Raw genomic sequence first — 72,089 nt, 5'->3', positions numbered from 1 at the left:
AAAAAAAAAACGGAGTCACTTTGCTGTATAGTTGAAGCAAACACAATATTGTACATCAACCATACCTCAAAAAAAAAAAAAAAGAGGGGAGTCTCTACCTCCGCGTATTTCCCACATCCCTCTGGCTCTCCCGAAAGAAAGCCCTGCTGCCTTTCAAAGCTAAATGTTCTGGGGCTTATCTTCCCGGTATGCCAGCCCAATGTAGGGCTCAGAATGCTCACCCCTTGGGAAGAATCTTTGTAATTGTATTATTCTCCTGTTTCTGGGTCACGCACCCAGGGATATGGTTCTTGACTCTACCGAGACTCCAACCCTCCTACCTGTCTCACTGGGGATCCTTCTGCATTCCTTTAGTTGTAGAAGATCTTTTCTGGTAGCTTCTGGTCTTCCTCATCAATACTTGCTCTGTATACAGTTGTAATATTGGTGTGTCCAGGAGGAGAGGAGAGCTCAGGGTTTTCCTACTCCATCACCTTGGAGCATTCCCCTGTGGTATTCTTGGTTACAGCAGCCCTAGCTGACTGGAACAGATTTTCCTCGTTAATGAAGGTGGGTGGAGTATAATCACCTGAGCTTTAAAGAACAGATGCCAAATAGCTACAACGGAAAGAAGTAAGAGATTGAAAACAGAAGAGGGATTCAACTTGCTAATGCTGCCTTTCTAGATGGAGATATTCAGAAGTGAGTCATTAAAGGAAACGTATTCTGCCAACAACATGAATCAGCCCGAAAGCAGTTCTTCCACAGGTTCCAGTTCAAAACTCTCCTTTGGACACTGAGGGTGAAGGAAGGAAGGAATTGGCAACTGTGCACTGTGGAAATACACACAATTTACATATTTCCCCTAACAGTGGGGGATTTCGTATTCCTGAACCAGGCAAAGTAGAGGCTGTGTACACTGGGGTCACGGCTCACGAGCAGGAAGGGGCTGACAGTGGGGAAGCACGCAGCAGTGATTACAGTGATGTCCACAGGGAACAGCTAGGATGATCAGAAAGAGACAAAAGAAGTTGAAAGATGGAGGAAAGGGTATAAAAGCAGACGACAGTGCTCACCAGGAGAAGAATGGTTTGGGCAGCTCTGGACTCAAGATGGCGGGGGGGGGACCTGGGGGAGGCGTTGGTACAAATGTGTTGGACCTGCTGCTCATGCCTGTACAGGATGAAAACCATGGAGCCACTGGCCCAGAGCGTGAGCCCCAAACAGAAAACATCAGGGAATAATAGCAATGCTCCATACAATGTCTGTCTGGTTTCGTCACGATGAACAGCAGAACAGTATCAAAAATCCTTCCCGTTTGTGAGGTCTTTGTTGCTCCATTTGCCAGTTACATCGATAGGAAAAACAACATTTCCCAGCATTTGGAGCATCCAACACAGGAAAATAGAGGCAACAATGTACTTGGGAGATTTTACTTTAAGCTCTGCCCGCCTGGAGTTCCTGGGACTGATCGTGGTGGCCTGAAAGACACTCCAGAGGCAGATGCTACCAGTGGACACTCCCTCCCCACTCTGTGAAGAAAGAAAAGAAGTCTGCATCCAAAATCACTGGGTATATGTTTCCACCCAAAGGGGGAATAACTGTCTGGGGGACCCCTTTAGAGATGAGGACCAAGAAGTTGGCTACAATCAGGTGCTTAAGGATGAAATCTGTGGACCTTAACCTGTAGCCAGTGAAGGGAAGGATGATATAACGGCAAAGAAGCGAGAAATTCTCCAGGATTCCAACCGCAGTCTGTGTTAAGAAGATCACATCCACTGTCAAATCGCTGCTAGCCATCCTCTCAGTTCACAGTCGCTGATACTTGTCTTGCGAGTTTAAATGTCCTGCATGGGAATATGAGGCTTGGGCTACATGAATCATGTCAGCTGAAATCCAATATTCTGCACTTGCCGTGAGTTCCCGGTTAGAAAAATGTACTTCATGTTTTTCTGTTACTAGCAGCCTTAAAAGGGTTGAATGTATACATTATAAAGAGCACTTATATGTAAAATGACTCGTTGAAGGCACGCCACATGATCACTTCATGCTTCACGAATCCACGAGCCCGGGATTTCTGTGACTTCAGTTTTACAGGGAAGGGTAACACAGAGAGGTTACATGCTTCTTGAAATCTGCTGCGTAGGGCAGAGTGAAGACTTGAGACCCATTAGGCTGGTAAAGATAGTGCATTGAACCACCATTCTCTGCCAAAAAGCCAGTTGGTTCTATTCAAATAATAATCCAGGTCCATATTTAGTTTTAATTTCACAACTTATTTTAGACTGGTGGTATTTTATATTTTCATTATAACGAGATTCCATTCTTGTAAAGTTTTATTTTATAGGGCACTATGTATTGTGAATGAAGCTTTAGGTATCTTTTTTTTTTTTTTTTTTTGGTGGTACGTGGGCCTCTCACTGCTGTGGCCTCTCCCGTTGCGGAGCACAGGCTCCGGACGCGCAGGCCCAGCGGCCATGGCCCACGGGCCCAGCCGCTCCGCGGCATGTGGGATCCTCCCGGACCGGGGCACGAACCCGTGTCCCCTGCATCGGCAGGCGGACTCTCAACCACTGCGCCAGCAGGGAAGCCCTTTAGGTATCTTAATACATGTCAATGCCCTGCGAGCACCAGAATACTGCAGGAACCTGCTCCAGGACAAGGTAATGTCATGAAGATGAGAATGGCTCGGTATTAGGACAGCAACAGGAAAAGTCCTTTATTTAATAATTTATTTATTTTAAAGTTGGTGGAGTCTTTTATTTATTTATTTATTTATCTTTGGTTGCATTGGGTCTTCGTTGCTGTGCGCAGGCTCTCTCTAGTTGTGTCGAGTGGGGCTACTCTTAATTGCGGTGCGCGGGCTTCTCATTGTGGTGGCTTCACTTGTTGCGGAGCACAGGCTCTAGGCGCGTGGGCTTCAGTAGTTGTGGCTCGAGGGCTCCAGAGTGCAGGCTCAGTAGTTGTGGCGCACGGGCTTAGTTGCTCCACGGCATGTGGGATCTTCCCAGACCAGGGAATCGAACCCATGTTCCCTGCAGATTCTTTTTTTTTTTTTTTTTTTGCGGTACGGGGGCCTCTCACTGTTGTGGCCTCTCCCCTTGCGGAGCACAGGCTCCGGACGCGCAGGCTCAGCGGCCATGGCTCACGGGCCCAGCCGCTCCGCGGCATGTGGGATCTTCCCAGACCAGGGCACGAACCGGTGTTCCCTGCATCGGCAGGCGGACTCTCAACCACTGCGCCACCAGGGAAGCCCGGCAGGCAGATTGTTAACCACTGTGCCACCAGGGAAGTCCCAGACTCCTTTATTTTTATGTCAGAAAAGCAGGTATAATGGCACCTATCACAGGAATTATTGAATAAGCACATGTAATGCCGTAAACTTTGGGACATCAAACACTAATACATGATAAAAGAGCATAAGCCAAAACTACATTATTATTATTTTCAGTTCATATACTTATCTATTTGTTAACTTCAGAGTTAAGTGAAAAGACTAGCAAAGTAATAAGATTTGTGAATGATACTGACATAAAAGACATATATGCAAAACAGCACCTGCAAGGCATGTATTCTTGTGCATTTTATAAATTCAAAGACTGGATTTTTAGATTGATAGTAACAGCATATTTTTTAAACGGAAACAACACGATATGAGACTGCCAGCTGCGGCCTTTAACTCCTAATTATCATGTCAACTGTTCTGTAAATGTAAGAGTGATAACCTTGCCATAACCAACACACTACAGAGGTTTTCAGTTGAGACAGAGTTACTGTCTCCATTAATTGCATCAGACATCCAGAGTTAGAAAAAAACCTTTCTATTCAAGCCATTTCCATTTGCATACACTTTCTGCACAGAACTGGATGAGTATTGCAGATTCATCATACTCTTTATTGCAAACCTGGAGGGATTATTGGTGCACCTCTAAGTCATCCTGATTCCTATAAGGTAGACTCAACAGTAGATTGATTTTACAACTTAAAATACAAATATTTTTAAGCACCTTAGAAAGCAGGTTTTGTTATATCTTGGAATGAGTCACAACAATCCCTGTCAGAGGTTTACATTAAATTGCATGAGGAGTCTTTAGAGATTGGTGTAGATTCTAGGACCCCATCCCTCTTTACTAGCTCATGCCTCAGACTTATTCCACCTTTCTGCACGGTGTTGGCACCGAATCAGGTTACTACACAGAAGACTGCCTTTTTCTGATATGATCTCTTACCCAGACTCTTTTTTTTTGCGGTACGCGGGCCTCTCACTGTTGTGGCCTCTCCCATTGCGGAGCACAGGCTCCAGACGGGCAGGCTCAGCGGCCATGGCTCACGGGCCTAGCCGCTCCGCGGCATGTGGGATCTTCCTAGACCGGGGCACGAACCCGTGTCCCCTGCATCGGCAGGCGGACTCCCAACCACTGCGCCACCAGGGAAGCCCTTACCCAGACTCTTGATCTGCCTTTCTCTTACAGACTCTGCTGCTCAGAATGAAATAGAACATCCTTAACTGACTCCTTCCTGATGCCAGGACAATGGGCTCAGAGTGATGGTTTTTATAGCCAGTACCTGTGTGGAAGGGAGCTAGCCGGAGCCTGATATATGGGTTTGAGATTCTGTGTCCTCCCCACCCCTCCCAACAGAACTGCAAAATCATTTCACCTGAAGCAGCAATGGGAGTGTAGGCTTGGGATCTGGGAACATTTCTGAAAACTTTTCTCTCAGTTGTTAATTACTAAAAACAATTACAAGTTTCTAGTTAGCCCCCTTAGGAAACAACTGGAGTGTTTTCAAGAGGCATTTTCTTTTCCATGATCCCTGAAGGTGGACAGGGTCTCACATGGAGGAGAGTTGGAAATTCTTAAGTCACTCAAATAAAGACAGGCATAAAAGATGTGTGTTCCTCTAGATTCTTCACTTTCCTGAGACGTTCCTCTCCCTGAAACTAGTACTTTCCTAATCTTCAGACCACTGAACTGAACCACCAGTTAAAGTATTGGTAGAGAAATGGAATGAGACAAAATACCTGAGAAGTATATTCAAAGAGACACAAGTAAAAGGAAGAATATGACCGCCTGGAGGGGTGGGATAGGGAGGGTGGGAGGGAGGGAGACGCAAGCGGGAAGAGATATGGGAATATATGTATATATATAACTGATTCATTTTGTTGTGAAGCTGAAACTAACATACCATTGTAAAGCAATTATACTCCAATAAAGATGTTAAAAAATAAAAAAATAAAAAAAAAGAATATGATAAATCACTCATTATAGAAAATGTCTGCACAAATCAAAGCCAATTAATTGGACTCATTTGCATAAATCAATGCCAATTAATATGGAGATGTTGTAGGAAAATATACTTTACAATTACTGACCTCCATTAGTGATTAGACTTAGACACAGAACAGTATGCATAGAAAAAACGAGAAGGTTCAAAGAGTGTCTCACAAATTAGCATCTAGTTCTGATGGCTCAACAGAGAGATTTTACTATTCTTGTAAATATCAGGTGAACCAATGCTCAATTACTTAATTCAAGGGGATCAAATTGTTACCAGAGTGCTCTGCATTAATTAATTAATTAATTGTGCTATTTTCCAGTAATGAGCACTCGATGCTTTGATAACTAAGAAATATAAATTAGGAGTTGAAAGTAATCTTTCAGTTTTCCCTACAAATAAATCCACATTTGATGCACAGTCATGATGCGATCATTGTCAATTTTCAAGTCAGGAGTTGGAGCCATAGTGGTGGTCAACCATGTCTGCACACAAACACGAACTCACTGAAACACTTACAGGCAGAAGCAAACACACATGTGCATTCACACTCGCGTACTCATATATACTCACATACATATACATAAGTCACATACACAACTACAGGTGTAAACTCACAAACATACATGCTCAGCACATATAAACTCGCATCATATTCATAAACACACATGACGCATTCATATGAAAGCATTCACTTTCATAAAATTAACTTACACAGTCCCTGTGTATCTGTGGACGACACGTTCACATACGGAAGAATAGTTGTTGTATCTCCAGACTTCTGGACGCAGGAAAAAGGGGTCCTTTCCATTGTTTGTAATCCTTTCAACGCTGCAACAACCAACAGACAATATTTGCTATAGGCAGCCTTAAAATTGCTATGCGTATTACCTCCTTGGGTGGGTCAGAGGGTAAGAAAGGTCGAGTGCTCAGAGGCATGGCAGTGAATGGGTATGTGATAGATCAGTATGAGAGAGAGGGCATAGAAAAACGGGTATGCAGATAAGACCACAGTGAAGGAAGCCTGGAGTGTGGGAGAGAGTGTAGGGAAAGAGAAAAGGCAGAAGGAGAAAGAAAAAGAAATACGAAAAATCCCAAGGTGGTTAAAGGGCATTGCCGGTTTTGAGGGTACAATGAGTTAAAGTGTGCGGCAAAGTGAAGAGTATGAGGTATACCGGGTTCTAGGGAAATAGGTGCGGGATTCCATGGGCATGAAGGAAATAAGGGTATGAGGAGTTTGGGGGCAAAAATGGTAAAGGTCAGTGGTTGATAAAACTCCCAAGAGACTTATTGTCTTTGAGGGATTAAAACGATAGTGAGGGCTTCCCTGATGGCGCAGTGGTTGAGAGTCCATCTGCCGATGCAGGAACGCGGGCTTGATCCCTGGTCCAGGATCCCACGTGCCGCAGAGCAGCTGGGCCCGCATGCCACAGCTGCTGGGCCTGTGCTCTGGAGACCGCGAGCCACAGCTACTGAGCCCGCATGCCACAACTACTGAAACCCACATGCCTAGAGCCCATGCTCCGCAACAAGAGAAGCCACCGCAGTGAGAAGACCGCTCACCACAAGGAAGAGCAGCCCCTGCTTGCTGCAATTAGAGAAAGCCCGAGCGCAGCAACAAAGACCCAACGCAGCCAAAAAAAAAAAAAAAAAAAACAACAACAAGACAGTGAGAGGAGGAAGGGGAATACGTGTGGGGTAGGCAGATGCTGGAAATATAGTGTGGCCCAAGGCAGAAATAGAGAATTGAAAGAGGACATGAAGCCTGGTGAAGATAATGACCAAGAGAAGAGAAAAAAAAAATGGGCACATGACAATGAGGAAGCTGGGAGAACGTTGGGCATGAGGAGCCAAGGAGCCCAGGAGAAAGGGTCAGGGATAAGAGGGCTGTGGGTTGTGGATTTGGTTTATGAATTAGTTGAGGATGCCTGAGAGTTGGGGCTGGGGTCCTTGATGGTGTGGTTGTAGAGTACACGGGGAATGGGCTGAGATATCTGGCTTGGAAGTAGATGCAGGGTAAGAAAATAAAGGCTCAAATGATGTGGTTTGCAGGGGGGATGGAAGGTGAGGAGGGCCAGGCTAGAACCACATAGGAATGGATGTCCAAAAAGTGACAGGAGGGAGGTCAAGGATGCAATATAGGAGTCTGAAAAAGTTGAGTGAAGTTGAGGAGTGAATGGAGTTTGGTGCATGGCTACAGCTCACAGGGGTGGAGGCACAGAAGATGTATCTGAGGGAGGGGAAATACACAAACGAAGAGGGGAGGAATGGAACTGGGAAAGACGGAAGTGGCAATGGGCAGATTGGAGGCCACTATTTGATTTCCCATACATCAATTCTCCAATTTATGGTCAAATCACAACAGTCATGGATAGTTTCTAATTTCAGCTCAGGGGAGCAAAAATCTTGCTTATATAAAATGCCCCCAAAACCACTTAAATAGAACATACAATGTAGGATGGAAGCTAAATTTTGGGGTAAATAACACAATAGCATTTCACTCTTCATTTGGGAAACCACGTAAAGGATGTGACTTCCATAGGTCATGCGAAAGAGGCTGTTTATTAGCCTCATGTAAATCAATGAAGTTGGAAAACTCCCTCACACCATATACAAAAATAAACTCAAAATGGCTTAAAGACTTAAATATAAGATAGGATACCATAAAACTCCTAGACGAGAACATAGGCAAAACATTCTCTGATGTAAATTGTAGCAATGTTTTCTTAGATCAGTCTCCCAAGGCAAAAGAAATAGAAGCAAAAATAAACAAATGGAACCTAATCAAACTTATAAGCTTTTGCACAGCAAAGGAAGCCATAAGAAATTGAAAAGACAATCTACGGACTGGGTGAAAATATTTGCAAATGATGCGACTGACAAGGGCTTAATTTCCAAAAGGTATAAACATCTCAATATTAAAAAAAACCAATCAGAAAATGGGCAGAAGATCTAAATAAACATTCCTCCAAAGAAGACATACAGATGGGCAACAGGCACATGAAAAGATGCACACAATCTCTAATTATCAGAGACATGCAAATCCAAACTACAATGAGCTATCACCTGACACTGTATAGAATGGCCATTATTTTAAAATCCACAAAAAATAAATGCTGGAGAGGGTGTGGAGAAAAGGGAACCCTCCTACACTGTTGGTGGGAATGTAAATTGGTGCAGCCACTGCAGAAGACAGTATATAGGTTCCTTAAAAAACTAAAAATAGAGTTCCCATAGGATCTAGCAATCCCACTCCATGGCATATATCCGGAGAAAACCCTAATTTGAAAAGATATATGCACCCCAGTATTTACAGCAGCACTATTTACAATAGCCAAGACATGGAAGCAACCTAAATGTCCATCAGCTGATGAATGGATAAAGATGTGGTATATATACACAATGGAATACCACTCAGCCATAAAAAAGAACAAAATAATGCCATTTGCAGCAACATGGTTGGACCTAGAGGTAATCATACTAAGTGAAGTAAGTCAGACAGAGAAAGACAAGTATCATATGATATCGCTTGTATGTGGAATCTAAAATATGATACAAATGAACTTATTTACAAAATAGAAACAGACTCAGACATAGAAAACAAATTTATGGTTACCAAAGGTGAAGGTGGGGGGAAGAATAAATTAGGAGTTTGGGGTTATCAGATACAAACTACTATATATAAAATAGATAAAAAACAAGGTCCTACTATATAGCACAGGAAACTATAATCAATATCTTGTAATAACTTATAATGAAAAAGAATATATATATGTGTATGTATATAAAACTAACTCACTTTGCTGTACACCAGAAACTAACACAACATTGTAAATCAACTATACTTCAATAAAAAATAAAATAAATAGGATGCTTAAGTTTTTGGTAAATGTTTGTGGTAATATAAAAGTAAAAAACATAGGAAGAACTTTAATGATAAAATAGTTAAGCAATAAAATTATTCATGAGTTACATTAGCAATAAACTATCAAAAAGTAAAATTAGTGCACCTAAAACTGCACTGAAAACAATACGATACCTAAGAAATCATCTAACCAAGGAGGTAAAAGACCTATACTTTAAAAACTATAAGCCTGGGCTTCCATGGTGGCACAGTGGTTGAGAGTCCGCCTGCCGATGCAGAGGACACGGGTTTGTGCCCCGGTCCGGGAGGATCCCACATGCCGCAGAGCGGCTGGGCCTGTGAGCCATGGCCGCTGAGCCTGCGCATCCGGAGCCTGTGCTCCGCAACGGGAGAGGCCACAACAGTGAGAGGCCCGCGTACGGCAAACAAAACAAAACAAAACCTATAAGCCTGATGAAACAAATTGAAGACAACACAAATAAATGGAAAGAAATACCATATTCATGGATTGGAGGCATTAGTGTTATTAAATGATCATAGCCCCCAAGACAAGGTACAGGTTCAATGGAATCCCTGTCAAAATACCAATGGCATTTTTCACAGACTAGAGCAAATAATTATAAAGTTTGTATGGAAACACAGAAGACCCTGAATAGCCAAAATAATCTCGAGAAGGAAGAACAAAGCTGGAGGTGTCATCCTCCCTGATTTCAAACTATACTATAAAGCTACAGACATCAAAACAGTGTGGTACTGGCAAAAGATCAATGGACACATAGATCAATGAAACAGAATAGATAGAACAGAAATAAACCCATGCCTACATGGTCAATTAATCTATGACAAAGGAGGCAAGCAGATACAATAGGACAAAGACAGCCTCTTCCACAAATAAATGGTGTTGGGGAACTGGACAGCTACATGCAAATCAATCAAACTGGAATAATTTCTCACACCATATACAAAAATAAACTGGTATATACATACAATGGAATATTATTTATTTATTTAATAATTAATTTAAAAATTATTATATATATTTTTATTTTTGGCTGCGTTGGGTCTTCATTGCTGCGTGTGGGTTGTCTCTAGTTGCGGCGAGCAGGGGCCACTCTTTGCTGTGGTGCACAGGCTTCTCATTGTGGTGACTTCTCTTGTTGCCGAGCACAGGCTATAGGCGCACAGGCTTCAGTAGTTATGGCACGTGGACTCAGTAGTTGTGGCACATGGGATTAGCTACTCCACAGCATGTGGGATCTTCCCAGACCAGGGCTTGAACCTGTGTCCCCTGCATTGGTAGGCAGATTCTCAACCACTGGACCATGAAGGAAGTCCCTACAATGGAATATTACTTAGGCTTAAAGGGGAGGAAATAAAGACATGTGCCACAACATGGATGAACTTTGAGGGCATTATGCAAAAAGACAAATACTGTACCATTCCACTTTTATGATATATTTACAGAAGTAAAAATCACAGCAATAAAAATCACAGCAATAAAGGTAGAAAGGTGGTTGTCAGGGTATTGCAGAAGGAGAGATGGGGAGTTACTGTTTCAGTTTTGCAAGATGAAAAGAGTTCTGGAGATGGATAGTGGTAATTAGGTTGGACAAAAATATGAATATATTTAACCACTAAACAGTTAAAGAGTTAAGACTGTAGAATTGTATTTTATATTTTATTTATCATAATAAAAAATAGAAAAAAAAAGTCTTTGAGCACTGCCACAAGAGGTGAGGGCTGGGGAGAGTTTGATGAGAAAGTTGGAGTTAGTGGGGTATGACTGAGAATAGGCATGATAAAGTGAGGTGGGAAGGAAGAGGGCACAGGGAAAGGGGGATATAAGAGCAAGATTGTGGAGATTCATGGAGCATGGGGGTTGGGGGATAAAGTTCAGGAAGAGAGAGACTGTAGAGGGTTAAAATGTACACAGGGGTTGAAGAGTGCAGTGTGTTTAAAGTGCACTGTGGGACACAGGTCCTGACCCAATTGCTTTTCTTCCCTTCCTACCTCATTACATGTGTATCTTTCTTACAGCCTTGGCTGTACAGGAGTCCTTCTCCCAGCTTCCAGTTACTTTCCAGTGAGAATTGTTCCACAAGTAGATGTATTTTTGATGTGTTTGTGGGGGAGGTGAGCTCTGCGTCCTCTTACTCCGCCATCTTGATCAAGAGGACTGAGTACTTTTTCTTGAAGAGTCTGTTGCTTTGTCATTTTTTGTGTGTTTTCTGTCCTTTTCTTACTGAATTTTAAAAAGTTCTCTATATACACTAAATAGGAGGCTTTTCTTGGCTCTCTTTATCGCTTTTTCTATCTTGTTGTCTTTTGATGAGTAGAAGCTCTTAACTTCAATACAACATCATTTGTCATGTTCTCCTTTATAGTCAATATTTTTGTTCTGTTTAAGGAGTCTTTTCCTATTATAAGATCTCAAAAATGTTCTTTGTTTTCTTCTAGAAAAATCATTTTATACCTTTAAATTTTACATCAGCAATCTATTCAGAGTAATTTGTTATATGTGTTAGTAGTGACTTAAGTCTTTTTATCCATCAAGATAACACACTCCCATTTATTCTGAAAATGTTGTATTTGCCTTTCTTTTTATTTGCTGTCATCTATCATTGCCTCATCCAGTTTAACATCACCTCACCCTTGGAGCTGATTTTCTGTCAAGTCTCCTGGTGATTCAGGCTTTTCTTGTCTCTTTCAATCTTTACAACCCCAGTGTGCCACACAATCAAGGTTAGTCTTAGTACTAGAAATCTTCAGTGGAAATTTTTGTTTAGAGCATTGATTATTCTCATGTTTTAAAGGGAAAATTGCTCCATGTTGAGAGACAATTTTTGGTCTCTTATGTTTTTTCACAGCTTGTATCAGCTTCTGTCCTAAATTATCTTTTCAAGGATTTTTTGTATAACAATCAGTTTCAGATAATGTCTGCAGTACCTCCTCCAGGGAAAAGGACAGATTAATTACTGGACCAACATAATAAAAATAGTGCCTTCCTCTGAGGCAAAATTTCGGCAGGTTTGTTGAGGACCAACTTTTAAATATTTGGATTTCTTAACCTTGACAACATCCTCACTTGTGATGCATCCTGGGCCTCTTTGTATCACCTCTGAGGAACTTGAGGTGGACAAGAAGAATAAATGCAAACATGAAGCTTCTGCTGTTTACTATGTCATGAATAATAAAATCTTCTTTCTCAGACCCCAGAGTCTCATGCCTTTTGACAGCATCCATGAAGTTGACAGGATAATTTGTTATCCTGCCAGTAGGGTAAAATCTAAGACATTTCCTCACATTCCTTAAGAGTCATGATGAGGAGGACGTGATGCCGAGAGAGAAAAAATTTTTCTCAGAGAGAAAATTACAAAGATCCTTCAGAATCCCAGTTAAAGGATAGGAGAATGCTTCCTAGAACAAGTGGAAATTTTCTCACCCAAGTTCTGGGCAACGTGAGAAAAGGACAGTCCTTTTCAACAAATCATGCTGGGAAAATTGGATATCCACATGCAAAAGAAGGAGGTTGGACCCTTAACACCTCATACAAAAATTAACTCAAAATGGATCAAAGACCTAAATGTAAGACCTAAAACAATAAAACTCTTAGAAGAAAACAAAGGGCAAAAGGTTCGTGACATTAGACTTGGCACTGATTTCTTTGGATTTGACACCAAAGGCACAGGTAACACAAACTGAACTTCACAAAATTTAAAAAGCTTTTGTGCATCAAAAGATAGAATCATCAGAGTAAAAAGACAATCCACCGAATAGGAGAAAATATTTGCAAGTCATATACCTGATAAGAGATTAATATCCAAAATACAGAGAGAACTCTTGAAACTCAAAACAACAACAACAACACAAAAAAACCAGAAATAACCCAATTTAAAAATTGGCAAAGGACGTGAATAGACATTTTTCCATAGAAGATATACAAATGACAAATAAGCACATGAAAAGATGCTCAACATCACTATTCATTAGGTGAATGCAAATCAAAAAATCAAAACTACAATGAAATACTATCTTACAGCCATTAGGATGGCTACTATCAAAATAATAGAAAACAATACGTGATGGCAAGAATGTGGAGAAACTGGAACCCTGTGCACTGTTCGTAGGAATGTAAGATGGCACAGCCGCTGGAAAACAGGATGGTAGCTCCTCAGAAAATTAAAAATAAAATTACAATATGATCCAGCAATTCCACTTCTGGGTACCTATACAAAAGAATTGAAAGCAGGGTCTCAAAGAGATATTTGATAGCTAAAACATGGAAGCAACCCAACTGTCCATCAACACATGAACAGACAAGTGCGGTATATACATAAAATGCAATATTACTCAGTCTTAAAAGAAAGGAATTCTGCGATATAATACAACATGAACCTTGAGGAAGTTAACATTAATAAAGGGAACCCTCACCAAGACGGTGTCGGGAGACCAGCAGGGGGAGCTCTCACACGCGTACCACTGGATCTCAATACAGATTCCAGGAAGAGATGTTACCTTGCATCTCTGGCAGGAAGTGACGCTACTTTACTACCACCAGCAAGAGGAAGCAAGATTTTCTCATTGCCTAGCAACAGTTCAGCCAATGAGAGACTGTCACAACTCAATGAAAAGCCACTGTACTTTGAACTCCCAGTTTCCGCCAACGCATTTTTTGTTTATAACAGCCCCTCCCAACTGCCCTTTCTCCTCTATAAAATTTTCCTCTTCTTTGCTTTACTGGACTTACATGTTTCCTCTCAGGTGCACGTCCCAAATTGTAATTCTTTGCAGCTCCTGCGTAAACCCATTTTGCTGGTAAAATAACTGGCTGTTTTAGGTTAACAAGGGCATTATGCTAAGTGAAATAAACCAGTCACAAAAAGACAAATACTGTATGATTCCACTATGTGAGATACTTATAGTAGTCAAAATCATGGGAGGCAGAAAGTATGAGTGGTGGTTTCCAGGGACCGGGGAAAGGGGGAAATGAGGAGTTACTGTTTAATTGGTATAGAGTTTCAATTTTACAAAATGAAATGAGTTACAGAGCTGAATGGTGGTGATGGCTGCACAACATTATGGATGTATTTAATACCACTGATCTGTATAATTTTTAATGGTTAAGATGGTAAATTTTATGAGTATTTTTGCTACAGTTTTAAAAACTGGAAAAAAAAATCCAGGGACTTGTTCAAATGAGAAAATCTAATAAAGACCCAACCCCAGGACCTGGCTCAAGCAGCCCTTCTCCCTCAATGTTTTAAACATCACATACCTGTGGGTGAGTGGGGTTACAGGCCTGGTAGAGCTGGATTCTCCCCACTCAGCCTCCAGGAAGGTAAAAGAAAAGTAGCTCCACATGTCACAAAATCAGAAACTAGAAGTTTGAGTTGGCTAGACTCTGATTTCAGATGGATGGAGAGAAACATGTGACCCTGATACTCTTCATGGTGAGTGGCTGCCCCCTGCCCCCAAGAGCTCCTTACTTTCTCAATGGAGGCTGAGGAGCTGGAATCGACCCCCCACCCTGTAGTTTAGCCTTAATGAAAATGAAGAGAGTTTCCCATTCTGCTGTTCCTCTACCGTGTGTATATACTCTAGAGTATTAGGAAAAATAGACCTTCCAGCTCCAAGTGTGGGGAAGCAGGGGAGCTATTAGGAACCCTGGTGTGGGCCTTGTTCAGTCCCCTGCCCCAAATGAAAAGTGTTGAGAGGTTACTGCCCTTCCCTTAATATCTCAACCTAGAGTCTGGGCAAACAGTTCTGTGAGAAGGGTAATGACGCATGAATACGTCTGTAGTGGCCCCAGCTATTTTACTGTTGAACACTGGCCAGAAGAAGAATGAGCAGAGGACAGGCCTTAAAAAACTGTAAAGGAAAGAAGACATGCTATTTGCAGGCTTGGGCAAGAAATCTTTTCATATTTTCAAGCAGCACTCAAGTCTCTCTCCAGCCACTGGATGGAAATGGCTTCCAAGCTAGGGACACAGAAATTGACCCCTGACTTGGGCAAGTTCTCCCCATTCCCTCTCTTTACAAGGCAGCACCACTCCAAAGATGTTCAGGGACAGGAACATTTTCCTAGAATCAGTGGCATTGTTGTTGTTGCAGTTTAGAAAATATAATCAGTGTCCAACAGAAGTAATTCTGGAAGGGTACTGAGTGGAGGTATCTATTTGAAGATTTTTTTTTTTTAATATATGGATCCTGGGAAGAGCAGGTAAGGCCCAGAAACATGTCAGGGTCTGTCTTACGATGTTACTCCGTCTAGAAACAAAATGAACTTGACACTGACACCTCGCCCCCAGTGGCACTATGGGAAATAGGAGACCCTCCCTATGGAGATTACATGTCTGTCTTGATGACTTCCTTGCAGTGTAAAGAAATCCTCCAGTAATGGTGGGAGTGTTCATGAGGTAACCACATGCTGCCGTAGTGAAAATGAGGCAGAGAGTAAGAAAGCAGCTGAGATAGAATGAGTAGGAAATGAATGAAGGGGGAAAAGAATAGCCAGGCTGGTGGGAATGAATGAAAACACCCCCATCATCTTCATCTTCACTACCCACGCATACACACAAACAGATCCAGGTCCCATGTCCCTGTGGCTCAAGGATGAACTCTAGGCCACATTGATGCATCCCTGAAGAAATGTGCATGGAACTTGTCTTTAAGCACAAAGACGTCTGAGAGATGTTTTCAGGCCTGTCATCACCCATTTGGGAAGATGATCCCGGTGCCTTCCTTCCATCCATACTTGATGACAATATTTAGAATCTTGTCCTTCTTGTGAACTGTTTGCACATAAGGAACAAAGCACCCCCTTGTGGCCCTTATCTGCTTGGGCAGCCATGGTATTTCTCCTCCGAGGAGACACAGTATCATCATTCATCATTTTATTTCATTCTCCCAACTTGAAGTTCATAAAAGCCAAGTCACCCTCTAGGTGGAAAAGATAGGACTGGAGAATTCAGAGGATGGGCCCCCAGGGCCAGTGACCTTTTTTCCATGTACTCCATGGCTGAGGCGCTTCTCAACAAGTGAGAGTGGGTAGATTAGAAGGGCCGTGTGACTGACCTCAGGTCACATTGAGTGGGAAATTTCTTCAAAAAAACAAACAAACAAACAAAAAGAGGCATAAAGAAACGTTAAGCTAAAATAAATAAATAAATAAAATTGAAAAAAAGAAAAGTTAAGCTATACTCATCAGACTATTAGTAAATCTGTTAGTTATTGTGGAACTATTACAAATATTTTATGTGCCTTTCTGATATATGGAATGTGTAATTGTATAACATATACTCTATGATACTTATATATTTTATATATTATATTTAATGTTTCCAAATATCCTAAAATGTAATTAATTATAAGTATTATATAATTACATACATATCCTGCAATGTGAATAAAACAAATAAATGATTATGTCAATGTAATTAAAAACTAAGATTTTCAGCATAAAAGACAAAAGAAGTACCATAAATATAAAATAAAACAGATCTGGGTTGTGATCAGACATTCCGCATTTCTAACAAGTTCCCAGGGGATGCCAAGGCTGTTGGTCCATTCCACATTCTGAGTATCAAGATTCTAAGGTTCTGGGCTTCTCTGGTGGCACAGTGGCTAAGAATCCACCTGCCAGTGCAGGGGACACAGGTTGAGCCCTGGTCCGGGAAGATCCCACATGCCGCGGAGCAACTAAGCCCGTGCGCCACAACTACTGAGCCTGCGTTCTAGAGCCTGCGAGCCACAACTACTGAGCCCACATGCCACAACTACTGAAGCCCACACACCTAGAGCCTGTGCTCCACAACAGAGTAGCCTGCACTCGCCACAACTAGAGAAAGCCCACGTGCAGCAACGAAGACCCAACTCAGCCAAAAGTAAAATAAGAATAAATTTATTTTTTAAAAAAGATTCTAAGGTTCTTGTATTAACACGAGGAGGATAAAGGTTTTGATTGTTAGACTTTGATATGTTGGTTATGTGTGTGCTAATTTCTAGGGCAGCGGTCTCAGCTGGGAGGGATTTTGCCTCCTAGTGCATAAATGCCACGTTGGAGACATTTCTGGCCATGGAGGAGGTGGGAGGTGTTACTGCTAACTAGTGGAAGCTGGGGATGCCGATAAATTTACTACAGCACAGCCCCTACAAGAAATTATCAGGCTGAAAATATCAACAGTACTCAGGTGGGGAAACACTGTTCTAGGGGAACCACTAAAAGAATAAAAACAGAGTCTGTGGATTCCAAACCAGGAAGAGAGGAGAAAAGAATTGGTAAAACAAATCCTAAGTCAATCCACAGAGAGGCAATGAGAAAAAGAAAAACAGAAGAGTAGAAGAAATAGAAAGCATAAAGGGAAGTGGCAGACTTAGGTGCAAATATATTAGTTAAGTACATTAAATATAATTGGAACTAAATATCAGTTAACAAAGATCATCAGACTGGATTTTCTAAAAATATGCCATTTACGATCGCTATATATATAACCTAAGGCTGCAGAAAGTTTGAAAACAAAAGGATGGGAAAAGCATACTGTGCAAATACTAATCAAAAGAAAGCTGATGGATCTATATTAGTATCAAAGAATTAAGACTTGACATGAAAAGGTCCTGCTCGATGTAAAGAAGTAATCTTATGATAAAAGACTGAATTCACCAAAATATAGTCTTCATTTTAAAATGCCTCTATAAACATGGCTTCAAAATACATAAAGCAGAAATTTACAAAACAGAGCAGGCAATTCTACAATTAAAGTGGGAGTTTAGCAATTTTCTTAGTATTAATTTGTTAAAAGCTAAATTTAGAAGTGAATAGCAGATCTGCCTACCACAAATAAACTTGGTCTTTTGGACCTTGTAGAATGTTGCTCACATCTGCTGACTCTACTCAATGACACAGAGAGTTACAACACTTGACCATACACTGGGCCCCGTAAGTTAAGTCTCAGCTATTATCAAAGGATTTTAAAAATATCAAACATATTCTCTAACTATACTGCAAAGAAGATAGAAATCGATAGCAAATATTAGGAAAGGCCTCTTCTAAACAGCACCTGAAAAAAATAGTCATCCCTTGGTATATGTGGGTTAACCCCAGAACCCGCCATGGATACCAAAATCCATGTATGCTCAAGCCCCTTATATAAAATGCCATAGTAGGGCCTCCCGGGTGGCGCAGTGGTTGAGAGTCCGCCTGACGAGGCAAGGGACGCGGGTTCGTGCCCTGGTCCGGGAAGATCCCACATGCCGCGGAGTGGCTGGGCCCGTGAGCCATGGACGCTGAGCCTGCGCGTCCGGAGCCTGTGCTCCGCAACGGGAGAGGCCACAACAGTGAGAGGCCCGCGTACCGCAAAAAAATAAATAAAATGCCGTAGTAATTGCACATAACCAACACACACCCTCTTATATACTTTAAATCATCTCTAGATTACTTATAATACCTACTGCAATGTAAATGCTATGTAAATACTTGCCCGCATACAGCGAGTTCAAGTTTTGGCGTTTGAAACTTTCTGGAATTTGTTTCCCCCCCCCAAATATTTTCAACCCGAGGGTGCAGAGGACCAACTGGAGTATAAATAACTTTGTGGAGAGGACAGAAGAAAATTGTTTTATTCTTACAAACCTACTTACCTAGACCGGGGTAGCCAGATAGGGCTTAGTGGTGACTGTTCTTCATTGAGATGTTAATTCATGTATCATCAAATTTACCCTCTTATAGTGTACAATTACATGGCTTTTAGTATATTTACAAAGTTGTGAAACCATCTCCACTAGTTCCAGGACGTTTCATCACCCCCAAAAGAAGCCTGATACTCATTAAGGAGTCACTTTCCATTGCCCACCACCCCCTACCCCGACCCCTCGACCTCAGCCACTTATCTACTTTGTCTCTATAGATCTGCCTATCTGGACATTTCATGTAAATGAAAGTTCACAATATATGGCCGCTTGTGTCTGGCTCCTTTCGCTTAGCACAATATTTTTTTTTCCCCAGGTTCACCCATGTTGTAGCACATGTCAGTACTTCAGTCATTTTTATAGCTAAGTAGTATCCATTATATGCAAAAACCACATTTTATTTGTCCATTCATCAGCTGATAAACATTTGAGTGGGTTCCACATTTTGGCTCTTGTGAACAATGCTGTTAGCAGCATTCGTGTACCAGATCTTCTGTGGCCATGTTTTCAATTCTCTTGGGTATATACCTATCAGTGGAAGTGCTTGGTAATGTTTTCCAGAGTGGGTCCGCCATTTTACATTCTCACCAGCAGTGCGTGAGGGTTCCAATTACCTCCACATCCTCACCGAACACGTGTTATTGTCTGCAATACAACAAATGATTTCTGTGATCTTGCATCCTGCCATCTTGCTAAACATGTTTAGTAGCTCAATTTTTTTTTTAGTGGACTCCTTAGGATTTCCTGATCATGTCATCTGCAATCAGTTTCACTTCTTCCTTTCCAATCTGCAAGCCTTTGCTTTTTGTTGACTAAATATTCTGGCTAGAACTTCCAGTACAATGTTGAGTAGAAGGGACAGGAGCGTCTTGTTCCTGATCTTATGTGGGAAGCACCGTCTTTCACCGTTAAGTATTATGTTAGCTGTGGGGTTTTGGAGACGTCTTTTATCATGTTAAGGAGGTTCCCCTCTATTCCTAGTTTGTTGAGTGTTTTTATCGCAAAAAGGTGTTGGGTTTTGTCAAATGCTTTTTCTGCATCAACTGAGATGATTATGTGGTTCTGCGTTTTATTCTACTAATGGTGTATTACGATGATTTTTCTGATGTTAAACCTTGAATGCTTGGGATAAATTCCATCTGGTCATGGTGTATAATTTTTTTTAATGTGTTGCTGAATTCAGGTTGTCAGTATTTTGAGCATTTTTGCATCTTTGTTCTTAAGAGTTAATGGTCTAGTAGATCTCTTTCATTTGGTGTTTTTGTCTGGTTTTAGGTATCAGGGCAATACTGGCCTCAGAATAAGCTGGGAAGTGTTTCCTCCCCTTCTATTTTTTGGAAGAGTTTGTGAAGAACTGGTATTAATTACTTAAATGTTTCGGTAGAATTCAGTAAAGCCATCTGGGTCTGGGCTTCTCTTTGTGGATAGTTTCTCTGATTACTAATTCAGTATATTCCATATATTCCAAATACAAGAACACTTCTGTTGTGCTTTATATTCCATAGAAAAGGGATAAAACTCTACCTAACAGTCTAAGTCAGGTTTTGTCACTAGAGCAGCTCAGGTCAGATCAGGTTTTGCCGTGACTCATTAAAAAGGATTTCCACAACGTGCATCATGGCTAATAAGACATCAGGACTCGTATTCCTGTAGTGCTACTAAGCCAGCCATGCCGTGTCCCTCCTCGTCTAGCTTGTCAAGCCAGCTTCCTTCTTTGGCTGGGCTGAAGAGGATCTCAAGCTACAAGAGGAAATCAAGGCATTTTCTTTCTTCTGGGAGATTTGTGGAGCTCTGGTCAGTCCGTAAGGGCCCACATCACAGACCCAACACACTCTGGGTCTGTTCCCCCATCTGGGAAACACAGCTGGACAGGGAAGAACTGAAGGGAGTGGCGGGAGTGGGGATTTCCTCCACACAGGAGGGCTGATGACAGGTATGTGCTGAGACTTCAGATATTCTGATGAGAACCAAGGACAGGAGAGAGACCAGGCCTTCCTTCCGGCTGCTCCTTGTGTAATTTCTTGTGGGTTTGAAAAGGAGAAGTGGCATCAGGTCCACCTCCTCAATCTCTCTGCCCTCTGTCCTCAACCACAGCCCAGCTGAGGTCCTCACCCTCCAGACCACCATGCCAGCCTCTTCCCTGGCCTCCTGGCCTTGTTTGACCCCAGAAGGATCTCCCCAAGTCTTACTGGACCCCGTCCCTCAGGGCCAAGTTCAAGCCCTGCGCCCTATTTAGAGGCTCCTTGGGATCTGGCCCCTACCTACTCCTCCATGCTCCCTGGGTAACTCCGTCTCACTTCCCCACTCTCCATACTAATACTTGTTTCCCTGATGAGGGAGGAGGAGGGAAAGCTTTCCAGGTAGAGGTTCATGTTACAGGCAAAAGGCTGGAGATGCTGAAGCATGTGTGGGTTTGCAGGAGCCAAGAATGTTTGCCAGGGAGTGGTGGGTGGCGAGACTGGGAAGATCTGCATCCTGGGTGCCAAGGTGACAGCAACCTTCCCCTTACTCCCCTAATGCAGGTACCACCAAGTCCCAATCTGTCTCCTTGGGAATCTTCCTGTTACCCTCCTTACCTGCCACCTCCCCAACTCCACCTGCTCCAGCCCACTTAGACCAGAATCCTCCTGGATCTCTTAGCCTCAAGTCTCCCCCCTTCAATTCTGATGCTGTCACTCCTTTGCCAAAACAAGTCATGTGGCCAAGCCCAGAGCCAGTGTGGGAGGGGACCACTCAAGATGTGAGCCCTGGAGTGTGGTCCACTGGAGGCCGCCAATGTAACAGTCCTACCACGTGTGGTCCAGAGACATCTTAGCTCCGCTGCTGACGTGCGGACGCATCAACAGTGTAAAGAGATGAGGCTGACTCCAGGGCATATAGAGTATTTTGGAGCAAGCTGAAGGCTGCAGCTTTATCCTGAAAGGCAGAAGCAACCACAGGGGTTTTGGCAATGAAGAAGTCATCTTGAACATCGCAGCCCCAGTAGACATCACACGGAGCAGAAGAACCTCCCAACTGAGCCAAGCCCAGGCCACAGAGTTAGGAGGAATAACACATTTCATTGTTTTAAGTCACTAAGTTTGGGGGGGTTGGGTTGTCATGCAGTAAAATGTTAAGTGGGACACCACAGTCATTCACTTGAACATTCCTCCAACAATTACTGGCAGGTTGATGACTAAGCTTGAACACTCAACATCATGCTGCAAGTGACTATTACACTGCCTGCCTCCCCACCTCATGAATTCTTCACTCGTTCAGTCCTTCAAATATTTATAACCCAGGAAAGGTACCTTTGGGTTGGGTGGGGTGGGGGGACTGAGTTTAAAGCACAGGCCCTGCCCTTAGGAAATGAAGGTGAGCTAATAACAGGAGGAACAGAGTCCCTTTCTCCCTCACCCCCCAGGGTTCGATTTGGTCTAACAAACAGTAGGGACTCAGTAACATGAGGACTGAGCTGGTGAAAGCACCCTGCCACCCATCGCCAACTACCCCTCCACCCTGCAGAGCCAGATTTCACTCAGGTATCATGTCCTCTGTGAAACCTTACACGCACCACCATCCACTACGTCTGCTGCTCCTCTCTGGGGCTCTTTGGCCCCTGCATCAGTTAGAACTCGGGTGACCTGCAAGTGATGAAACCCCAAACAAGCAGTCAAACAGTTTAACTCTCCCAGGCGACTGGTAACTTGTGTGGGTCTCGGCAGCATCAGGAACCCAGGCTCCGCCTATCTTGTTCTGCTGCCTTGCTGGGCCTACACGTCTAAGATCACTTCCTGGCCTGGGATGGCTGCTCCCATTCCAGCCACCTGATCCACATTCCAGAGCACGGGAAGGAGGAAAGGAGGGGGAGCGTATCTCCTCCCCGCTTAGGAACACTTCCTAAGAGCTGCACATACCACTTTGTTCACATATTACTGGCCAGAACTTAGTCGCAATGCCACACCAAATTTCAAGAGACCCTGGGAAACTGCCTTGAATCCAGGCAGTCATGTGCCCAGCTAAAAATCACGGTGTCTGTCTTAGTAAAGAAACAGGCGGACAGATGTTGTGGGATAATTGGTTCTGTCTAGCCACAGTCCCCGGCCTGCTCCCTGTCACAGCCTTGACTATCCTGGGGCCTCCCAACCACAGGGGGTTCTCCAGCAAGTTACAGCTCCCCTGACCGACTCCTCTCATGCCCGAGTCAGTACCCACCTTATGTGCATTAACTCACTGAGTCTTCACACCCGGCCCCTCAATCTGGTTCTACTGTTATCCCCATTTTACACACTCTTGTAATCTGAGTTCAGAAAGACTCGGCAACCTACTCAAGGCCACACAGCTATTAAGTGAAGGAACTGGGATTTGGATGCAAGCAGTCTGGCTGCAAGGCACCTGCTCTTAACCACCACATACTCAGCCAACGTCTGTGAAACTGAACTGCACCTCAGGACTGTGCTGGCCAGAGACACCTCGTGGACCCGCTACCCAGTGGGCCAGCTGCACTCCCATCAGCTTCCCAGAGAACCTCCTCACTCGCAGGACACAGGGGTGTGCGAGCCCAGTAATTACGTCCTCCCCAGAGAGAAGGGCAAGACTGCGGCGCTGACGTGGTGCCCTCTTCCCCATGCTAGCGACTAAGACCAGAGGACCAGCTATTTCTAGACCTTTATTTCTCTGTGAAAAGGGGAAAGAAAGGAATAAAATAAAAACGACACAGTTGACACAAAGAAAACCACTGAGGGGAAGGAAGGGAGGTGGAGAAGTAGATGGCGGAGGGGGTCCCCATTACAGCAGCAGGAGCCAGTGACCTGGGATGCTCACATCTCTCCCCCAGCGTGGGCGGCAGTGGCCCCTTCCTCCCAAGGTCTCTGCCCTGTCCCACCTTGCGCTCCCCTCAGCCCCTTGGGAGGTGGACGGTGAGAAGTCGGATTCCCGGGCTGGGGAGGGGAGGACCCGTGCTGGGGGAGGGGCCTGGGGTCAGACCATGCACAGGGAGTGACAGCCAAAGGCCCCCCAATGTCTCCCTGAGGGAGGGACTGGGGGGGAGGGTGGACACCAGAGGCCGGCGTTGGCTCCTCTTCCAGCATCAGGCGAGAGACAGAACTGGGGGAACAGGAACAGTTGGGAGTCAGAACAGCAGCTAGCCCTCTGCCCACAGCTGCTCCTGGGTCTCCCCGCCTGGAGCGGCTGCTCCCAGGCCTAGCGCCATCCTTGCAGACCACCTTGCCGCTGGGGTCTCGGAGCTCTCAATGCCTTACCAGTCAGAGCCTCCTGGGCAAAGTACTTGACGTCCACGTCCTGGTCCTGGGTCAGCTTCTCTAGGATGGGCTTGACTTCGCTCTGCAGTGTGCTGGGAAGAGAAGAGGAGGGCAAGGGGTCAGCCAGGTGGGGCCGGGGGCACAAGGTGCGCACAGACAGACACACAACTGAATTAAGAGTCTCAGGGGCCAGAGAAACAGTTACTTTGAAGGTTGGAAGTCTGACAAACCAGGACAGAGGCCTCTGGGGCCCAGAAGAGGTACAGGGATGTCAGACAGTGTGGAAAAGTGGAATCCAGAACCCACAAGTCTCTGAGCCTTGGAAGTCGGTACTTTCCATTCATTTAACATACTTATTGAGGCCTACTGCGTATTAGGTGTGAACACAGTGGAAAATCCAACCCTGTTGATTCTCACCCACGTGGAGCTTGGGCTGGGAGGAAGACACAGACCAAACTGATGATGAGTAACAGAAGAGGCAAGCGCCAAAACGGAGGGACTTGGCCCTACAGGAGCCCAGGGAGGCAAGGGGCCCAGGGAAATGCATCTGCACCGACACTCAGCTGTCTGGGGAAACGAAGGTGGACTTCAGAGAGAAACTAAAGGTATGAAGCTGTGTCGTGGACCGAGACAGAAGTCAGAGGTGCAGGTGTCACATGTCCCCTTCCAGTTGACAGAGCTCCCCCTCCCCCCCAATATAACCACTATTCTCATTTCCATCACCTACATGCCCCTTGATCCATTTTTGAAGTTGATATGAATGGAATCCCAGGATAGGTTTTCTTGGGCCTGGCTTCTCACGTAGGTGAGTCTCTGAGAGTCACCTAGGTTGCTGCACACAGCAGGAAGGAGTCTTTTTATTGCTAAATACAGTCTCCTACCATATGAATAAACCACAACTTATCCACTATACTGTCGATGGGCACTTGCGCTGTTTCCACTTCATGGCTAAAATGAATAAAGCTACCATGAACGTTCTTTTGTTAGAAACAAGCACTCCTTTCTCTCGGATATACACCCGGGAGAGGATACAGCCGGGAGAGAACACACCAGCTCATGGAGTGTATGTCTAATTAGCTTCACTCAACTCTACCAATTTTCAATGATTAGGCCCATTTATTATTTACAGCCCCACCGGCAAGATATGAGAGTTCCAGGGCTTCCCTGGTGGCGCAGTGGTTGAGAGTTCGCCTGCCGATGCAGGGGACATGGGTTCGTGCCCCGGTCCGGGAAGATCCCACATGCCGCGGAGCGGCTGGGCCCGTGAGCCATGGCCGCTGAGCCTGCGCGTCCGGAGCCTGTGCTCCGCAACGGGAGAGGCCACAATGGTGAGAGGCCCGCGTACCGCAAAAAAAAAAAGATATGAGAGTTCCAGCTGTCTACCTTCACCAACACTTGCGCCACTGAGCTTTTTCAGTTTAGTCATTCTGACATAGCGATCCATTTCCCCCACTGAACTGGTATACACGAGGGTCTGCTTCTGTGCCCTCAATTCTGTGCCACTGAGCTATTTGAATATTATTGTGCCAACACCTCACTTTTTAATTACTGTGGCATCATAGTTAAGTCTTGGTATCTGGTAGGATAAGTCTTCCAACTCTGTTTTTCTTTAGGATCAATTTGCTTATTCCAGATCTTTGCATTTTCATGTTAATTCCAGAATCTACTTGTCAATTTTTCAAGAAAGGACCTGCTGAGATTAACTGAGATTATACTAAACTTATGAGTCTGGGGACCCATCCCATCCATGAATATTATGTACGTCTCCTTTAATTTCCCAAAGCAACATTCCATAGTTTTCACTAGAGGTATTATACATCTTTCATTAAATTTATTACTTGGTATTTGATGGTTTTGGAGCAATTGTAAATTACACACACACACACACACACACACACACACACACACACACACATTTGTTAATTTTATTTTCTAATGATTTGTTGCTATTATATAGAACTGCCACCTTCTCACCCCCTCCCACTATGTGAGGCAGGTCATGTGAATTCTCATTCTACATTTGAAGAAACTAAGACCTCGAGGTCACAGAGCAAGCAAACAGCAGTCCTGGGCCTCAAACCCTAAGCTCTACCTTCAAAAGTCAAAGATTAAGATGCCCAAAACCAGTGCTACTGGTGTGTGAAGGAGGGTCCAGGCCTCACCTGTTGTCCAGGATGGGCCCTATCTTCTGTAGGGACTTGGCCACGTTGAAGCGGACATTGGCGACGGGGTCCCCAGCCATACGCAGCACTGTGGGCAGCATGTGCTTGGTGGTGATGTCCTGCCCACAGACCTCAGACAGCACCTGGAGGTCAGTGAGTAGCAGAGGGTGACTACCCGAAGTTCACGGCTAACTCCCATTTCTCTCCCTTTCTGACCAAGGCCACTCTGGTGATTGTCAGGCCAGAGGGTGAAGCTGAGCAACTGGGGGAGCTCTGAGCCCAGATTCGCCCACCCTGAGGGTAGTTTATTCTCTGGAAGCTCCCATTTCCCCTAACACCCTCCTAACACCACTGTCTCCCTGCCCTGCAAACTCCCAGCCCACATTGTCCCATCCTGTCTCCCCACCCTCAGACTTCCCTTCATCCTCTTGGGATGGGACTTGATTCCTGACCCCTGGGATCCCTTCCTTAGTACAGTGGTCTCCAAAGTGAGGCATGGGAAGAAATTATCAGAACACTTCGTTATGTTAGTTTTGAAATCCTATCCTTTAATTTCTAGTTATGTGTATGGCTTATTTAAGTGATTAAATATAGCTAATATATGGCAGAGCTAGAATTAAAAAGGTCTGATTCTATAAACTGCACATTTAACTATTATATCATAAATAGATATATACACATTTTGTGAGGAAGGAGAGGGTGCTTCCTCTCCTACCAGAAAGGTCTGGCAATCACTGTTCCGAGAGGCCAAGTCTCCCTAGTCCTGGGCCTCCCACAACGCCAGGTCCCCACCCCCAGAGGCCCTGTGACTCTGACTGGGGAGCCCCAACCTCTGGCCTGCAGTTCCCCAAGGACTCACCCCTGCAACCCCAGCTCCCATCACTTGCCCACCCCCAAGCCAGGTTTCTCCCCTGCGGACCCTCTGCCATTCCTCCTCTCCTAGGTACTCCCCCACCCCTCAGGGACAGGCCGGAGGCAGGTGGGTGTGCTCACATTGATGCAGAAGAGCGTAGTCATGCGGTGCAGGTAGTTGGGGTCCCCAGACATGGCCAAGACCTTGGGGATGATAGTAGCATGGGCCCACTCCTTCCCAAACTTCTCCACCAGTTTCTTCAGGTTGCTGGTGGCCGCCTCGCGGATGGCATAGACTGCAGAAGGATGAGGGACGGGGGCGGTGATTCAGAGGTGAAGGACTGACTCGGGTGGGGAGTCACAGTCACACTCACTACTGCCTACCGAGCAGCCCTAGGTACCAGGCCACATACGAACGAATAAACTCCAAGAGAAAGAAAGGGCTTGCTGTGTGCTAAATGTAGGGTTTTCTTTCCACGCAGTACCTCCTCAAGAGCTCCAAGATACAGACGGGCACACCGAGGCTCTGAGAAGTGATTTGCCCAAGCAAATGATTTAGCACTTAGTACATGGAATGGAGCCTGCCTGTTACAGAAAAAGGTTAACTTTTATTTTTGCCACTCTTAGTGAAAACAATGAGCAGTTCTCACAATGGCCTTGAAAGGCTGGGATGAGAAGTCCCATGTTTCACAGAATGAGCGTGGGCTGAAAGATGGCAAGTGACTTGCTTAAGCTTCGACAGCCAGGAGGTGGGATTCAAACCCAGGCTGTCTGCTTGGTAGCCCTAGGACTCTCGACTGTAGGAGGCAGCCCCTGGGTGACCCCTGCGCTTCTCTGGGACTCCAAAAAGCAAGGAGCTGGTCCGCGTGAGCATCTGACAGCATGGGAGAGTGACTCTAGCCTCCCCCACTCTCCCCACCTGCCCCAGACAATCCGCCCCTGCGTCCCTCCTGGAGCCCCAATCTCCTCCCAGAGACACCAGAAGTACTCACCATGATCTACAAGCCAGGCCATGCACAAGGAGTTGAGCTTCTCATCGAAGAACTCCACCCCCTGCAGAAGACAAGGAAGTAAGGGATCACGGAAGACTGGGTAGTTTCCAGCAAACCTCAGGGAAACCACACCCACCCCAAGAAGCTGGGACACTGCTCAGCTTCACCTGAGGGGCTTTTTCTCTCTCCTCTCTCTCATTTAATTCTATCCATCTTATAAAGGCCCTATTTCCTGTGTACCTTCCTCCGACTCCCCGGACAGTCCTCACACCTTCCACTGAGCCCTCACGGCCCCCAGGTCCACCGGCACAGCCCGGGACACACTGCACTGTGACTAGACTCCACCGTGCACCTCTCCCAGGGCAGCGTGCCTGGCACCAGGCCTCCGCACTCACCAGCTGTCCAGCCAGCAGAGGCATGTACTCAATGATGGCCAGTCGCACTCGCCACTTGGCATCCTCAGCCAGCTCCACAATGGCGGGAAGCAGGGACTGGGACAGCTGCCGGATGCCAATCACCTCGTTTACGCAGTCCAGGTTGGAGATGATGTTCAGCCGCACCTCCGGGCACTGAGGAGAGGATAGAAGGGTTCTGAGAGAAGGCCAATGCACACAGAACCCAGGGCAGGGCGAAAAGAGCTCAACCACACCAACCTCATATAATAAACATCTCTGCAGGGCAGACTACCACTGCCCAAGCCCAGCTCCCGGCCCTGGGGACACGTTAAAAGCACACACAAAGCAAGCAACATGGATTATTAAATGGGACAGCTTTTCAAATCTCATCATAGAAGCACAAAAAATGTTTAGCCCTTTTGAAGAATCTGCAGGAATCACAGTGCAAAAACATGGTACCCTGGGAAAAACAGACAAGATAATAATCCCAGCTCTGCCCGTTGCTAGCTGGGAGCCCTTTGGCAAGGGACTTAACGTTTCTGGATATCAATGTGTGACACAGAAACGTCCATCTAATCCCAAAGGGTGGTTGAGGCTACTGAACTGCCTGATCCACAAAGGGCTTGGCATGTGGGAGTTTATTACTTTTATCATTTCTGTTACTTTTACTCTTTCTGCTAGTCTTTGAGCTCTGTAAGGAGCACGTCTCATATATCCTTATGTCTCCAGTACCCAGCAGAGTTTCTGGACCATAGTAGGTGCTCAATACATCAGCTGAAAGAAAAAAACGAAGGAATAAAGAAATATTTTTGAACCACTAGGTGACTACCAATATTATGAGCTCTGACTTACAACATGTGCACATATGCAGGTATCCCCCACTTTTCGAAAGTTCGCTTTACACCACTTTGAGTTTATGAAAGACCTACACTGGTGCCTGCTTTTGCTAACCAAAAGAAACCTAAAGAGGGTTTTTGCTTTTACAAGAGAAAAAAATTGCTTCTTTGCTCTACACCATTTCAACTTATGACAGGTTCATAAGAACACTCTACCTTAGGAGAGCAGGGAAATCTGTGCCCCCATCTGCTTCTAAAAACCTTTGAAGCAACTTTTAAGAAAAGGCACATAAACACAATTAACTCCTTGTCCAACATCATATATTCCTGGGGCAGACACCACAGTTAATTTTTTCTACATCTCCCTCTGGGAGCTGTGGGGTAAGGAAGCACGCATTGAAATGAATCCGTGAACCAAATGAGCAAGTGTGCAGTAAGGGGTTAACTGGACAGGTCTAGGCTGTTCAAACTTGGCACATTCCAAAGGACTGGCCCTTGACCAGCTCCTGGGAGATGATCTCTAAGCACCTGGAATATCCAAACTGATAAAAGGGTCTTTGTTTACCTGGGGGTCTTGGGCCATGCCAGATAGAGCATGCTAATAATGTGATTTATGGTGAGGACCTTGGGTCATGTGGCATCAACTTGACCTCTACAGAGGCTGGAGACACAGTAACCTAAGGTCAGCCACGCGAACGGCTCCATTCCATGCCTATGTGACCAATCCCCAATAAAAACCCTGGAAACCAAGGCTCAGCAAGCTTCCCTAGCTGGCAGTCTCCTCATGTGCTGTCACACGTTGGTACTGGGAGAATTAAATGCACTATGTATAACTCCATTGGGAGAGGATAACTGGAAACTGGCGCCTGGTCTCATGCACCTTCTTCCTTTGCTGATACTAATCTGTATCCTTTCACTGTAATCAACAGTGACCATGAGTATAACAGCTCTTCTGAGTTCCGAAGGCTGTTCAGGCAAATCACTGGAGCTAAGGGTGGCCATGGGGACTAAGACTCAGCAAGCAATGAAGAAGAGCAATGGCAGCCGCTGAAAAGACAAGACAGCCTCAGCTGCTGGCTCCAAAGTGAGATTGCCCAAAAGGCCTCTCCAACAAATCCTTTGAGAAAAGCACCTAAGTCCTGCTTTTCAAAAATAATAGAGTCCCCTTTAGGAATGAAAGACAGCCAATTTCCTACTACCTAGTCTGAGAACTGAAGAAGACTCTCAGAGCCAACACAACTTCCCCCTCCCCTTCACTGGATTAATGTGTTTCTTCCTAAAGCCAAGGATACTCAGGGAGACAGGGAGAGGGAAGGAATGTCCCAGGGCTCATCAACTTGTTAGTTTCACTCTTTTTCTGTTATATTCCTTTGAATCTTCCACTAGATAGAGCTGCTGCAAATGTTCATGAAACACTGTTTACATAAATAACATAAATGATTTAATTTTAAGTTTACTTATCTTTTCTTAAAAGTATATTATATCCAATGATTATAAAAGCCTCAACTGTCATAAATGGCGGAGGGGTGTGCACAGCAGGGGACTCCTATGTGAAGAAATGAACTGCTACAATGTTCCCTCCAACTTCCTAGTGCACCGCATACGTGGGCCTTGTGTGTGTGTGTGTGGTGTACGCACGTTCGTGTGCATGTGCATGTATGTCAGGGCGAGGCCTCTGCAAACACAGAAGTTATACTAACAGGTCTCACACCAGCCTGTGGTATCACCATCTGCCCAGTCCCCACCAAGGCAAACAGCAGGGGGCCTGCGAGCCCCAGGCCCCAGCACGGCCCCCCCTACCTCTTGAAACCAGCCGCGCCCCCCTCCCAGACTCCAGCAGCAGCCTCCGGTCTGGTCTCCCTGCACCTCTTCGGCTGCAGCACTTGCATCTCCCTTCGACACGTCTCAGGGCTCCTTCCCAACACCCAGATCTGCTCCGCCTCCTCCACCCCAGGTTCAAGTCCACACTGCTTCCCTGGCTGTCACCCCATGGCCTCTCCAGCCATCGCGCGGTGCTCTCTCTCATCTTTTGTGCTCCAAGCCAAATAAACAGCTAGCTGAGGTTGGTCCCATGACTGGCTCTGGCCAATGGGGTGTGAACAGACAGGATGGGTGCCCCTTCGGGGTCTTACTGTTGAGAGGGCGGGGCCCGCTGCTGGTCGGTGCCCTCTCCCTTCAGCCACCTCAGACCCACAGAGTGCCAAGGTCAGCAGGGCCAATCCCCCAGTGTAGGTCCACCCCACCTCTGGACTGTTGTGAGAGAAATAATTCTCTACCTTATTTAAGCCGCTGTATTTTGGGGTCTCTATTACAGCATCTTAGCCTGAACTCTGATCATCATGAATGTATCACAGCACCTGTATGATCAGGGCATCATGGGACTGCCTATCTGTCCCTCTCCACTGCCAGTCTCTGAAGGTCCTTGAGGAACAAAAGTGTCTCGTTTTTTTTTTCTTGGAATCCCTAGCGCCCAGGAAAAAACGACTAGTACAGAATAAGGGCATGCAAAACAAATGCCTAATAAACAAATAAGCTAACGTGCAGTCCATCATGCCCACAAACATTCAACTCCTTGGCAACCTGGGTGTTTGTTGAAGATCCTGGCAAACTGGGAAAGCAGCCGCCCCACCTGTCCCAGCCAGAGCACAGAGCCTTCCAGGGGCCCTTACCTCATCCTTCAGCTGAGCCAGGAAGAGGGGCAGGAGGTGCTCGATGGTGTTGTCTTTGCCCAGGATGGGAGAGAGGCCCATGATGACTGAGGCCAGGGCTGACTTGACATGTTGGTTGGCGTCTGACACCAGCTCCTGGGAGGGAGAAGGAATGGGGGAGCCACAGGGTCAGTGGCCAAGAAGACTCCAACTCCTAAGAAGCCCTGAGACACAGCCTACTCTCGCCATCTCAATCCAGGGCAGGCTTAGTGTGCACGGGGACCTGCAGATCCATACATGTCCGGCCTGCCTGGAGTTCAACGACCCCTGTTCCCAGCAGCTTTCACCCCAATCCCAAAGCTCTCCGGATGAGGAGATCCAGTGAGCTTCGAGGGGGAAGCACTCCCCGCCTCTACGTTCAGCCCGAGCCTCGGACTTTGCCTGCACTCAGGGCTCCTAACTGCTCCAAACGCAAGACCGCCTGGCCCTGGAAGGCTGGGAACTCGGTTTGCATCTGGCTGCCCCTAATGCCCAATCTCCATCCCTTCTTCCCAGAAGGCTCAGATCTGCTCTATTCCTCCCACCAAATTCCCTGTTACCTTGATGCAGGGCAAGATCTGGGTCATGATCACATTCTCCCGACAGTCAGCTGAGAGATTTTCACAGAATTCTGTGGGCAGGGAAATGGAGGCGGCGGGAGGTAAGACCCGATGTCCTAGTTTTGCCTTCAGCTCCCGGACACCCACCCGCTTACTGTGTCCTGGTCGCCAGCACCAACCTTTGACCTTGTGGGAGGCTGCGGCCCTCACCTCGGCCTCACAGTCTTTCATCAGGTTCTGGAAGGCAGGGACCAGGTCCGTCTTGGTGATCTCAGGCCCCACTGCTTTCTGGAGCTGCAGAAAGGGAAGGTCAGGGGGGGTCAAAGGGCTTGGCAGGTATTCTAAATGAATGAGAACAAAATCAAAGATAAAGGCACCAGGAATGGGGTAAAAACAGTCCTTGGAATCACTGCTGAGATGTAATGCCAGGGCCATGGGGGTGACCTTGGCCAAGTCTCGGAGCCTCTCTGAGCCTTGGTTTCCTTGTTGTATAGTGCCGAGTTGGGCTGGGTAGTGCAGTGGTCACAAGCATGGCTCTGGAGTCCATCTGCCTGGCTCAAATTCTTACTCTTACTTAGCACCTGTGTGACCCTGGATGAGTCCCCGTACGTCTCTGAGCTGTACCACGAGGGTACTTACTGCACAGTACTGTTGTCTGCATTAGAAATAACTACAGATCTCCTTCCTGTTCAGGGTTGGGTTTTCTGCTACGTGATCCAAAAACAGTCTAATGATGTGTGCTGGCTCTCACTTTTTGATTTAAATATTTCTGTGTTTTCTAAGACTGGTTACCAGAGCCCGTGTGACTTTTGTAATTAAGATGAAATACTAAGGGTCAAGAGGGAAGCAGGCATGCTAGGCCCTCCGCATCTCATGACACCAGGCCAGAAGGGGTGCACAGGTCCTGCTGGCGTGCCGCTTCTGGAGGCCTGGGGGGAGACAGGGCAGTTCCTGACCAAGGGGAGAGGTGAGGACCCCAGGGGCCTGGTGCCCATCTCTCCAGTGTCCCCTCGCCCCAAAGCCAGTCCCAAATGTCCTTGCTCGTACTTGCCCTCACCGCCCAGTGTCCGCTGCCCATGCCAGACACAGTCCCTACCCCAGCCCTCACCCACTCATCTTCCAGAACCTGCCTCAGTGCTTCCAGGCCCAGGAACACCAGCCAGCCCCGCACCTGTCACACTTTAACATTACATTTCCCTCTGTCTCAGCTGGCCTCCCTCTTCAGGCTGTCTGTTCCCTGACGGCCAGGGATGTACTGAACTCACCGTACCCCAATGCCCAGCAAAGAGCTGGTGCTCAATAAACCTACTTTTGCAATAAGCAAACTGAGATTTCTGTGGAAAGAGCACTGTCCTGGGACATGTGGCATCTTGTCCCTGTTCTGCCCGCCTGATGGTGTCACTCTGACCAGTCTAACCTCTGGGCTGTGTTATGGGGCTGAACTGTATCTCCCACTGAAGTCCTAACACACCCCACACCTCCCTGGAACCTCAGAATGTGACTGTACTTGAAGACAGGGTCTTTAAAGAGGTCATAAGGTAAAATAAGGTCATTAGGGTAAGCCAATCCAAAATGACTAAAGTCCTCATAAGAAGAGGAGATGAGAACACAGACACACAATTAAAGACACGGGGAGAAGACAGCCATCTACAACCAAGGAAAGAAGTCTCAGAAAAACCACCCCTGCTGACACTTTGATTTTGGACTTCTAGCCTCCAGAACGGTGGGGAAATAAAGTACCACCCAGTCTGTGGTACTCTGCCACAGCAGCCCCAGCAAACAGACCGTCTTCCCTTTTGTAAAAGGAGATAAAGTTCGATTAGGTCAGGACCACATACATGCTACCCCTTCTCTGCTCCTGTGGTTCTCTCCCACAGACCCTTAAGTTGGCCTCAGAACCCTTCAATCAGGATTGGCAAGTGAAGTGAGGTCCAAATGGATGATTACCGAGATCTTACCGCTTAAACACCCGACGATTCCCCTGGGCTTCACTAAACCCCAGCTCCTATATGTGGCCCCTCCCCTTTGCCTGAGGCCTCAGTCTCCACATCTGTGAGACGCTGCCAACAGCCCCCTCATGTACCTCTGTGAACTTGTCGGCCACCATGTATCGGACGCGCCAGGACTTGTCCTCAGCAGCCTGGCGCAGGGTGGGCATCACCAGGGCCTCCAGATCCTCCTGGGGTAGGAGCTGGGCGATGTTCACACACGCCTCCACCGCTAGCAGCCGCACCGAGTCCTGAGGAGAGGATGGGAACAAGGAGGGTGCAGCAGAGGCCCCATCAGCCCTGGGACGCCCTTTCAGACTCAGGGTCCACTGGAGGGAGACAGAGGAAAGGGGCGTGGAGCAGACCCCACCTGCTCGTCAGAGGCCAGGTTGGAGAACATGGGGATGATCTCGCTCTTGACGTTGTCCAGCTCCAGCACCTTGGCGAACTCCCCCAGCTTGGAGGCTGCGGCCCGCCGCACCATGGGGGTGTCATCTGAGCACAGGTTCCGGAAGTACCTGGGGGTTGGGATGGGGCTCAGGAGGGACCCCTGGGATCCCAAGGCAGCAGGCAACACCATGGAGGGCGAGCACAGACGCTGTAGTCACGCAGTTCCTGGCTTTGCCTGGGTGACCCTAGGCGAGTGATGGCCTCTGAATCTTCCCAGCCCTACACAATGGAGCTGATAACAGTACCTACCCTACAGGGTCGTTATGAGGGTTAAATGAGACAATGTGCATGAAACAATCAGCAGCCTTTCTGCAGTAAGTCCACAGTGAATGGCAGGTACTGATTATATTATTACGACCACATAAAATTGCTTGGCTAAGGTGCTGGGCTGGGGCTACTCAAAGGTTTTCCCTTCCAGCAGTGACTGCTCCAGTTGGAGATGCACGGGGGCACATGCAGCCCTCTACGTGCCTGCAGGCAGCTGTAAACCAGTATTCTGGCCGGAGTGATGGCTCAGGGCCCGGGCTTGCTGCTCAGTGGTTCATAAAGATGGTGGATGGACAGAAGTCCAGAGGGAGGGGAAACACACATTAATAGAAAATTTTAATCCAATTAAAAATATTTTCACTGGTTCTTCTGGAAGCCAAGTCTTACATGCAAGCAATTCCCTGGGGTATCAAGCCAAAGGGGAGAAGGGTAGTGGAGGAGGAGGCCTCCTATCTGCCAACCGCAAACAGGCCTAAGATAGCATCACACATCACTTGTCGAGTGCTTCTGTGTACCAGATTCTGTTCTAAGCATTTTGTATGTAGTAATTCTTTTAAATCCTCACAATAACCAATGGGAGAAAGAACCATCATTATCTCCACTTCCTAAATGACCAAGAGGCAGTGCCTGGGTTCACACCCAGCTGTGTCCAGACACCACTGTCTCTGAGGGGTGGGCAGAGGGGAGTGGGGGCTGGAAGAGCTCTGGGGCCTTTGGGCCCTGGATGGGCCTAGAGGGGGCCGAGGCTTGAGAGAAGGGGACCAAGGAGAGGGAAGAGGCTGGGTCTTGCCAGGGGACTCACTGTCGAAGTTCCGCCTTGACGGCACTGGACACGCGGGGGTAGCAGACGGAGAAGAGGCCGCAGGCCGACGTGCGGGAGGTGAACCAGTCGCCGCCCGCCAGCCGCTTCACGAGCGGCACGAAGTGGGCCTCAAGGTCGGAGGGCGAGTGCTCGTGCGAGATGGCCCGCAGGGACTCCACCGCCTTGTCCCGCACCACGGTTTCCTCCACCGTGGCCAGCGACTCCAGGGGTGGCTGGGGGGCAGAACACAAGGTCACCGCCCAGCTCCCTCCCCCCACCCCACACTGCTCAGCTCCTCCAACAGGTCTTCCCTGACCCCCCCAAGCCAGCCTGCCTTCCCTGAAGAACCTCTTTCACAGGACCCCGAAGGCGCTTCAGTGGGGTCCACACACCTCACAATTATACACGTCGCTTTCTGAGGACAGGGCCGCAACTGTCATCAGCTTCTCAAAGTGCAGGAATCATCACTGATGTTGACTGGAACATCTATTTACTACATGTTCTGAGCAGGGCCACAACTCTAGGGGGGCACTGGTTCTAACTCACTGAATCCTACAAAGCAGGTCCTATGAAGAGGAAACTGAGGCACAGACAGGCTAAGTAACTTGCCCGAGCATAATAGCCACAAGCCAGGATCTAAACCGGGCCAGCTGGCTCCAGAACCTCCAAAGGGCTGACAGGCAATTGCATCAGGATCTCACAATACTGGGGGACTTTGAGGCTTGCGACTCTCACTGGTTTGTTACTGTGAGGCCTGGAGTGATCACGTTCCTTTACGGACATTTGACTGGCTCACCACCGTGTCCCCCGAGCCCAGCAGACCTCTTGGCACAGGGCAGGAACTCGGGAATTACTGACCTAATGAAGGGAGACTCAATTTACCCTAATCTGTTCAAAAAAGATGTGGAGGTCTGTGGTCTGAAGTCCAACCTGCCCTGACAGGTAAAGAAAGTAGAAGAAATGATAAATGGAAATGCTTCCAGGGCCCATGCAGGAAACAGAATTGAAGCAATGGGCAAAGGTGACAGGTGCGGGCAACCGAGGCAGAGACTGGGGCAAACTGGAGAACATACAGTCTAAGGAGTACAGCTGCTTTCCAGCTCTGTCAGCTGTCACCACGGGGAAACATGGCCGGTAAAAGCAAAGCTGGTTTCCCAAAGGCAGCCAAAAGGGGCAGGTTCTTATCTGTGAAAAAAACCTCATTTAACACATGCTCCAACATGGATAAACCTTGAAGACATTATGCTAAATGAAATTAGCCAGTCGCAAAAGACTCCATATTGAATGACTCCTTTACGTGAGGTGTCCAGAGCACAGGCACACCTTGTTTTATTGCGCTTCACTTTACTGCACTTTGCAAATACTGCACTGTTTTAAAAAATGAAGGTTTGTGGCGTCTACCAACTCTATCAATGTCATTTTTCCAACAGCATTTGCTCACTTCAAGTCTGTGTCACATTCTGGTAATTCTCTCAATATTTCAAACTTTTTCATTATTAGTGTATTTGTTATGGTGACCTGCGATCAGTGACCTTTGATGTTACTATTGCAAAAAGACTACAACTCGCTGAAGGCTCAGATGATGGTTAGTATTTTTTAGCAAGAAAGTATTAACTAAGGTCTATGTACCTTTTTTTGACAGAATGCTATTGCACATTTGATAGACTACAGTAAAGTGTAACCATAACTTTTATATATACTAGGAAACAAAAAAATTCATGTGACTCGTTTTATTGCAATATTCACTTTACTATGGTAGTCTGGGACCAAACCTACAATATCTCTGAGGTATGCCTGTAGTCAGATTCACAGAGACAGAAAGTGGAATGATGGTTGCTGGGGGCTGGGGTAAGGAGCTTGGGGGTCACTGGTTAATGAGTACAGAGTTTCTTTGGGGAAGATGAGAAAGTTCTGGAGATGAATGGTAGTGATGGCTGCACCACAACGTGAATGTACTTAACATCACAGAAGAGTACACTTAAAAATGGTTAAAATGGTAAATATTATTTATAATTTACCATGATAAAAAAATCAAAAACAGAATTTTTAAAAACTCATTTTAAAAAGGTGGCAATAGGGGCTTCGCTGGTGGCGCAGTGGTTGAGAGTCCGCCTGCCGATGCAGGGGACGTGGGTTTGTGACCCAGTCCGGGAAGATCCCACATGCCGCGGAGCGGCTGGGCCTGTGAGCCATGGCCGCTGGGCCTGCGCATCCGGAGCCTGTGCTCTGCATCGGGAGAGGCCGCAACAGTGAGAGGCCCGCATAACACACACACAAAAAAGGTGGCAATGGGGGCTTCCCTGGTGGCGCAGTGGTTGAGAATCCGCCTGCCAATGCAGGGGACACGGGTTCAAGCCCTGGTCCGGGAAGATCCCACATGCCGCGGAGTAACTAAGCCCATGCGCCACAACTACTGAGCCTGTGCTCTAGAGCCGGTGAGCCACAACTACTGAGCCCACGTGCCACAACTACTGAAGCCCGCGTGCCTAGAGCCCATGTTCCGCAACAGGAGAGGCCACCACAATGAGGCCTGTGCACCACGGCACAGAGTGGCTCGCACTCTCCGCAGCTGAAGAGGGCCTCCGTGCAGTGGCGGGGACCCAACACAGCCACGGGAGGGAGGGAGGGAGGGAGGGGGCAATGATTCACAAGGAAAACGTAATGCCATGCCTGCCTGGGGACCCTCAGTGTGTGGCCTGTGTCACAGGGACACGCTCTCGTAGGGTTCTGGGTGCAAGACTGGCTCACAGAGGTGTGGTTGCAGACATGGTGTCACAGTACTGCAGGGACCGGGTTCCTCTTATTTCCTTGTTCTCCCACTACCCAGGCTGGCACACAGGAGGCACTCAATCTTCCATTTAGAGTCCCTCAGTAAATATTGAGTAATAATTGATTAATACTTAGCAAGTGACTGTAAGTGAAACTTATGGTAACCTGTCACGATAACAGAGGCCTGGGGACTAAGGCTAAGCAGTAGTTACATCACCCAAGGATCTCTGCCCCAGTGGGTTACTGCAGGGAGAGGTTCTCACAGTGTGGTTCCCAGACCACCCACGGCAGGATCACCCAGGAGGCCTCTCCCAGCACAGACCTAAAGAATCAGACTCTGGGGGCAGGGCCCAGGAAGGTGCACACTGAGGAAACCCCAAATGATGCTTTTGCATAACAAAGACCCATTGCCATGAGGCCTCTGTGCAATGGAGGATGGGGTTCTCAAACCTGGGGAGGGGGAAAGGCGTGAACCTCCTAAAATCATCTCTACTCGTTTGAGGAGAGGGTCTGGAGTCTTCATTTTCATCTAAGGGACCCATGATTCCAAAAGGGTTAAGAGCTGCTGATACAGAAATAATCCTCACACTATACCTACACGGATCTCTGTGAAATTCCATCTCACTCACACCGCAGAGAACGAGGGCCGGGATCGGGTCTGACACACCTCTGGGTTCCCGGAGCCCACAGTCCTTGCTCATGTTCATGGAATGAACAGGTTGCAAAAGAGCCATTTCCCGTAACTTGTCAAAATCCACCTCCTCCAGGAGCTCCTCCTCGACAGCTCCCCCATCCCATCTAACCCAGATTAGCCGCCTCTTCTGGGTTCTAAGGGTCCCTGGTTTCCCTTTATTCCAGCTCGGATCAGCCTGTGGGGCAACCAGGAGCCCTCTGAAGACAGTACAGAAGAGTGGTAGTGGCAACGAGTTGGGGGCCTGGGTTCAAATCCTGGCTCTGCCTCTTCCCAGCTTGTGCCTCGGTTTCCTCATCTGTGAAATGACACCAGCACGAGTCTCACAGGGTCGCTGCAGGACACAATGGGTTACTGTACATAAGGCACTCAGAACACATGCTGCAGGTGCTGAGTGAGCTGAAGCTATTCTGACCTGACTTGCCTGCGGGTTCCCAGTGTTGCCTGGCCCAGAGGATCCTCACGGATACCAGTCCCAAAGGTCACACATGACTGCTCCCCAAAGAGAAGCATGGGATGACAGGGGTTTCCCTCATTGGGAATGATCAGTGGAAGACCCTGACTCGGCAGGGGAAGGAAGCCGGGTGCCGGCCGTTTGTCTGCAGGCCTGTGGCTCTGGTTGAAGCTGTGGGGTACTCAACAGTGTTCTCTGCTCCTGAGTCCTCTGAGAAGCTGCTGAAAGCTATTAATTCTCTCCTCAGAAAGACTGATAAACACCAGGGGCTGCAGATAGTTCCATGGAGTTCAAGGGACCCCTTTCAGGTAGGTCTAGGGACCTCATCACCTTCCTGGTGTTAAGCAGTCCTGCTCTGTATAAAATGTATGAAATGACCTCATTCACATACAATTTTCTGTGTGTTCATATACAATTATACATGTGCACTCAGGTGAGAGACAGGATACCAGAATCTAATGATAATTATCACAGCTTCTTAGAGTTAATGCTTAATGCATGTTTGGAAGAAAATAAATGACCATATGTGCTCAAATCCAAGACCCCAATAAGCAGCACATTATTTCACAGACCACTAAAAGGAACAAGGCCTGCTGACAGTAACTGTAAAACACCATCAAGTGCAGATGCCACAGTATGCTAACATGTCTTCAGGAACCATGAAAGAATTATTGGGAGGAAAAAAAAGGAGGCAGAGCTGTTCCACGGCTCTGAAGAACAGTGAGCAACCTCCAAGGGTCTTTCAACCCAGGTCACAGGACTGGAGCACTTCCTCCCTTCTCTTCTCCCAAACAGCAGTTGCTATCAGTATCTGACCATCTCTGTCCCCAGACATCACCCAGCACAAGGTCTCACAGGCAGGAAGTGGGTGGGGCCTGGGGGAGAGTCAACCGGACACACCTGGAATCCCAGCTCTGCCACTCACTAGCCATGCGACCTTCGACACTGAACCTCTTGTTGCTCCAGGTGGCTGTCTCTACCCCAAAGGGTGGACACGACCTCACAACATATGGCATTAATGACAACGGAGCTACGATCTGTGAGTACTTACTAGATGCCAAGTACTGTGCTAAGGGCTTCTTGAGTCGATTCTCAAGGTAAGTTTTAATGACTCGAGGTTAAGTAATTTACAAGTCACACAGCAAGCAGTGGAAGAACCCAGCCTAACTCCAAACTGAAAGCCTCACGCGTTGAGTGCCGGTGGGGCCTGGTGCTGGTCAGGCACGCCCAGTCAACGGTAAGGAGGACACCCGCGTTTTCGTGCTGATGTATTAAATGTCACTGCTGACTTGCCAGATTAAAGTGAATGTCCAAGGCCCAGCTGTTCCGAGAAGATGACCCCAGCCTCTCCTGCACTCTCCCCTCCCCGCCCTGGCTGCCAGGACCATGGGTCTGACCCCGCCAGGGCCAGGCAGGGGCCTTCCCCACCTTCCAGACTCACCAGCAGGCAGTGCACGTACTCAGGGCCTCCGACCAGAGTGGTGAAGGTGCCCAGCTGTTCCGCCAGGGCCAAGAGGACCTCATCCTCATCGTAAATGGTGTCTGTGGGACAAGACAGACTGGCTTACAGTTCCACCCCAAGTATGACCCCACCCTTCAGTAACCCAAGCTGGGAACAAGCAGGCTCCACTCTGCTTCCTCAAACTGGCAGCCACCCTCCACCTGGGTGGGCAGAGATGAAGGCAGAGGCTGGGGGCAGCTGACAGAGTGCCCGTGGCTAGGTGCGGGACACTGGGGGAGCGAGACCACCTCGCTGCATCCCAGTCTCCACACCTGTAAAATGGTGCCAATCCTTCCACTGCAGCGATGGCCAGAGTGAGGAGCAAACGCGACCACGTGTATGAGCGCAGAGCCTGGGAAACGGGAGCTCTTTTTGCTTCTACCCTCAGCACTGTTCCCTCTGCCAGGAACTTCGTTCTCTTCAGCCTGAGAAAGTCTGCTCTGTCCTTCGACACTTGGTTTAGCTACCGCTTCCTGGAAGATTTCCAGGATGCCACCCTGACAGGTCAGGTCCCTTCTCTAGGCTCACTGCCCAACCAGGCCACCCTTATCAGACCTCACTGCGGGCTATGACCACCCGAGTCCAGGACTGGCTCCTCTGTGCCCCAGCTTCTGCCAGAGATGAGCACAGTGGGCACTCAATCCGCTCAACTTTGCTGAAAGAAGGGACGATTGTGCGCGAAGAGAACTGCTCTGTCCTAACACCTAAATCCAAAGGCCCTTCTCAAGCTCCATCCTCCCTTTGCTGAGGCGATGGGAATGACTATGGCAGAAGACGCTAGCATCCCTAGCGTCTAGGCTGGCATCTCAGCTCCCTGAGTGTACGTGAGGCATATGCCCATCCTGTGGTAGGTTCAAATCCTGCTCTCTTGTTGGCTGGGTGTGTGGCAGCTCACTTGGCCTGAGACTCTTTTCTCATCCCCCAAATCACAACAACAGCGTTGTTCTGAGACTGAAGGGAAATAACTGCTTTCTGTGAAGAGCTCAGCTTGGGGCCCAGCACGAGAGTCAGTGCTTTACTAAACTCTGGCTGGCGTGGCTCTGGCGTGTCCTGCTCTCAGGCTCCCTCCCAGCCTCGGTTTCGCCGGCTCCCACTGTGGACAGTTCAGATCACCCTCCCTGTTCTGTTCCTTTCCTGGAGACCTTAAGGACATCCTCAACTCATACTCAACTCTACCTCCAGTCCAGACTCCTTGGCCAAGCTGCATCCCTGGAAGCTAAACATACGGGAGCTGCCAGCACCTCAGATCTCCACCCTTCCCACCTCCACACAACTGCCCTCCCAGCTTCTCTGGCCCACACCCGTCAACCCCCACGTTAACGTTGCCCCTGCGTCTCTCCCTGCAGCCCTCACCATGCAAAGCGCCACGTTCAATCCTGGCCCCGTCCGCCCTTCACTCCTGCCGGCTTCCCTCCAGGCAGCCTCCCCGCCACCTCCACCAAGAAACTGCCCGCAGCACGTGCTGCGTGGAGCACTGGATCCGCCAGCCATCCTGTGAGTTAGGGCCTGCTTTACCCCCTCTGCAGAGAGGGGAGCTGAGGTTGGGAGCGGTGGAATGGCTTAGCCAGGTGTGCCCAGCAGGTTGGTGGCACAGCTGGGTTTCAAACCCAGGTCCTTCCAACTCTTTTCTCTACAACTTTTTAGCCACTGCTTTACACTGCCGTACCACACTCCCTGTACCCCTTGCCCCCGAGGCCGTCCGGGTCTCAGCGTTCTAAAGCCTTCAAGTCTCTCCAACATTTCACCAGTGGAAGCCACTGGTTTGAGGTCGTCTGCTCAATGTCACGTGTGCAGATGCCTCCTCCCCATGTGGTGTTCAGAGGCAGATACCCCTGAGCTCCTCAGTCATCAGCTGTGACTGTGGGCAAGTCCCTGCACATCCCCTCAAGCCTCAACTCCCCCAGTGTGAAATGATGAGGGGGTGAGAGTCCCTGCCTCCCTCCCGCCTCCCAGCACCATCACTAGGCCCAAGTGAGAGGATCAGAGATGAAAGAGTTTCACTAGGGACAAAGCACAGCTAACTCTGAGCCTTTACTGGCGATTTTAATTAGTATGAAGTACGAAGTCATAATAAGAATGATGGGAACAGAGGATTTACCATTAACTGGTGATCCAGTCTGTATCAGATATTGTGTCAAGCGCTTTAAGTACATCTTCACAGACAGGAGAGCACAGGAACGGTCTAATCGCTAACACCTCAGCACCACTTACCACATGCTGAGCACTTCACGTGGGATCTTATTTCATCTTCATATTAGGTTGAACTATTAATGCCCTTCTCACACATGAAGGATCGGAGGCGGGCAGATATGAAGTATCTCGCCCAAGGTCACACAGCTAGAAAGTGGTAGAGCTAGGATTTGAGCCCAGGTAGTTGGGACCCAAGTCTGTGCTATGAGTCATTAACCAACACTGTCGAGTTTGGAGCCAGCGTGACTTGATAAATATCCCCTCTGGAGCACCTCCTAACTGTAGGACCAAATAAGTTACCTCATCTCTCCACGCCTCGGTTTCCTCATCTATGAAATGGGGGCAGCAGTCTTACCTACCTCAAGGGGTTACTGTGAGATTAACTTGGACAACAATGGTGGTGTACATTTACCGAGCACAGCTCTATGTGAACGAACTCAATCCTCACAAGCAAGGGTTTAGAACACCACCTGGCACATTAGGTATATATATAGTAACGGTAGGCTGTTATTGTTATTATTTAATGTTCACAACATGCTACATCACATGTCGACTATGCCCATTTTACACATAAGAACTCTATGGAACAGTGAGGTAACTCGCCTAAAGTCACTGGAGCTTCAATTCAAACCTGGCTCTATCTGCCTCCAGAGCGCTTTTCACCAGTCCCTGCCCCAGCCCCAGCACCCGGCACACGGCACTTACAAACAGCTTGTTAAATCCAGGGGGGCTTCTCTTACCTGGCAGGAACCACCCCCGGGAGCCCCCAACTGACCTGGGCCCCAGGAGGACCCGTACCTGTAAGGAAGGGCAGAAGCTCACTGCGGGTCCTTTCAACCCCGAGGGCCAAGGCGATGGTGGACAGCTTCTTGATGCTGTTGAGGCGAAGCTAATGACAGAACGAGAAAAGGAAGGGAGAATGTTAGCAAGTCCAGACTTAAGGGAGTCTGACACCTCTGGACCCAGTCAGCCCCTGGAAGCCTTGCTAAGCATGTGTGGGGTGCTGAGTAATAACCTGGCAAGTCTACCAAGTCACTCTGTGACCCTGGGTCATTAAATTACAATGGCAGCAGCAGCCTCAGCAAAAGCACCCGGCGGGTCTCACTGAGCCAACACCCCTCGTGGCACTTTCGAGGACCACCCTGTCCGACACTGCACCCGCCTCCCCACCGTCCCCACCCTCCTGCTTTTGCCCCCTCCTGCGCTCAGCAAGGCTAACACACTGAGCCTTGGACTCTAACAGCGGTAGCCACGTTCCCAGCTTACTCTGGGCCCAGTCCCAGCCCAAGCACTCACTTGCACTGTCTCATTTAACTCTCACGACAAGCAGAGGGTTACAAGCCCTGCCCCAGAGAAGAGGAAACGGGCTCAGGGAATGAAAGTCCCTTGCAAGGGTCACACAGCTCAGATGGTGTAGAGTGGGATTGTAACCAGGACTGTTGGCTAACAGTGATAACAGAACAAACAATACTATAATGGCGGGCAGCCACCAGAAGCTCGGGGTGACAGGTCTTCTCACAGCCTCTCGAAGGAACCAACGCTACTGACACCTTGATCTCAGACTTCTGGCTTCCAGAACTGAGAGAGAACACTCGTGGCTGTTTGAAGCTACCAAAGATGTGATGCTTTGCTGTGGTGACCCTCGGAATCTCACACACTCCGCTGACACACAGCGGGTCCCAGGCTCAGCCTGTTGGTGTTAGGACCGCATTTGATCCTCTCGTCCCCGGGGGCATGACTAGCCACCTCTCCACCACCATGGAGGCGCAGAAAGCTGCCTGAGCGAGCACTGAGACCCAGCCCCAGCTGCTGCCATCTGACTGGGAAACCTCTCTTCCTGTGTCTCCATCCTGACAACAGGGCTGCTCGGCTGCGGCCGGAAGGCAGTGAGCTCATGTGTGTGAGTGGAAGGCGACGCCCTCAAGGGTGAGTAAGCCGTGCCAGGCCAGGCCAAGCGGGAATCCTCCTCCCGGAAGGAAGGAAAGAAAGGAAGGAAGGAAGGAAGGAAAGAATGAGGAGGGACCAGGTCAAGGAGAGCAGCAAGGGCTCCCGCAGCCTATTCTTTCCCAGGCCCCACGCAGCTGCGAACAGGTCTGCAAGTGACTGGCGTCCTGCATCCCCTCTGGTTTAAGGGGTTTAAGACTCTCTTTGGGAATCACAATGATGAGAACCTCAAGAAATGCTATGGTGGCCTCACCTCAAAAAAACACACACACCGCACTTTTCATACCACGTCACTGGGTTTTTGGACCACCTGGGCTTGAGGTAGTCCAAGCACTCACCATCCTGGTAGTAAAAGGATCTTCAGATTAAGTACTACAAGGCCTGCATCTTATTTTTAGCCCAAAATTAAATGTATATAAAGACAGACCTACAGAAACAGATAAACGACTCAAGATGGTGAACACGAACACTCACTGAATCTGAGTGGTAAGCACACAGGTGCTCACTGTACCGGTCTAGAGGTGGGCAGACTTTCTGTAAATTGCCAGGAAGTATTTTCAGCTTTGCAGGCCACTCGGTCTCTATCTCAACCACTCAACTGTGTCTCTGTAGCACAAAAACAGCCAAAGATCCAGACAATATGTAAGCAAGTGGGCATGACTGCATTCCAATAAAACTACACCTGCAAGGCTGCGGGGCAGAATCTGGCCCACACGCTGTAGTTTTCTGGCCCTTGTACTAGTCCTTCGATGTTCTGTACGTTTGAAATTGTCCTCAAGAATATATCAGAGTAAGTATTGACTTAGTTGCCTGTTTCTCTGTCACCTCCAAGTTGAATCTCTGTGTTCTTCTCTCAGCTGGGCTACATGGAAAAGCACACGTGGTCCAGGACACAGGATGCTGGCAGGGGATAATCATAATGACAGTAACAATAGCCGCTAGCATTTACTGATTGCTTACTATGTGCTTGGCGTGGATAATTAATACATTCACTCCTTAGAACTGTGCTCTGAGGTGGGTATTGTTACTAGAATCCTCCCTTTTAAAGGTAAGCACGCTGATGTGCAGAGAAGCTGTCACTTGGTGGAAAGGTGCAGAGCCGTGTCCAGAAGCCAGATGCCCTGACTCTTATTAATCTCAACATCACGCTGTCATTTAGCAACGATGCCCAGGGAACCGGCCCAGGAGAATCAGGCCAACTCTTCCATGGTGGACAGCCCCCTTCCTTCCACTGCCGTCTCTGGAGATTCTGCTTTTGGTTTTAAGAATAGCTGCTGGTTTCTTCGGCATAAATGGCACCGTGAACGCTTAAGAAAGGCAGCAACAGGGCGGGCTTTAGATACACTATCTGGGTTCAAGGCTAAGCTGCTTTTCACATTAGCTGTGGGAACTTGGGCCACTCTTTGTACCTTTTTGAGTCTCAATTTTCTCATCTGTGAAATGGGGGACTGTAATAATACCTATCCTTTGTGCTTTGTGAGTACAAAGTGACATGATACTGGAACAGCCTCGCACCAGAGGAAGATGAGTAATGGCAGCTATGGCAACCTTGCTCGGTTGACGGCACCCTGATTTTCGTCCACGTATCAAGGACACATGCAGCAGCTGGCTAGCTGTCCACCGACGTCTCGTTTCCCTTCTCTCACAGTGACAGAGTAATAATTACAAACATTTCCTTGGTACTCACTATGTGCCAGGCAGTGTTCTAGGTGCCAATGTTTTCACTCATTTGATCCTCACAACTCTGAGGTAAACACAGGATCACCCATTTTGGGGCAGAGAAAACAAAACCTCACACAGCTCTCAGGTGGCAAGATTTGAACCCCAGCCACTTGGCTCTGAGCCAATACTATCAATTCGTATTTCTGTTTTCTGGTGTTTTTCAGTTGGGGGGTGCACTATGAACCCCTTAGCAGGTTTTTAAATGATCACAATTTTGAAACAGAGGTGAGCATAAACAGCACTGGAAGTATCTGCAACAGCTGAAATGAGCTCTGAAGATTCATGATTACCACTGGTGACAGAGTCATAGGTTTTGCTAACACTATTTATAATACACTATAATATACTAGTACGTATAAATGTAATTCATAATAGAAGTTAAATTTGAGTTAGGGACTGGTGAAAATAAAGATGTTATTTTTCTCATCCAAATTCTTGGACCTGAATGCCAGATGGGCCCCAGGTTAAGAGCTCCTGCACTGGGCTATACTGCCACTCGTAACCTCTGGTTTTCACCTGTGCACATGAACCCTCGGCAAAGATATTTCTGAATCACCTGTGCATTTGGATATGACCATGAGACTAATGTCTGGCCAGTGGGAATGGTGTGTGTGACTTCTAGAAGTGTCCTTATGGGGAGACGGGGTCATATCCTTCATCCTTCCTTCCTGTTTAGAATGGGGCTATGATGGCTGGGGCTTCAGCAGCCATCTTGGGGTCTTGAGATAACCTGAGAATGGGGAGGGCAGGATGGAGGCCAAACAGAGAACAATGTGTAAGAGCCTGGGACCCTAACACCTAGAGTGCCACACCAGCTTGGATTGCCACCAGACTTTTTGACTGTGAGTCAGAAAAAAACTTCAAGATCATTTAAGTCTCACATATTTATAGAATTTTCCTGTAATTTACAGCCAACCTTAATCCCAACTAACCCAGTCAATGACCTAGTTCTGGAAACAAAGACATAAGGACAAATTGGCCAAGGAGCTTCCAGGAAAGATTTTCCTCTTTGACAAAAGGGAGGAGGACAAGAACCGGCTCCTTGCCCCAGTCGGCCCCTGCTTTCAGTGTGGTTCCACGAGGACGTAAGACAGCAGCTGATGCAGCAATCTCGTGACCACACGAAGCAGGTCAAAAGAACTGCACGCTCTAACCCAATTCTGTGATATCCTTGAGCTGCTGAACTTGTTATATGAGACAAAAGTGAACCCTTATTTAAATGACTGTTGGTTGAGTTCTCTGGAACGTTCCTGAGAGAGCAGCTATTAAAATCAATAAGAAACCTTCACTGTCCCTTCATCCAGTTGTAGCCATAAGAGTTCACTGTGCACTGTCCCCAAGCATGTCCCCACCAAGACCTACCACACTGGTCATCTATGGTTCCATGGCCACGCTTATCACCATGGGCTGGGGATGCCTGCATCCCCAGCAGTCCTCAGGCTAGTACATGAGACATAATAAATAAAATCTCCCTTCCCACCACTACATCCACATAGAAACACTACTCACTTTTTAAAACCCACGTCACGTTCAAGCCATGGAGCTTCCCTGACATGACCACGTACAGTATGAGCCCACAGGTAGTACATATTCCCTCCACAAGCCAGCCCAAAGGCCCTCCTATGGACTACAAGGCCCAACATGACGTGGTCCCTGTCCACGGATCCACTCTCACTTCCCACGCCCTCCTCTTGCTCCCTGGGTTCCTGTCACAGTGGTTCCCTTGACAGTAACTAAAATGCAAAGGTATTGTTAGCCCAGGTCTTCACACTTGCTGACTTGCTGCTTCCTCAGCCTGAGACACCCTTCCCCACAGACAGCCCAGGGCCCTCTCACTGCATTCACGCCCCTGCTTAATCCTCACCAATGACTACCCTGGGTAAACCAGCATGCCCCCGTCACTCTCTATACATCTTAACTCATCACTTCCGACATATGCAGCTGATCCTTGAACATGAGGGTTAGGGGTGCCCACCCTCTCCGCAGCTGAAAACCTGAGTATAACTTACAGTGGTCCCTCCGTATCTGAAGCTTCCCATCTGTGGATTCAACCAAGTGTAGATCATGTAGCACTGTAGTATTTACTACTGAAAACAACCCACATAAGTGGACCTGCACAGTTCAAATCCGTGTTGTTCAAGGGTCAACTGTTCTTCTTTGTTCACTGTTTATCCTTCCCCACTAGAATGTGGGCTTCACAAGGGCAGGGACTCTGTCTTCTGTACTCTGTGCCCCAAAATCCCAGGAGAGCGCCTGGCAAAGAGTAAGAGTCCAAAAGAATCTGGAGGAATATGCTCCGAACTGTTACTGTTTGGTAGAGCTCGTGGCTGATAATGAGCAGTGTGGAGGGGTCTGCAACATGGGTGCTTTAACAGTGACCCTAAGCCCGGGAAAATGCTCAGTGGGCCACACAAGTGCCTCTTCACCTTCTATCAAGTCCTAAACATCGGGACTTCCCTGGTGGCACAGTGGTTAAGAATCCGCCTGCCAATGCAAAGGACACGGGTTCGATCCCTGGTCCGGGAAGATCCCACATGCTGCAGAGCAACTAAGCCTGTGCGCCACAACTACTGAGCCTGCGCTCTAGAGCCCACGCGCCTAGAGCCCGTGCTCTGCAACGAGAAGCCACCGCAATAAGAAGCTCATGCACCACAACAAAGAGTAGCCCCCACTGGCCACAACTAGAGAAAGGCTGCACGCAGCAATGAAGACCCAACAGAGCCAAAAAAAAAAAAAAAAAAAAAGTCCTAAACATCCTTCCACCTCATTCCATGAAGAATCATGTTTTTAAATGAACATAATGTGTGTGGGTATGTGTGGGTGGATGGGTGTGAAAAGTTCTGCATCACCCAAGAGTGAAATGGGCCCCACAATCTCTCTTTCTGGAGCTTTTTTCTTTTTTAAAGTAACGAAGGAGCCAGTACTCTGGCTTCACCAATCAGCTAAGGGTCTCCAGATAAATCCCAGGCACCTCAAAGCTTGAGTTTCCTCACTGTAAGATGGTTATTACAACAATGCCTGCCTCACAGGATTGCTGGGACAATCAAATAAGGAAGACACAGAGACAGAGCCCGGCACGTAGCAAGCACCCAAGTGTTAACCATTATTCTCATCGTTATTTCTCACATATTTGTATTTCTTGAGCAGGGTAAAGAAAAAGGTAAACTGAAACAGAAAAAGTAATCTCACCACGTCCTTGGAAACTGCAGCACAAACAAATACTTCCCTAGCAGTTTGCCTGGTGTTATAATTATTTATGGATGTGCCTGTTCCCCCTTTTGGAAGGTGACTTGCCTCTGGGATGAAGAAGGGACACGACTACTACCAACTGGTGATTCCTGAACCTAGTACTGGGCTGGGCACATCAGAAAGCAAAAATATAAATATTTTTCAAGTTTTTAAAAATGCAGGCCCCCCAGTGAAGGCATGGCAGAGCCTGAAACTTGAACCCATGTTCTTCACCATCACCCTATACCAACTTCTTTTTAAACTCTCAGAGGGCAGCCTTATTCCTAAGTTCTGCTTCAAATCCCCATGTACTCCTTGAAAAGAAGTCGGAGCCTGTGCTGTCATATTTCTAAGATGAGGACACGGGCATGCTGCCACGATATCTTTGACCATGGTGAATACCTGCTGTCCTTACATTTTATCTCACTTAATCCTCACAACAGCCCTGCCAGGTGTGTCTTCCACCCTTTTCCTCATTTAACAAGAAAATCAAGGCCCAGAAGAGTTGAGTAACTCGTAAAGTGGCCAGTCCAGGATCTGAAACCCTGGAATGCGTCCACCCATGGCACTGCCTCCTCTGGGCCTACACGCTGTGCCCACAGGGGCCCAGCTCGGTGGTGAAGAGTGCTGCCCTGAAATCCAGTGCCCTTGGCTAAGTCCTAGTTTCAGTATTTACTGGGTGGTGTGACAATGACTGAGCAGCCTTATGTAAGAAATGGGAAAAGGGCTTCCCTGGTGGCGCAGTGGTTGAGAATCTGCCTGCTAATGCAGGGGACACACGTTCGAGCCCTGGTCTGGGAAGATCCCACATGCCGCGGAGCAACTGGGCCCGTGAGCCACAATTACTGAGCCTGCGCATCTGGAGCCTGTGGTCCGCAACAAGAGAGGCTGCGATAGTGAGAGGCCCGTGCACCGCGATGAAGAGTGGCCCCCGCTTGCCACAACCAGAGAAAGCCCTCGCACAGAAACGAAGACCCAACACAGCCAAAAATACATAAATAAGCCAAGCATTTGAAGCCCTTTAAAAAAAAAAAAAAAAAAGGGAAGAATTTCAGACTGAAGATTCATAGTCACATTCAGAATCTGATTTAATTTAAACAAGCTAACTGTAAAAGAACATTTCTGGAACAATCAGAGAAATCTGATTATGAACCGACTACTAGATGATACCAAAGAATCACTGTAAAAACTTTGTTAGCTGTGATAACGGCACTGTGGTTATTAAATGTCTGTTGCTTTACAGGTGCATAATGAAACACGTAGGAGAAAATATCTGGGGCCTGGGATTTATTTTTAAAATACTCAGCAAAAAAAAAGGGGGGGAGGGGAGAAGGATGAGGGACAGGTGAAAAAATGTGGTAAAACTTTAAAAAAACTGCTGAATCTGGATTTAGTACTATTTTCTCTGTTGTTTGAAATTTGACAATCAAAAAACATTTACTGGAAAGAAAACTAGCACCTATCTCAGATGTGTTTTGTGAAGACTCAACGAATGCACACAAAACACTTAGCAGGCTGGCATACAGCAGGGTTTCTCAACCTTGGCACCACTGACCCCTGGGCCATCCTCTGCGGTGGGGAAGGGCCTGGGCAGCGCGGGATGTCGGGCAGCATCCCTGGTCTCTCCCCCACTAGCTGCCTGCAGCACTCCCCCCACCAGTCGTGACAACCAAATATATCCCCAGACATCTGTCCCCTGGTAAGAACTGCTGCTCTAGAGTAACCATTAGAAGAATAGCTTTTAAAATGCCTGTAGCACCTCACCTCGGACAATTGAGGCCCTTGTTATTTCACCACCACCACCGGCAGACATTTAATGAAAACTTAAAATACATCAAGCACTGTTCTAAGCATTTACCACGTACTAACCTATTTAATCCTCGCAACACCCCTCTGAACTGCTAAATTAAAAATTATTCCCATTTTTTTCCTTTTTTTTTTTTTTCTGCCAAGCCGCGCAGCTTTAAGGATCCTGGTTCCCCAAATAGGGACTGAACCCTGGGCCCACAGCAGTGAAAGTGCTGAGTCCCAACCACTGGACCGACAGGGAATTCCCTATTCCCTTTTATAGATGAGAAAACTGAGGCAGAGACAGTATTAATAACATAGAAACCTGGCCTCTCAACCAGTGGACCACATTTTAAGAAACATGGTGCCCCAAACACCCCTGAGAGATAATGCAATCCAGCCACCGCCTCTTACTGGCTGGGGAGGTGATCTCTTTGCAGCTCACTTTCCCAAGTATAAAACCACAAGCTACCACGATAACTGAACAAGGTCATCACTTACTGAACGCCTTCTCTGAGGCAGTCACTTAACATGCCAATTCCACTGCAACTTCTCAACCAGGTAGATGCTGCTTCCTCATCATTATTCCTTACAGATGAGGAATCTGGACCCCAAAAAGGGGAAGGCACTGGTGCAGGGCACAAAGGGAGCAAACCGGTAGAGCTGGGATTCAAATCTCAGTCATCCTTGACTTCTCCTTCCACATCACTCCCCACGGTGCATCCAATCCATCAGCAAATCTCAACAACCCTGCTTTTCAAGATACCCCCAATCTCACCACTTCCCCCTACCTGCCTGCCAGCGCTGGTCCTGGCTGCTCTGCCATGGCATCCTGGTAAGTCTATCTGCTCCTGCCCAGCCCCTACTCGGCAGTCAGAAGTCAGAACATGTCATTTCTCTACACAAAGCCTTGAACTGGCTCCCCCACCTCACCAGAGCCTTTGCCCTACTGGTCCACAGGCCTCACCTGATCTAGCCCGGATTAGTCCTCACCTGCCACCACTTTGCCAGTCACTGTGCTGCAGCTACCACGCTGGCCTTATTCTCTGAACTCACTGAGCACGCTCCCATCTCAGGGAGCCAGCACGCACCTGGCACTCCTTACGTATTTCCTGAATAAATAATTCCCCTTCAGCCTTCAGTGCAATAAAAGTAACAAATAAACAAAAAGAAAAATTAAATTACTTGAAAATGTTTAAAAAAAAAAGGGCACTTCACCACCATCCTCAGGCTCCTACCACTTCTCCCTCTCAATCTCTACCTTGCAACCCAGCGACTACGGTATGCAGAATAATGGCCTCCCAAAGATGTCCATATCTTGAGCCCTAGAAGCTGTATGTCACTTTACATGGCAACAGGGACTTGGCAGGTGTGATCAAGGTTAAGGACCCTGAGATGGGGAGAGAATCCTGGATTACTCAGGTGGGCCCAATCTCATCACATGGATCCTTAAAATCAGAGACCCTCTCCCGGCTGGTCAGAAGGAGATGTGACTACAGTAGAACGGTCACAGAGACGCAACGCTGCTGGCTTTAGAGATGGACAAAGGGGCCACAAGCCAAGAAATGCAGGCAGCCTCCAGAACCTGGAAAATGGTAAAGGCACGGATTCTCCTCTAGAGCCTCCAGAAAGGACTATAATCCTGACAACACTGTGACTTCAGCCCAGTGAGACCTGTGTCAGACTACTGACCTCCAGAACTGTAAGATAATAAATTTGTGTTCTTTTAAACCACTACATTTACCTCAGGACTTTCCCACAGAGGGCTTCTCGCAATCTCATCACGATGGACAGTTTGGGTGGAGGCGGTCCTATGCATTGTACTTTTAGCAGAACCCTGACCTCTATCCACTAGACGCCAGTAGCACTTCCCCAGTTGTGACAAGCAAAAATGTCTCCAGATGTTGCCAATGTCCCCTCGTAGGCAAAAATCACCCTGGATTGAGAGCTAGTGCCATTATTTGTCTCCTCTCTCTTCCTGGAAGGCTCTTCCCCATCTTCTTTTGGGAGGTGACTCCTTCTTCTGGTCTTAAACTCTGCATCCTCGGAGGGGTTTTCCCTGACTGACCGTCTTAAAATGAATCTTCCCCACCCCACTCTGTGCTTGCTGGGTACTCTGCCCAGAAAGCCTCAAGGCTCCTTCCCCTGCCCCCTTCAGATCTTTGCTCAGACACCACCTTCTCAGCAAGGCCTTCAATGACCACTCTGAATCCGCATCCTCCACCCGCTTCCTTTATTTTTTCCGTAGTACTTATCCCCATCTAACATAATATGTATTTTCCTTATTGTCTTGTTTATTGTCTTTTTCCCCTCACTACAAGGTAAGCTCCACAAGGCCAGATTTTGTCTTTTTCCCTGTTGTATACCTGTGCCTAGAACAGTGCCCAACACAGAGCAGAGGCCCAATAATTTTTACTGACTCAGTATCACAACATCCTGCTGTTTCCTGTCCACCAACGTCTCATACGTGTGAACAATGTATTCGGTTCCGATTCACATCTGTCTCTTGTATAACAACTGGCATCACCATCAATCACACCCTCAGCACCACAGCTGATATGTGGCAGGTGTCTATTGGACCAACGAATTCCTACAACAGCCCTAGGAGTTAGACAATCACCTCTATTTGAGAGAAGAAGAAACCGAGGCTTGGAGAGATGAACTTGCCCATGTCAATCAGCAAGAAGTGGAAGAGCCAGGAGCTCACCCTCTGCCTGTCTGACTACTGAACTAGCGTCACAGCGCTGGGACCTCAGAGGCTGGGGGCTGGGCCAGTGCAACCCGCTCAATTTTATAAACGGGGAAATTGAGGCCCAGATGCGAACTCTTCAGTCACCACTCCCCATAACTACAGCTAGCCTTTATTGGACCCTTACAACAGACCAGGCGCCATTCTACGTGACTCGTATTATTAACTCGTTCAGTCCCTCACAACCACCCAATGAGACCGGGACTATTATTAGAGCAGTTTACGGAAAACAGAGGCCCAGATCCGTGAGGTAATCGGCACAAGGTCACTCGGCGGGTGAGAGGCGGGGCTGGGATGGGCAAACCCTAGAACCCTACCTCTTCTCAATCCCTCGCCGGCTGGCCTCTGGGCCCTGAGCCCCCTCCCCCCTCCCCAGAAATGTTAGCCCGTTTAGTACACTGCCCACCCCCCACGCAATGGGAGGCTCCCAGAAGGGGGGCGACTTTCCACCTCGTAATTTGCTGCTGAATTTAGCTAGTTGCTCCCTTGGGAATGGGCTTCCGCCTCCCTCTCCCCTTCGGGGTCTACACCACAAGTGGAGGCGGGTGGGAGAGCAGGAATTAGAAAGTCAGCTTTCACATCTCAGTCCCCATTTGGAGGGTATACCCCACAGCGCTGAGCCCCTACAGGGAGAAAACCTACCCGGGTCCCCATCAACCAGGCGGCCCCTCCCCAACTCGGAGCAAGTCACGCGCCCACCCCATCCCCAAGGGGCCATTCAAGGGCCGCCGCCGATCACCGAGCCCTCCCCTCGCCTCTCCCCGACCCAGTCGTCCAAGCCCCTGCTGGGCCGCGGCCCCCAAGGCCCGGGACCCTCCAAGCTTGCCCTCGCCCCCGCGCGCCGCTGGGCCGACACCCAATCCCAGGCGCCGTCTCACTGAGTCCGGGGACCGAGAGAGATAAGAGTGGAACGCTGATTGGCCGCCGCCCCCTTCCGCCACTCTCGGCGAACACTGAACCCTCTCCGCGAGGGACGCCCGTGCTCCCAGGTCCCCCTTCCCGTCTTCCTCAAGTCCCCCGTTGTCTCCGGACCTGAACATCCTCGTTGCGGAGCTCGTCTATGAGCACCGCGATGGGGTAGAGCGAGTCGTCGCCGTCGGCCGCCGCCATCTTGGCTCCGTCCTGTTCCTGTCAGACTGCGGCCAGCGCCTTACTAAAACGGGGCTAGGCAGGGGCTGGGCTGTGAGGAGGAAAAGAGGGCGTGGGGACGCCCGAGCCACTTTACAGGGGCTGCCCCACAGTTATTGCCCAATGACCGGGCCAAGCCTGCGTTTCTTTGGTCCGAACAAATGAAGTCCCGCCTACCGCCTATTTGCCATTGGCCGAAGGGACATTAAGTTTGCCAGAGCCTCGGAGAGGGGGAGGAGAAAACGGAAGTACGTAGTATCTTAGCGACAAAGATTGTGCCCGCCTACGTCGCCGCTAACAACGTCCTAGACGAGCAGTTGTTTCTAGCCAATGAGGGGCAGGATTGGGAGGTGGCGAAGCCCGTTCTCCGAGTCCCGGAGAAAGCTTCTGCTAGTGCGTCGCTAGGAGTGCTTGACGTCATGGTCGGGGGGGGAACCAGAACAGTCTGCAGGTTTCGGCTTGGGAGGCAGTGGCCCCCTCCGGTTGGCAGGCGGACTCCCAGAGCCTTTGTGCGGGAGGAGGAGTGAGTCTTTCATTTCTGCCTTACTATGCCGAGGCCCAGAGAAGGGTGGCGACTTGCCTTACTCTCTGGACAAAACTCACGCCCCTCAGGTTGGTATGTGGATCTGCTTACCGAACGCACGTCTCCCACCTCCCCTTTTTACTCTTCAGCGGTTCTGGAAAATTAGCTACCTGAGCATATCATGCTTTTTCATGCCAACAAGTCTTTGCCCAAACCGTACGTTCTATTTGGAGAGCAGTTCCTAGTAAATTGTCCGATCTCTACGTAAATATCTCCCTTTCCCTTCCTCTCTTTAGGCTTGGTCCTCAAGCCCCAGAGCCACATAATCTCGCTCGCTCGCTCTCTCAAAATTCCTTTCCCTTGGCTGGGGCTGTGACCATACACTGGAGTCTGTCGCCTCCCACAGCGTGAGAGCAGCGTAGAGGCTGACGAATCTCTGTTCCTTGCTTCACTCAACACAGCCCCTCACCCGCAATTTTAGAACCACGCTAACAGAGTTGGGGGATGGGGAGGCCTGGAATGCACCTTCCCCCTTATCGTGTCACTTCAAGGGCACAGCTGAGCTAGGACTCCAGGACAGGTCCAGGCATCTCTTCCAAAGACCCCTTACCCACTCCAGTTAGGAAACTACTCCCTATAAAAGGGGGTGGGGTGGGGGGAGACGTTGCCTATTTCAATCCTTGCCCTCCTTATTCCAAGGATCTTTCCCCCAACCCAACCGTGCTAGCCCACTGAGACTACAGGTTCCTTAGCTAAGGATGCACTTTAAATACCTTAGAATTTTATTTGTCAGTTATACCTCAGTAAAGCTCCCCCCCCCCAAAAAAAGTCCCAAGTGTGCCTTGCAGAGATAGTCTCTGCATTGGACAGATGCAGTCAGCAGCTTGATTCTGGTCAGACTCTTCAAAGAGCAGGCCCTGACCGTGAGCATCTCAATGAGTGACCCAGACAATTCTCTCAGCACTGCAGTTTGTTTCTACGGTTCACATCCTAAAAGAGGGATGTCCAAGTGGCACAGTAAACACCTGTGTGCCACTTGGACACAGTGGCAGCAGTCCAGGTCCCTGGCCAGTGATGAGAACAATCACATCTGCTTTCTATTCTTGCAGAGCTCGCACTAAGACTAACCAGCCACAGTGGCCCAGGGGACACCTTTAGGTTTCAGCTTACTTAAACCATCAGTATAGTCAGACCATGCATTTAGGGAAGAGTCTCAGAGAACTGAGGGTTGGTAGTGCCAGTGGCTTTGGGTACAGTGTAGAGCTTAAAATTTCCCCCAAAGGGATAGGTACCACTTATTCCTGTAAAGCCAGGATGTTGCTGGAGCCAGTCTGGGTTCATTCTTGAATAAGTGTGTTGCATGAGATGCAGGACTTTGGGGGCCCTTCCTACCTTGCTGGTAGTGGAGTCCAAGCTGATTCATCCCCAGATTTGGAATATCAAGCCAGAGAGTCACAAGGCTTCTACAGATCAAGCTTCAGTTTTGAGGCGCATTTACTAGCAAGCTAATTACTGCTTTTTAAAAGCAGTGCACCTGTTAGTAGTGTCAGAGTGGCCCTGAGTTCATAAAGCAATGGGGACTTTTAGGTGGAGGCTGCATCCCTTTGCCAGAGGCTGTAACTGACAAAATCATCAGGACATTATCTCCCATGTCCCAGGAGTCTAGTAAGGGCTGAGCCTCCTTTAGATAACGGGGAGTCAAAGACAACAGTTTTTCCTTCACTGCTGGAAGGATTGAGCATTGTAATCTGAGTCCCACTGAGTCCCATTAAACTTTCGCTGGAAAACAGGACTTGCATTTGGTCAGGTTATATCAGCTGCCCCAACTGGCAGAGATGTGATGACAAGTTAGACAGGGCTGTGGAGACTGAGGCCTCTCACTTGCCAACAAAGAGAATATCATTTATATAATGAAAACTTTGTACATCAGAGGTTAGTGGCACTTGATTGAAATCCTTACCCATCCTCTGTTACCTCTGGTGACAAGTAAAAAGGTAGTTTGTCTCACTAACACTTGTCTACCAGCATCTCACCCTCCCTGGAATACTCACCTCTGGCCCTTGTGGGATAGGGAAACACAAGCATGTAACACAACAATTCCTGATATATTCTGATGTGGAATGTTGAATTTTTCCAAAGGATCCTGCTGTTGTCTGTTTGTGTGCACTCAAAATTCAAATATTGAAACCTAACCCCCAAGGTGATGGTATGAGGAGATGGAGCCTTTGCCAGGTGATTAGGTCATTGAGGGCAGAGCCCTCATAAACGGGATTATAATGACCTTTCAAAAGAGGCCTGAGAGAGCCTTGCCCCCTTATGCCTTGTGAAGATACAACAAGAAGTCTGCAACCCAGAAGAGGGCCCTCACCTGACCATGCTGACACCTTCATCTCAGAATTCCAGCCTCCAGGAGATATAAATTGATGTTTATGAGCCACCCAGTCTGTGGACTGTTTTTTTTATAGCAGCCCAAACAGACTGAGATAGACCCCCAACTACCTCATCACTTTAGCTTCCCTCTGCAATTGTGATAATGCACTAAGGTTGTTCGTTGTATGGCTCAGTCACTACCCCATCCTCATTGCCAAGACTTCCAAGAAATGTAAAGGGTGTAAGATTTTACCCCATTTGCAAACCAAGTTACTTGCCAGTTTCACAGATGCTGGCACAAGACGTGAGACGCCTGGGACTGAGACAGAATATTATTATTTGTGGCACAACAGGCAGCAAGAGCTTCAAGTTCACACCTGTTCCCACTGCTCCCACAAGCCCCATGGGGGCCATGCAAAGAGGTCCCAGTGGATGCTGCACATAAAGTGGGGTTTCGTGTCACAGATGGATAACATTATGCTTAAGAAATCCTTATCTTTTAATGTGGATTATAAGTACACCAACCAACCTTTCCCTCTGAGGAAGGCATTCTCTTTATTATATTAGTTAGGTAATGAATCTGCCCTTGCCTCCAAGACAGACACTACTGCTATCTTCCAAGGCTGTTATACAAAAACCCTTTCAAAATAGTCCAGAACAGAAGCTGATATAAGACATGAAAAAAAAAATTGAGAGGCTCATGGAGAACTGTCTCCTGATAAGGTGCACCTTCCCCTTCAACTTTTGGGAAGAAGTGAGTAAAAAGATTCATTGAAGATTTCTGATACCAAGACTGACCTTGGCTGTGTGGTGCTGTGCGATTGTTAAAAGACTGGACAAGTAAGAAAGAGACAGATTTATCAGGAGACTTTGTGGACGAGGTGACATTAACCTGGGTGAGCAGTGAGAGGTGAGAGCAAATGAAAAGAAAGAATAATGTCACATATTCTGAATAAACTGAAATTTGCTGGCCTATCAGAAGAATGTCTGATTCACTGTCCACACATACAACAAGTCAATTCTGGATGGACTGCTGATCTAAATTTTAAAGCTAAATAAAATTTTTAAAGTAAAACAAAGGCAAACATCTCTTGTCATCTTGGAATGGGGAAATATTTCTTAAACAGAATAATAAACATTATAAAGGAGGAAATACTAAGTTACATTAAAATTAAGGCTTTCTCCTCTTTGACACACACACACACACGCACACAGGAAGACAGAGAGAACATGAGATAAAGGAAATCAAGAATGGCATCATGTCCAGCAGTTACATAGAACTACTACAAATCAATAAGAAGAAGGCAACACAATAGAAAACAATGGATAAACTAAGCTAAAACATACATTTCAGAGAGGTTTCCCAGTAAAGAGAAATAAATATGTGAAAATATGTTCAACTTCCATAACAGTGAAGGAAATAAAATTACTACTTGATACCATCACATACCAATCAGAAGTCCAAAATAAAAATGAAAATAAAAAATTGGAAGTGTTGACAACGATGTCGGTAAACCAAGAATCTCCTACACTGCTGGTGAGTGTGGAAATTGGGCCAAACATTTTCCAAACCTCTTTGGCACTGTCTCTAAAAGGTAAAGATGTAAATCTGTCACCCAACAATTCTGTTACTACATATATTGCCAACAGAAATTAGTATGCGCCTCATCAAAACATGTTCTCAATTTACATAGCAGCACTATTCCTAATAGTCCCAAACTGAAAACAACCCATATGCCAACTAACGGTGGAATGATTAAAGTAATTGTTTTATATTCACATAATAGAATCCTACACAGCAATGCAAACGAATGATCAATAACAACACCCAGCAATAAATTCACAAACAGCGTGAGAAATGACAAAAGCCAAATACAGAAAAAGTTTATGCTTCATCACTTATTTTACATAAAATTCAAACACTCTAAAGTGATGTATACTGTTGGATGTCAGAGCAGTGGTTACCCTGAGGAATAGTGAATAGGAAGGAAGAGCAGAGAGCTTCTGGGAGCCTGACAATATTCGATTTACAGATCTAGGTACTGAGTCCCAAAATGTGTTCACTCTGAATTTTCATTGAGCTCTGCACGTATAAACTGTGCATGTGTCTTTACATTTTTAAAATACATATTGCCAATCAAAAAGATAGGATACACTGTCAGAATGACTATCATCAAAAAGATCACTCCTGGGCTTCCCTGGTGGCACAGTGGTTAAGAATTCGCCTGCCAATGCAGGGGACATGGGTTCGAGTCCTAGTCCGGTAAGATCCCACATGCCGCAGAGCAACTAAGTCGTGTGCCACAACTACTGAGCCCGTGTGCTGCAACTACTGAAGCCCCCAGGCCTAGAGCCCGTGCTCCACAAGGGAAGCCACCGCAGTGAGGAGCCCGCACACCACAACGAAGAGTAGCATCTGCTTGCTGTAACTAGAGAAAGCCTGTGGGCAGCAACGAAGACCCAACGCAGCCAAAAATAAATAAATAAATAAAATTTATTTTAAAAAAAAATCACTCCTGGGTACATATCTGAGGAAAACGAAAACACTAATTCAAAAAGATATATGCACCTCAATGTTCATAGCAGCATTATTTAAATAGCCAAGGTACGGAAGCAAATTGAATTACCAACAGATGAATGGATAAAGAATATTGTGATATATATATAGAGATATATATGTACACACACACAATGGAATACTACTCAGCAGTAAAAAATAATGAAATTTTGCCATTTGCAACAACATGGATGCACTTGGAGAGTATTATGCTTAGTAAATATGTCAGAGAGAAAGAAATACTACATGATATAACTTATATGTGGAATCTAAAAAATAGAACAAACTAGTGAATATAACAAAAAAAACCAGGGACTTCCCTAGTGGCGCAGTGCTTAAGAATCTGCCTGTCAATGCAAGGGACACAGGTTCGAGCCCTGGTCTGGGAAGATCCCACATGCCATGGAGCAACTAAGCCCGTGCACCACAATTACTGAGCCTGCGCTCTAGAGCCTGCAAGCCACCACTACTGAGCCCAAGTGCCACAACTACTGAAGCCCAAGTGCCACAACTACTGAAGCCCACACGCCTAGAGCCCATGCTCCGCAACAAGAGAAGCCACCACAAGGAGAAGCCCGGGCACCATAACAAAGAGGAGCCCCCGCTCACCACCACTAGAGAAAGCCCATGAGCAGTAACAAAGACCCAACGCAGCCAAAAATAAAACAAACAAATAGATTAAAAAAAAAAAAAGAAACAGACTGAAAGATACAGAGGTTACCAGTGGGGAGAGGTAAAGGGGCAGAGGGTAGGGGATTAAGAGTTGCAAACCACTATGTATAAAATAAATAAGGTACAGGGATATATTGTACAGCACAGGAAATACAGCCAATATTTTATACTAACAATAACAGGAGTATAAATTTTAAATACAGTGAATCATTATGTTGTAGATCTGACACTTATATAATATCATAAATATTACAGAATATACCTCAATTTAAAAAACACTAAATTTAAAAAAAAGTGGAAACAACAGTTAATAAATAAACAAGTAAACAAATAAATTCCTCTTTGGAGCCTTCTGAAAAAAAAGATGAGATACAGAAAATAGATTATTGTTGCAACATCCTCATATTGTAAAAATGGCACTGTGATTAGCTTCTGAATATATGCTGTAATTTCGGGGTAAAGCTAACAAATAATGAGTATACAACTTTTCAAAGAAAAGATATGAATTATAATGTAGAATTATATTTAAAAATTAATAGAAAAGAAGTTAGCATAGATAAACTAAGAAAATACCCTAGGGGGGACTTCCCTGGTGGTACAGTGGTAGAAAATCTGCCTTCCAATGCAGGGGCCGCGGGTTTGATCTCTGGTCAGGGAACTAAGATCCCACATGCTGCAGGGCAACTAAGCCCGCGCGCCACAACTACTGAACTCGCGAGCCTCAGTTAGAGCCCTCGTGCTGCAAACTACAGAGTCCACATGCCCTGGAACCTGCGTGCCACAACTAGAGAAGAGAAAACCCGCAGGCCACAACTAGAGAGAAGCTCGTGCACCGCAACAAAGGTCCCGCATGCGGCAACTGAGACCCAACACAGCCAAAAATAAATAAGATAAATTAATTTAAAAGAATACTCTAGGGCTTCCCTGGTGGCACAGTGGTTGAGAGTCCGCCTGCCGATGCAGGGGACACGGGTTTGTGCCCCGGTCCGGGAAGATCCCACATGCCACGGAGCGGCTAGGCCCGTGAGCCATGGCCGCTGAGCCTACGCCTCCGGAGCCTGTGCTCCGCAACGGGAGAGGCCACAGCAGTGAGAGGCCCGGGTACCGCAAAAAAAAAAAAAAGAATACTCTATTATTATACTATCAATTATAGTATTAAATTTACATAAACTAATTTTTAAATTTTATTATTTATTTATTTTATTTATTTTTGGCTGCACTGGGTCTTCATTGCTACGCGCGGGCTTTCTCTAGTTGCGGCGAGCGGGGGCTACTCTTTGTTGCGGTGCGCAAGCTTCTCATTGTGGTGGCTTCTCTTGTTGTGGAGCTCGGGCTCTAGGCATGTGGGCTTCAGTAGTTTTGGCTCGCGGGCTCAGTAGTTGTGGCTCATGGGCTCTAGAGCGCAGGCTCAGTAGCTGTGGCGCACGGACTTAGTTGCTCCGCGGCATGTGGGATCTTCCCGGACCAGGGCTTGAACCCGTGTCCCCTGCATTGGCAGGCGGATTCTTAACCACTGCGTCACCAAAGAAGCCCAGCATAAACTAATTTTTTAATCAAAAATTTTTATTATATTCTTGAATGTTTTTTTGAGATATGGCCAAATAATAGAATTAAAGTAGGAAAATGAAAAAACATTTCCTGGAGTGTTAAGAAGCAACTAGCGTGGCAATATACTCCTCAGATAACATACACTTTGAGATTTGTCATTGTAATTAGTACTATTTTAAATTTTTCTTAATGTACAACTTTCCAATATACTGACTGATGGATAACAAACATGACTGACTTTATATGTGTATATATGTGTGTGTATATATATATACACACACACACATACATACATATATATACATGGATCACAGACCCATATATACACATTTGTAGGTATGTGTCTACCTATATATTTTTCTTCTTCCTTTGTGATCTAGTTTCTGGTAAATATTTAAGTGTCTCATGTGAAATAAAAATATTGATTTCTCTCTGTGATACAAGGTTCAATCTATATATCAATTTGGTCAAAATAACTCTTTTGCTTTTCAACCTGTTGAATAGTCAATACTGTCATTGGCTTCAGAATATCAATACAGAGAAAACCATATAAAAATCTCTCCTAATTTTGAGGCAATATCCACATTGCTCATTTAAAATCAAGGAGCCCCAGGGAATTCTGTGGCAGTCCCATGGTTAGGACTCTGCGTGTCCGCTACAGGGAACCCGGGTTTGATCCCTGGTCGGGAAACTAAGATCCCACAAACTGAGTGGTGGGGCAAGAAAAAAATAATCAAGGAACCCCAGACTACAAATTCCACATACACAAAATGGATCCATGTCTTTCCCTTTCAAATGGCTCTTCCTGCAATGCTCTGAATTTAATGGAAGTCTCCAGCAGAAACTAATTTCATCGCTTTAGGGACACAAGCAATACCTATAAACCTCTTTCTTGACAACTTGCCCAAGCCATCTTCACAAAAGAGAAAAAGGTGCCTTCTACAGATCCCAACTCCATGCTATTCACATCTTTTTTAATTGTCACAATCACCTGATATTACTTCAAAATATGGTAAAATGCAATGTTATGCTCTCCTTTGCTGACTCCAGTTCAATCTGGCCATTTCTACCTGAGAATGTTTAAACATGCTCACCTCCCTATATAACATATCATTTCAAATACATAACTGCCGTCTAAGGACATAATGGACCAAAACTCATGACCGGCTCCCAAAAGCTTGACTCAAGGACTGAATTTCCCCTCCAGCACTATTGTCTTCAGTTTCAGTAATGATCTGCCACACGCTCTTCCATTTTCACAGACGTCTTCTTAATATTCCACGTCTACTACATTCTTCAGAAAGGTACTGTGATACATTTACGTTATATACGCTCCTACACTTCTCCAAAAGATCCACATTGTTTCAGGACCTGAGGTTTATTATTGCATAAATTCTGAGCTCCTCCAGTAAAAGTACTAGTAAAACTTCCATAAGTATTTACATGATAATTATATATTTAATTACAATTACTATTATAACATTGTTTACTTTGAAGAAGATGCTCCCATGTCCTGTTTACCATCCTCTGGTAAGCCACTCACAATGTCACTAAGGACCCTGAGAGAAGTGAGTGAATTACCAAATGAATACAGTCCAAATACACACATTTTACATTTTTCTCATAGGATTAGGAGAATTTTTATTCCTTACCCCAGCAAAGCAGAGCCTGGACATTCTGGAGTCACAGCTCATGAGCTGAAAAGGGCTGACAGTGGGGAAACATGAACTATTTATTGCAGAGGTTTTCAAAAAGAAAAACTCAATACTGTTAAAAGACAAAATAATATTATTGATGAAGGAAAGGGTGTTGAAATAGATTAGGTGCTCACCAGCAGAAGGACAGTTTTGGTGGCTCTGGACTCAAGGGAGGATACGGAGGAGACACTGATCCTATGAATGTTTTGGGCCCTCTGCTTATGCCTGTACAGGATGAAAACCGTGGAGCCACTGGCCAGGATCATGAGCACAAAACATAAGACATCAGGGAAGGATAGCAATGCTGCATGTAATGCGTCTCTGGTTTGGTCATGACAAACAGCAGAACAGTGTCTGAAACTTTTTCTGTTTCTGATGCTCTGGTTTCTCAATATTCTACTCATGCACATAGGATAAATGACATTTACCAACATGTTCAGGATCCAGCACAGGATAACTGGAGGAACAAAGCACCTGAGAGCGTTCACTTTAAGCTCTGCCCACCTGGAGGTCCGGGGACTGATCTGACGGCCTGGAAGACACTCAAGAGGCAGGTGGTGCCAATGGACACTCCCCTGCCCACCGCACGGACATACGGGAAAAATCTGCAAGTAAAATCACTGTCCATGTGGTACCACCCAAAATCTCTCACTGTGGGATCCAGTAGAAAACAGAACCAAGATGTTGGCTGTCGTCACATTCCTGACAATAAAATCTATGGTCCTCAGCCCATACCCAGTGCAATAAAGCAAGAAATAATGGTAAAGAATACAGAAATTCCCCAGGATTCCAAATATAGCCTGTAATAAAAAGGTCGTTCCTACTGCCAAATCCCTCGCAGCCATGCTGTCAGGTGTCAATGACTGATGCTTGTCTTCTGAGCTAGAGGATCCTGATTGAAAATATGAGGCATGGACCACAGGTACCAGGACAACTGAAATCCAACATTCTCCACTTACCAATAATTCTGACTTTGAAGTAATTACTTAAAGTTTTCCTGTCATGTAAATGCTTCCAAGGGTTGAACGTATATCCATTAAAGAACACTTGCAATGTACAGATCACTAGGATGAAACCACACATGCGTTAACTTCTTTATTCCTCACAAATTCACGAGTCAGACGCTATTATATTCCTTATACAGATGAGGCAAACTTCGGCACTGAAAGGTGAAGTGTGCCCTCTAAATTCACTCACTGGTTAGGGGCAGATGGTTAGTGGGGATTTGACCCTGGCTGGGGTGCGTTTAATCCAGAATACACTCAAATACTGGTCACCTGCGTTCCTCCAATAAGCCAGATATAAATTTAGTTTTGCTTTTGCACCTTGTCAGTTCAATTTATGTTGGCGGAATTTTATTTTAAAATTTTGGTAGTGACATGTTTCCACGTATTGAAAGAGACTTATTCTGTATGTAAATACAAGCTCTGAATAAAGCTTTAGAGATTCAACTAAATGTAAAGGTACTGACTGCAGTATAACTGCAGGTGCAGGTACCTGCCCCCATGACAAGGTGGATTTAGTGAACGCAAGAATGGCTCAACATTAGGATGGAAACTGAAAGACTCATTTACTTTCGTTCCTGGACAGAAGTACAGTGGCACAAGTCACAGGAACTATGGGAAAGGAAACACTGATACCTGATAAATAAGTGCATGGTAGAAACAAAATTATCATTAATTTCAGATATGTATATATATTTATTAATACCTAAGTCAAATAAAAATATTAGCAGTACGGCAAGATTTGTGAAAGATATGAAACTACAAGACACATGCAAAATCGAATGTTATGGTGAGCCACTTGTGTACTGGATAAATGACATACATTTTTTGGATCGGTATTATAATATTTAAAAGCAGCATAAATATCACAAGATACTTCAGAGCCTAAAACTGGTATCTGACACATATACAGTTCCACTTCTCTTAAATTCTGCTTCCCTAACTTTACGTGGGAAGAGCCTCTCCATAATTAATAGAGACACAATTATTAAATCTACTCAGCACTTCATACAGCAGTAGTTAGAGAAAACGTTTATAATATATGACAGCAACGGCTGCTAAACACGTTGTTTTTGCAGAGGATCAGATGATTCCTACAGATTCATCCTACTCTTTGTTACAAGTCTGGGGTACTATGGCCGTACTTCTCAACCTAAAAACTATGTCTATGACTCCTGAAAAGTAGACTGAAACAGCAGATGGACTGGGGAAATACAGTCCTTAAGCACATGAAAAATCAGATGTCATTATCACTTGGATTAAACCACAAAAATCAGTTAGCGAGGATTACATACATTACATTAGGAGCCACCAGGGATTGGTGAAGGTCTAGGACCCCGTCTCCCTTTACTATCTCAGTTCACACCTCAGGATTTATCCCACTTTCCTTCATGGCTTTGGTGCTGGACCAGGTTCATACACGGGACATTCCCTTTGTCCAATATGTTCACTTACCAGATTCCTGATACAAATCCTTCCTTTATAGTTGCTACTTCTCATACGAACACAGAGAAAACCATCAACTTCTTCCTGCCGCCTGGATGGTGCGCTCAATGCGAAGGTCAAAGCAATCAGTATACGCACAAGAGGGGTAGCTCCACCCTGTGATGAGTTTGTGATCCTGTGACCTCCCCTCCCCTCAGAACTGCAATTATCACTTCACCTGGAGCAGTACTGGCAGGAACAGGCTTGGGAGCTGTGATTATTTTTGAGAACAGTTTCCCAGTTGCTAATTACCAAGACCAATTATAAGTTTCCAGCCAATATGTCTTAAGAGGCTGTTGGAGGATTTGTGACAAGCCACTTACTCTTCCATGATCTCTGGAGGCAGACAGGGCGCACATGTAGGGAGCAGGAAGTACTTAGGATTGACAGGTAAGAGACTGGCTGCAAGTATGTGTCTCAATGGCGGTTCTGCTTCACTGAGAAATTCTACCCGAGAGAGTTCTTTCCTAATTTCATACACTGAGCTAGCTGCACCATCAATTAACGTATCAGCAAAGAAATGGAATTTGTCCAAATATCTGAGAAGGTTTTCAAAACAGATACGAGTAACAAGAAGCACGATGCCAACACTCTACATTAGATATCACCGCACTTATTTGCACAACTCAGTATCAGTGAATATGTAAATTGTTAGGAAAATAAACTTCACTGATATTGAACTACAGTAGTTTTAGAAGCAGAAGTAGATGATATCCATAGAAGAAAGAGAGAAGGTTCCAGAAGAGACCCTTGCAAATAAAAGCACCAGCATCAGATGGCTTACCAGGGAGATTCTACTATTCCCATAAGTGTCAGATAAGCCAGTGCTACTCACTTAATTCAAGACCATCAAGAGGTCAATATGGTCCTCTACACTTACTGTTGTGCAAAATTTTCATTAGGGAATTGTGATTGCTTTTTTAATTAAGAAATACATTTCCAGACTTCCCTGGTGGTGCAGTGGTTAAGAATCCACCTGCCAACGCAGGGAACACGGGTTTGAGCCCTGGTCCGGGAAGATCCCACGTGCCGCGAAGCAACTAAGCCCGTGCGCCACAACTACTGAGCCTGCACTCTAGAGCCTGCGAGCCACAACTACTGAAGACGGTGCGCCTAGAGCCCATGCTCAGCAACAAGAGAAGCCACTGCAATGAAAAGCCCTCACACCTCAATGAAGAGTAGCCCCCGCTCACTCCAAGTAGAGAAAGCCTGCGCGCAGCAACGAACACCCAATGCAGCCATAAATAAATAAACGTATTTTTTAAAAAAGTTTAAAAAAAAAGAAATACATTCTGGAAGGGTCAAGGAAAAAATATTGATATGAGTTGAATTTAATTCTTTAGGTTTTACCTACACACAACTCAACTCTTTGATCCAGGGTCACTATACATTCACTCCCAATAGTTAAGTCAGTTGTTAGAGCCATAATGGTGGACAACCCATCCTACATGCACACGCACACAAATTCATTTACACGCACATGCAGGGTCATTCACACACTCCAACATACAGTCACACACGTTCACATACTTATGCACATACACAATCACTCACGTCCTCATACAGTTTCAACTGCACTTTCACAAGCATTAATGCACACACTGAACACATGAAAATTCCCTCTCACGTGTACAAATACTCATAAATATAAACACGTACACAGAAACCCAGAATTATACTCTTTCATAAAAGCACAGTCAACATGTACGTGTGTGTGTGAGTGACGTGATCTTACATAGAAAAATAGTTGTATCTCCAAACTTCTGGACGCCTGAAAGGGGGAGCCTTCCTACAATTTACGTTTCTTCCAACCCCGCAACAATCACAAGGACAATATTTACTATAACGCACAGCACCTAAAATGTGCAGTGAACATTGCCACCTAATGTCAAGACACACTCCGGGAAACGTAGAGTCTTTGGGGGAGTGACTGTGTGAGGGTATGTGATAGAGTGGAGTATGAACAGGCCACAGGGAAAAGAAGCCATAGGATAAGGGGGTGGCGAAGGGAGCCTGGGGGCAGGGGGCTATAGAGAGTGCAGGGGAAGAGAAAAAGCAGAGAGAAAAAAGGCAGAGAGTTTTTAATGTTGGTTAAGTATTAAAGTGCAAGGCCAGGGATGAAAATATAAGTGGGCAAAGTGGGCAAGGAAGATACTGGGACTATGGGGACCTGCGGGATAAGGGGTACAGAGTCATGGGAACAAAAGTTCCAATGGGGATGAGAAGTTAATGGGCAAAAGTGAGCAAAGGTCAGTTGTGGGACGGGTTTCAAAAACACGGTGTAGGGACAAGGTGACTTCAGATGGGGTAGGCAGGTCCTGGTAGAAGATAACAGTCCCAGTGAGATAGAGTGTGGGAAAGGGGATGGAGCCCAGGGGAAATAAGGGGCAAAGGACTTGAGAGAACTGGATAGGACAGTGGGCATTGAGTGAACCGAGGAGTCCAGGACAAAGGGTCAGGGATTACAGGGCTGAGGACAAAGGATGCAGCATGTGGACTGGGTCCATGGGGGTGACGACGAGAGGTAAGGGCCAAGGCAAACGAGAGTGCAGGCGCACAGAATGCACAGGGCATGGGATGAGACCTCTGAACTGGGCGCAGATGGACAGCAAGAGGAAGGAGGACACAGACGATGGACTGTGCTGGGGTGATGCAGCTGAGGAGGTCCCTAGAATAGTGGTCATGGAGGGGTGGACATCAAAAAGGTCCCCGAATGGAGGTAGAGAGTGCAATACAGAACCCTAAAGGAGGTGGATGGAGGTCGGAGAGCAGGAGGAAGTTGAGTGGAAGCCTAAACATCACAGGGTGGAGATGAAGGATGTAGCAGGGGGAAGACAGGTAGGGTGAGAGCATGGATGAGACAGGAGTGATGTAGGTGGCAGAGGGAGACTGGAGGCCTCTAACTGATTATGCCTTCCATCTAGTCCCTCATTTATGATCAAATCACAGCAGTCATCTATGGTTCCTTTTTTGTTTTTTTAATTTATTTTTGGCTGTGTTGGGTCTTCATTGCTGTGCGCGGGCTTTCTCTAGTTGCGGTGAGTGGGGGCTACTCTTCGTTGCATTGAGCAGGCTTCTCATTGCGGTGGCTTCTCTTGTTGCGGAGCGCAGGTTCTAGGCACACGGGCTTCAGTAGTTGTGGCTCTTGGGCTCAGTAGTTGTGGCTCGCGGGCTTAGTTGCTCAGCAGCATGTGGGATCTTCCCGGACCAGGGCTTGAACCCGTGTCCCCTGCATTGGCAGGCGGATCCTTAACCACTGCGTCACCAGGGAAGTCCTGGTTCCTTGTTTTAGTGACCTATATTTGACATATAACATTGTGTAAAGTTAAGGTGTACAATGTGTTGACTTCATGTCTTTATAAATTGTAATCTAATCACCATTGAGCAATAGCACCTGTATCACATAATGATCACTTCCTCTAGGTCGTTAGAATGATTACATTGGATGAGTAAGACACAATATCGTGGACTAGGCTCACTATGCTGTGTGTTGGATCTCCAGGCCCTAGTTGCCTACTAATTTCAACTTTGTACCCTTAGACAACAACTCCCCTATTCTCCCACCTCCCACCCCTGGTAGCCACCATTTTACTGTTTTTATGAGTTTGGCTTCTTTAGATTCCACATATAAATGACATCACACAGTGTTTGTCTTTCTCTGTCTGAATAATCTCACTTAGCAGGTCCTCAAGATCCATCCTTGTTGTCTCAAATGGCAGGATTTCCTTCTTTGTCCTGACTGAATAATATTCCATTCTGTGTGTATATTATACAAGTATATATTCAGTCATTCATTGCCAGACATTTAGGTTGTTTCCACATCTTGGAGGTTGTGGAAATGATGTAATAAACAAGGGCTTGCAGATACCTCTTCAATAAGCTGTTTTCGTTTCTTATGGTTTTTAATTTCAGCTCATGGGCAAAAACCTTGCTCAGATAAAATGCCCCTCAGTACCCTTCAATGGAATCTACAAGAGAGGACAGCATCTAAAATTTTGGGTGAGCAACACTCAACAGTATTTTCTCTTTTCTT

General features: G+C 46.8%; 1 protein-coding gene and 2 pseudogenes across 3 annotated transcripts; all 3 read right to left on the bottom strand.

The window, feature by feature from the left end:
- Positions 1–831: 831 nt before the first annotated feature.
- On the bottom strand, positions 832–2,060 carry LOC307179090 (vomeronasal type-1 receptor 4-like; annotated as a pseudogene). The gene has a single exon. The product of its transcript is annotated as a vomeronasal type-1 receptor 4-like (transcript).
- A 20,878-nt stretch (positions 2,061–22,938) lies between these two features.
- PPP2R1A (protein phosphatase 2 scaffold subunit Aalpha) lies at positions 22,939–56,343 on the bottom strand. The gene is made up of 15 exons (XM_079906768.1): positions 56,105–56,343; positions 44,440–44,530; positions 41,392–41,492; positions 36,037–36,269; positions 34,888–35,035; positions 34,613–34,768; positions 32,709–32,823; positions 32,530–32,600; positions 31,952–32,086; positions 28,447–28,620; positions 28,052–28,112; positions 27,201–27,355; positions 26,208–26,350; positions 24,046–24,137; positions 22,939–23,890 (listed from the first exon to the last, which is right to left on the bottom strand). The coding sequence occupies exons 1-15, from the start codon at positions 56,180–56,182 to the stop codon at positions 23,874–23,876; spliced, it is 1,770 nt and encodes a 589-aa protein (XP_079762894.1). The 5' UTR covers positions 56,183–56,343; the 3' UTR covers positions 22,939–23,873.
- A 9,346-nt stretch (positions 56,344–65,689) lies between these two features.
- Positions 65,690–66,412, bottom strand: LOC307178551 (vomeronasal type-1 receptor 4-like; annotated as a pseudogene). Its single transcript has one exon. The product of its transcript is annotated as a vomeronasal type-1 receptor 4-like (transcript).
- Positions 66,413–72,089: the final 5,677 nt, after the last annotated feature.

This window comes from Stenella coeruleoalba (genome assembly GCF_951394435.1).
Source record: "Stenella coeruleoalba genome assembly, chromosome: 20".
Lineage (NCBI taxonomy): Eukaryota > Metazoa > Chordata > Mammalia > Artiodactyla > Delphinidae > Stenella > Stenella coeruleoalba.
This window is presented reverse-complemented; position numbering and strand designations above follow the sequence as displayed.

Bases quoted from the DNA above. Each gene is read 5' to 3' on its own strand.
- PPP2R1A (XM_079906768.1), bottom strand. From the start codon at position 56,182: ATGGCGGCGGCCGACGGCGACGACTCGCTCTACCCCATCGCGGTGCTC. The intron at 44,531-56,104 runs GTCCGGAGACAA...TTCTGTCATTAG, and splicing joins TCCGCAACGAGGATGTTCAG to CTTCGCCTCAACAGCATCAA. The intron at 26,351-27,200 runs GTGAGCACACCC...ACTGACCTCCAG, and splicing joins CTACGCTCTTCTGCATCAAT to GTGCTGTCTGAGGTCTGTGG.